At 40.0% G+C, this 72,089-nt stretch overlaps 2 protein-coding genes across 3 annotated transcripts in view; one reads left to right on the plus strand and one right to left on the minus strand.

The window, feature by feature from the left end:
* Window positions 1-3,690: 3,690 nt before the first annotated feature.
* Window positions 3,691-42,646, minus strand: gal3st3 (galactose-3-O-sulfotransferase 3). Its single transcript, XM_047385373.1, has 4 exons — window positions 42,278-42,646; window positions 24,069-24,117; window positions 6,917-7,007; window positions 3,691-6,412 (listed from the first exon to the last, which is right to left on the minus strand). Exons 1-4 carry the CDS (start codon window positions 42,644-42,646, stop codon window positions 5,167-5,169), a joined length of 1,755 nt encoding a protein of 584 aa, XP_047241329.1. The 3' UTR covers window positions 3,691-5,166.
* Window positions 42,647-50,052: 7,406 nt separating this feature from the next.
* The window catches only part of LOC124881345 (copper chaperone for superoxide dismutase-like), a 31,833-nt gene continuing 9,796 nt past the window's right edge, over window positions 50,053-72,089 (plus strand). Inside the window, exons 1-2 of one of the 2 annotated variants that reach the window (XM_047386909.1) lie at window positions 50,053-50,222; window positions 71,503-71,575. In XM_047386909.1, the coding sequence (XP_047242865.1) occupies window positions 71,521-71,575 (55 nt within the window). In that variant the 5' untranslated portion in view covers window positions 50,053-50,222; window positions 71,503-71,520. Of the gene's footprint in view, window positions 50,223-70,996; window positions 71,308-71,502; window positions 71,576-72,089 lie in introns of those variants that run through there. The other variant, XM_047386908.1, reaches the window with a different exon arrangement.

Genomic DNA, 72,089 nt, shown 5'->3' on the forward strand with positions numbered 1-72,089 from the left:
GAATAGCTGAGATAGAAAAAAAAAGCTGAAAATTCATCTACTTCCAAGTTAGACACAAACATGAGAAGAAATATGTTCACATATCTGCTTTGATCAGATTTGGTTCATTTAACTTCATCACTATATAAATGACACTTGACAGATGGCAGAAAATCTCATACAGTAGTTTTATCAGTAAATCCTTTATACACATAATGAAAGTACTTCACTTTTTGTACAAAACCTGAAGGACCAAATATTTCAAATTACTTTTATGACACACTATGAAATAAAAATCAAAAAACAAAAATAAAACTCCAAAATAGTTTTTTTTGTCATTGTGTTTTTAATTGTAAAATGATCCTTTCCCAGAGCCAGTAGGCCTACACATTTAGATACATAACTATCTTCACACTAATCATTGTGTAAGTTGACTAAACACGTCTTAGAAGCTTTAAATTAAATGGTATTGTGCTCTAATGTAAATATAAGATCAATGATGAGTTATATATAATTACCAACACTGTTATGACAGGATTACTGGATAGACTTAAAGGGCTTTAAAAGGCGTATATCATCATTTTAACCAGATTTCCTTATCAGATCTGTTCAGGCCTGTAGCCAACTATTGATATTTTATTTTGATGTTTTGAATTGAGAAATGTTAAAAGCAAAAGCATGGAAAAAAAGAGAGCGCAAGGCAGCTGGGCACACAGCCAAAAGTGATCTTTACGTCAAACCTGGACATCAAAGCATAACACATTTGCCAACCAAGAAGAAAGCAGTGATGATAAAGTCTCTAGCTCAAGTGGGAGCTCATAAGACATTTATATGACAGTTTATCTAGTGAGGATGATGAAGTTAGCAGATTGGAGACCTAACAAACCAGCACCCCAACTGGCAATTTAAAAGCACCCTGTCATGAAACCAGTCTGCCTGTAATTTTCCCTAGTGGCATTTCACTTTGTGAGACAAAAACTATCATTCAAAAGGTTGAAATTTTGGCAGGATTCAGACAGCAATTATAGCTGTTCTAGTTCTTAACGACTTTGTTAAAGTGATACACCCATGCATACATAAGCACTCACTTAAAACATTACCTCAAAGAATGAAGGCAGCTAACAGCCTCACTTCTCTACACATAATCAGCCTGTGTGCTTTTCGTGTGAGGGTTTAACTGCACTGAAGTAATGAAGCTGTAGTTGTAAATACTCTTGACAACACTGACATTCACACAACAACATAATATTGGGCCCTAAAGTTACTTCAAGCTTAACCACACTTGTGGTTGGAAGGGAAGTCAAAATACTTATATACAATTTACCCTTCGCTTGGGTCAGACTCTTAAAAAGAATAATGGCTGATGATTATGTTGGGTGAAAATACAGAGAAAACAGTAGTAAATCTTCATGTGGGAGACTTTGTGCAAATAACAACCCAATTGTGATTAATTTGTGTTTTCTGGCTCTATGATGACATTTGCCTTTTAAAGCACAGAAGTATTTATTTATATAGTATAATGTTGGTATAATGTTTATTCATGTTGTTTTGAAGTGTCTTCATAAGACATTTTAATGTTACACACACATATAATGTGTCATGTGTGTTCAGGTAGTTTTACAGCATCTCAGTGTATTGTTGTAGTACAATAGATTTAGGTGAACAGATGCAGTTTGCAAAACATATTTTAAGACTACTAATTAATTAATTAAAACACAGCAGAAAGACCCCATTGGCCGTCAGCTGTTTTAAAAGATAAGAGTCACAACAGAAGCATTTTCAACTAATCTCATTCAAGGACTTATATGAACATGAACTGATCCTATAAAGCCCCTTTTCCACTAGTCCCTACTTAGAGCAGTTCGCTACGGGTTGACCTGCTTCCTAGGCTTTTCCATTGGTAATGGTTACATGGAACCGTTACTATTTTTAGTACCTGCTTGCTTGTGGTTCCAACCTTTCTGAGTTGTACTGATAGAGCAACAGCAGGAAACTGATTGGCTAGGGGGCAGCGTCACTAGTCACAGCATATTTCAATATCTTCAACTGTTAAATTGTTTTACGCTGGGCTTATTGTGTATATGACCACCATATCAAGCTAGCATTAGGTAGCATTAGCTTGCTCTCACACGGCATGGCTTCCCTCGCTCTCCTGTATTTATTCATATTGCTTCGGGTCTCGATGCCCAGAGCCTTCTCTGGTTCTCTTCTTTGAGTCTGAGTCTGACAACAGCCATAAACAGAGCAGCAGTCTAGGCTGTTGTTGTGTTTTTGTGTCTCTAAATCACAGCACTTCGGACCGTATGGCCTTGCTATTAACAATCCTGCCCCCTTTGAGATGGTACTCAACTGTAATGGAAAATGAATCAAACCGTGTTTAACTGACCCAATCCGACCCGACTAGATTAGGTACTAATGGAAAAGGGACATAATGCATCTTTGGTGGGATTTGGTAAAATATTGCAGACCAAGCCTTATCCTGTTATAGTGTCATGCACCTTCAAGAAATATAACATTTATATTCAAATTTTAAATAAACAAACATAACAAAAACTATTTGCTGTGCATCTTAAGACTTTAAAGCTGAGGTCTCTGGGTATATTCAATCTCGGTCTGACTTCAAATATTCACATCCTCTTTAAAAAAGTCATTCATAATGCTTCATTCATGTCCATGTAACTGTTGGTGTGCTTTTATTATTTTATGCCATGGTACAATTGACTGAAACAAAAAAAATATTGGCTATCAAGCACATTGTAGATTCAGAAGTGATTTTTGTTGCTGTAGATTGTGTCAAATGTGTGGAGAATGAATAATTTATATTGCTGCTACAAGTCATATTCCATCTGCACTGCCTGAGGAGGTTTGTAGTAGACATGATTATAATGCAATGGAAATGCAACCTTTCCAAGCTACAAGTAAAGGTGAAAATACAGTACAGCACTGGGAATAGTAAATTCCTGATAATAAATAAGATATACAGTAGCTTTAATAAACCGACACAAAATGTGTTTTTTGCCATGTTTACATAGGATCTAACCAATGTTGTAGTTTGCCAAAATACTTTTCGAATGACGACTCTATTTTAGTGTGTTTTGCAGCTGCACTGCATTTCTTTATATTTCAATGTCTGAGCCTTCCTCATACCCTCCCTCAATAACATGTAAGCCCCACATTTTTCTCACCTGCACGTGTCTTGTGACAGAAAGTAAAATAAATGTTTTGGAGAGGCCCAGCCAGTCCTTACATCAACGTGATGGAGAATATTTAGAGGAAGCTAAATATTAGGTTGATTGCAAGGATGTCTTCCAACCTCAAAGACTTGACACCAAAGAGAAATCACTAAAATACCAGTGGAAACATGCAAAAAGCTGGTTGGCAATTATGAGAATTGGATTACTCAAATTATTATTATTATTGAGAAAGGTATAATTAATTTCTGACTTGCCATTTTGTAACTAATTTATTAATATTTTTAAAGATTGACTTTTCTTTAACATTGTTTTATCTTCTAAAATATGCCTGTAATTTCTTATCAGAAACAAACTGCTTTAATTAAAATACCTTTAAATCTAAATCTGCAGTGGGTATGAATAATTTTAGGGCTAACTTTAGTTTCCACTCTAGACTTGGTGACGTCTTCATAGGTAGTGTTTTAGAAAGAAAGTGCCCACAGATACATTAGAAAAAAAACACCCAAATGGCTCAAAGCAGGTTTTGTGGTAGTACATATTACTCTTATAGTCTTCACAATCAGGTTTGCTATAGTGACACACACACACAGACTCCCTCTACCGACTTGAAATACCAGGCATGCTGTAGCTGCTCTTTCAACATGAGGCATAGAGTCATTTCCTGACTCACATGTGAAACTCTTACATAAGCTCAAACTCATTATAACTTAGCTTTCAAGATAAATATTCATTCCCTTTACCACAATGTAAGTTAAATTACAGCTTAAATAAAAGCAGACAACCCTTAAAGAGGATAAGATTTGACAGTTCATCATCCCAGCAGGTCCAAAGTTCAGTTCTGAACGAGCCACTTCTCACTGGTCCAGCATGTCCCAATTGAAAACGTTTAGGTATGTAACCTTAGAGGAGTTGCCATAGGAGGTGCCGTGAGGAGAGACGATTAAATATTCAAACACTGCGAACCACAGTCTTCATGTATTTGTCCTGTGCTGTGGTTATATAGATTTCAGCAAGGGCAAAGAAGTTCTGGCTTGATTTTTGAATCCATCTCTTTAATATCAAAACAACACGAATCTTATTGCAAAAACAGTGCTTCTGTGTAGATGGGGGGGGGGGGGGGGGGGGTTCAACAGCAAGGGTGGATTGTGGTAAAAAGGAGAAAAGTATTCCAGGGGGAGGCAAGAGAGGTCAAAGGCTAAGGAGGCACAGGTTTTGCACTGTATATGGGCTCAGTCTCTGTAAAAGTCTTTGTAATAATTCGGTGGCCAAAATTCAGCATCCAGACCCAGTTTTTTGACTTAATGTCCATCTACCATTTTTCTGCTCTCTCTCTGCTGCTTTGAAAGAAAACTTTTTATAGAAGGGAAAAAGTAAAGGAGGAGAACTCAGGGTGGTTCTTTGGAGGCCTGACAGCTGATCCACTAGTGTCACTGTGTGTCTGAAGGTCTTTAAGCAGCATATATGCTAATTAGAAAGCAAGGAAACCAGAGCTCAAGAAAGGGAAAATAAAGGCAAGTAATATGATCCTGAACCAGTCTGCCGCACACAAAGAACACTCTGTGAGCTGATATCAGTACCTTGACATTGGTTCTAGGCCTTACATCAATTGATTTCCTTCAAACAACCACTTTCACTGAAAACCAGCTGCAGTCAGCTGTGGTCAGTATAAAATCTAGCTCCAGTTTATTCCCACCTGCTGTTTGGTTTTCCATCATTTTCCTGTACCACACACCAAAGGGGGAGGAGAATATGGTTACACTCCAGTTATGGTTAACCTTTTTTCTTTAATGGCTCATTAGAAAAAGGGTGTTCAGAAAGAAGAGAGGACACTATTTACTTTGCTTTCCCAAATACAAATTTGGTTCCCAGAGTGTTTTACTAACCAAGCATCGCTGTCTTTTTGAATCAGGATGAGTAGAAGTGTGCAGTCTGCTGGGCACTAATGAGATATTCACATTTTACTTCAGGATTAAGGCCCTAGCTGTGTAGTTCCCTAACTTTGCTTTGGGGTGGATTTGGACTCTGTTCCTGAGCCAGGGCTCTGACCAACAGAGGGCCCTGGTTGACTGCGATGGACCTGAGAATGCCGAGGCAGGGTTGTGCGGATGTGCTGTTGGAGGGTGTGTGACTTCTGCACAGGCCGATTCTGATAACTTCGACGGTATTGCAGGGACTGGGAATGAAGAAGAATGCGTGTGTATGAGATCTCTGGCATTATATACTTGAGGCAGTGCTCCTGAGCCTCACGGCTTATATTTACGGGGAGGTCATAGCCGACAATGTCGACTTTGTCGCTAGGCTGCCAGGGACGTAGATCCTTGTTTTTGATCTCTGCAGCTGGGCGTGGAAGTGGCATTTTCCCACCAAAACAACTTCTCATTAACCTCTCTTGGGCCTGCCGTAGAAGTTGGACCTCCTTCGCCACACAGTCTAGACCCAAATCTGATAGTTTGTCCCAAAATGAAGTATTAAAGTAGTCATAAAGGTAAGCATCGATGGAATTCCAGGCACGGATCTTTTCAGGAAGACCTGGAGACAATCTCTTCTTGGAACTTTCCGTCCGCATATTTAGCTTGACATACAGGATGTCCTCCAAATCCCAAGAAAGAAGATGGCGAAGAAGAATAAGCGATTCATCAAAGTACTCAGAAATCATCACTAGGGAGAACACTTTTTCAACATCTGCAACAAAGTTCTGTGCATATGCCAAGTCTTTTATTGAATTATCTTTGTCTCCACCCAAGTCGAAGGTCAAGGTGTTACGTGCATACATGGACTCTATCTCTTGTGGCCGATAGTAACGTAAGGGCTCCGCCAAGAATGCTTCCAAAGAGCCATTCGGGACCCTCCTGAAGCTCATACAGTGGCGGCTGTAGTACGTAAACAAGGATTCAAACATGGAGGCTGGTTCTCTTAGGATTGTAATATATATAGTATCATTTGGCATAACGCGCTGCAATGCGGTCTTATTAAAACGCATGTGGTTGGTGATCAAATTTGGTCGCAGCGTGTGCAGATGGACGAAGTGAGAGGAGAAAGAACGTGGGTAGCAGAACTGATGACCACATGCTTGTACTGGCAATGCCACCGTCAAGTTGTTGCGCTCTGCAAAACGAAACAGGATGTTCTGCATGGTGGTGCTGGCTGTTTTGTGGGTCTTCAGGAAGACAAAGTTGGTGTGTTTAGGCTTTGCGCCTGGGGACTGGTGAGAGCAGCCAAAGTGGAAAGCCTCCATATTCCTAAAGAAGAAGACGAGAATGCAATTAATTTCAAGTTTTGCTAGCTGCAAAACTGAATTCCCCCCAAAAACTAATGACATTGGAGATATAATTTCAACACAACTGGAGACACAAAAGGACAAGCCAAAGTGTGGAAGAAAAGGTTGGATTACAAAAGTGTAAAAGTGATACACAGATATTATATCAGAAATAAGTTGTTTCCTAATGTCAGAAAAAAAATATCAATTTTTTTTTTTTTAAATAAAATCTATGCAAGCCTCAAAGATTAGTTGTTACAGGGCAAAAGCCCTCTTAACAAGTGTCTGAACATCAAAGACTGATCCAAGCTTTTTGAATTTTAGTTCAGGATCCTTATGTGAAGCAGGAGGGCAGAAATATCATTGCTTTGGGTTGTTTTTCCACAATTAAACTGGGTTTTCATGGCCCATCCCTAATTTTCAATTAGAGCAATGATTAAAAAGTTCAAAATAACTAAAACAGTGAGAAGCCAGCCTCATTCCTCACCAGGTGAAGTGGCCCCCATGGTGCAGCAGAAGACTGACAGTACAGATGACAATGAGGACCAGAAATATCTTCTTCTGCCACTTCATTTGGACTGTGGAAGAAAGAGAGGGACAGTTAGACGATTGACAACAATAGAGAGCAAAAGAAGTGCAGGAGAGAGGTGAAAATTAGAGTAAGCACAGGTGATAATGAGGCAAATAACATGTTGAGAATGAGCTTAAAAGATTGAGGCTTAGAAATAAAACAGGACTGAGAAGAAAAGAGGAAATGGGAACAGAGAAACCAAACAGGACAGAGATATAGACAGTCAGATGAGCATTTCTTTAGCAGGATCATTTAGCAGTAATGTGATTTGGCTTTGGTCGCTCAGCATTAATATGCTGAATTCAAATTCAATGCAAAGATACTTTATTGATCCCCGAGGGGAAATTAGAATTCCAGTACAACCCATCCAAACATACATCATGACACAAGACAAGGCGTAATGCTAGGACACCAATGAAACCTGGGAAGATCTCCAAACTACTCCATACTGTCTCTCATATACATAACAATGATCACTGTCTCTTCTTGATTACACTGTGCTGCTACCATCCCATCATCAGCCGATAAGAACAGTAGCTCACCTTACTCCTTGTGTGTGCCACCTGGATGTGTACATTTTACATCATTACAGGGGAAAAACTACAGAATATGTAATGCTACTGTCACCCTCTAAATTACACATGACCAGAAATCTGCTTTGTTAAGATGGTTTTGGTATCATAGATGTCAGTAATTCCTAGTTTTTCATTTAGGTTTTTAATAGGGTTGTAAATGTAAATGTACTATATGACATGGGTCGTTGTAGTAGTGGGTCAGATAAAAAAAAAAAAAGATTAAATAAAACCCTTTAGCTAGTGACTGGGGCTTTGGAAGCTAACAAGACCAACAGCAGTTTTCTGACCCACCTGCATAAAATTGTAGAACCAATGTAGAGTTTTTCTTTTTTTAAAGCTGAACTTTGATGGAGACTTTAGTCAACAAAACATCACCCCACTCTTTCATTCAGCCTTCTGCTATTTAAAATTTATTTTCAATGGTTGCATTTTTGAGTGCTAGCTAAAGCACTACATGAAGCAGCATTAACAATTGGTATATTCAACTAAATTTATTAGCAGCATCTGCCCCCAGATTCTATTTACACTCCCCATATATGAGCAGAATTTGCCCTAAAATTTAGAACCTGTACCAAGTTACCACCAGAAGTCCAAATGCACAGGTTACTAGGTTTTAAAATGAAACAACAAACTTTTATACTCAAAATTACAACTTAAGGGAGGACTGGGACATATCATTACAAGCTTTTGAAATTTAATTCATTTTAACCCCTTTTCCATTAGTACCAACTCTACTCGACTCATGTCAGCTCCACTCTACACAGATTGGTTAATTTTCCATTACTATTGAGTACCATCTCAATGTGGGCCGGACCGTCATAGCCCCACAGCCCGAAAAGGTAATGTAAAGCCATAGACTACTGCTTAGTCTTCTTTTACATAAACGTTACTAATGGAAAAGCCTAAAAAGCAAGCACAGCTGTGCTGAAACGCACCGAGCAGTGTCTAATGGAAAAGGGCCAATAGAAAAAGCAAACAATATGGCTTTATCTAAAAACCTAATTCTCCCCCTTGTTTAATCATGAAATACTGAGATTATTCACATTTTAACTTTAATTTTTACTAGCAACACTCAAGCCTGATTACTGCCAGACCTATTGTTACGTTCCCCAAAGGCAGTCTAGGGATATGGGGGTGCGTAACAATTGTCCAAGAACCACGAGTCAGCAGAAGGGCAGGTAACATAAACATTCGTTTCTTTGCGAAAAACGTAGCATGATAACAAAAAAAAGAACCTGGAAAAAAACAGGGCAGGGGTTTGTTCAGAATTAATAAACCAGGTCTTAGGAAAAACAACCTCCAGCATACAGCAACTGAAAAAGGTCACAAACAAACGGCCCAAAAGCTCCCTCAAGCTCAAGCCACGCCCCTCAGCCACAAAACCAAACCAAGTCTAGTTCTCCTATACTTAACACGAAACCCTTCCATAGGAACACAGCCTCCAATTCGCCACATTTAAAAACCACCAGGCAAACCATGCTCCTGCAGCACACATGCTGCCAAATGGCCCACTGGCCATGAGACCAGCTCCACTCCCAGCTTTAACCCAGCTTGTCAAGGGCAATGTGTAATCCGCTTCACCCTCCTGGCTGCAGGGACCCAACAGCAAGACAAAAAACAGAAACTCAGGGGGAGAAGGACCCACTCATTGACATGTAGACAATGCTGCATGTAACACCTTTAAAATCAAGAAATAACTTAAACACAGCCTGTATAACAACATGAAGTATGGTAAAAGACCCCAGCAAGCCACAGTAAATGTTTTTATCCATAAATGGAGAAATATAAAAAAGTACTGAACCCAGGAGAGGCTGGCCTACAAAACATTTTCCAAGAACGCATCAACACATCCAGGAGGTCACCAAAAAACCTTAGGACAACATGTAAAGCACTGTACGCCTCACTTGTGTTCATGAATCGACAGTAAGAAAGAGAGGTGGGCAAACATGGCTTCCATTGGACGATTCCAAGGCTAAAACCCCCTTAAAACAATTTGTATTACATCTTGATGGTCCTCAAAAGTTTGAAAAGTATTGCATAAAAAAAACAAATCTTAAAATACATATTTAATCTTAAATCTCACATTTCATTATGTTTTTTGGACTCACAACACCACAGTTTCAGAAAAAGTACCTTGAACCAACAGTCAAACAAGGTGCTGGTACTTTTATGTTCTGTGATTATTTTGCTGCTCCAAGACCTGGACCACTTGACTTAAATGATGGACCATGAATGCTGCTATGACAAAATTAGCAAGGAGAGTGTCCAGCCTTTAGGTCGTGACCTTAATGCCAAGCCCCCCTGGGGCTTTGCAGCAAGACAACGATCCAGGGTACACCATTAGGTCCACGGCTGAAAGGCTTTCTCTTAAAGAGAAATGGGACAAAATTCTTCCCTTGATACAGTCTTTGCCACCAAGGATCAGAGAACCATCTGGTTTTTCACAGCTTTTAAGATATTCTCTCAAATGTTTCTGCGACTGATATAAAATGTGTTACCAAGACTTTATCATATTTAAGGAAGGCATTTGAAGAGACACTCATTAGCTGGTTTAAAAAGATTAAACTTGAATTTGTAACGTAGTGTTATCAGATAGAATTAAAGGTCATCATATATGATAAGACCCTAATTCAGGTACACTATGCTTATTTTTCTTTTTATGTTTCTGACTCAACAGAAGTACTTTAAGGTAGAGGTATTTGTCTCATTGTTTGGCTTAAAAATAATTAAAAGTCAGGAAAAGAACCAAACTTTATTGAATGTTAAATAATATATAGTAACAAAATTTCTCAGTAGATTTTCACTATTTTGTGATGGTATTGTTGTGGTGGGAGATCACAAAAACCAATCATGACATAAAATGGAGGATGCTTTTCTTCCTCCAATTGTTTTTAAAACTGAAACGCACCATCACAATATTAAATGACTACAGATGTGTCGGCCTGAGATCTGTGGTCATGAAATCCTTTGAGCAACGGGTGTAGAAGCATTTAAGGACGTCATAGACCCCCTTATGAGTCCCTGCAGTTTGCTTACTGGGCAAACAGGTCGACAGATGATGCAGTCAGTTTGGGACTACACCTCATTCTCCACCACCTCGACCATCCAGGGACGTATGGATCCTGTTTGTGAACTTCAGTACAGACTTCAACACCATCAGTCCAGACATTCTCCACCAGAAGTTCACCCAGCTCACAGTGCCAGCCTCCACCTGTCAGTGGTTCACCAGCCTTCTGACTGACTGGCAGCAGCAGATAAAGCTGGGGATCATCTTCTCCCACACGAGAGCCATCAGCACCAGTGCCCACCAGGGGTGTGTTCTCTCCCCACTCACTTCTTGTTCACAAATGACTACACCTCAGCAGACCCGTCTGTGAAACTACTGAAGTTTGCAGATGACACCACTGTTATTGGTGTGATCCAGGGTAGTGATGAGTCTGCAGACAGTCAGGAGATGAATCAGCCTAACCCTCTCAAGATGGTGGAGATTACGTTGGACTTCTAGAGAACACCGACCACACTGGCTCCCCTCATCATTCTCAACAACATTGTGTCTGCTGTGGACCACTTCTGGTTCCAAGGAACCACCCTTTCTCTGGACCTAAGCTAGTCCTAAGCTACCCCTCACACAGACACTGTTCAGAAGAAGGCCCAGCAGAGACTGTACTTCCTGCAGCAACTCAAGAAGTACAACCTTCCACATGAGCTGCTGGTCATCCTCTACACTACCATTATTTAGTCTGTCCTGTGGTCGTCCATCACTGTGTGGTTTAGCTCATCCACAAAACAGGACAGGTCCAAACTACAACCAACAATTAGGTCTGCAAAAGGATCATCAGGGCTGACCTTCCCTCCATCCAGGACTTGTACAGGTCTAGGATCAGAAAAAGGGCAGCTTCTTTGCAGACCCCACACATCCGGGACACTTTAAGGTGGGCATTACAGAGCACTATTTGCAAAAACCAGCCGCCACGGAGACAGTTTCTTTCACCATGCTGTCTCTGATGAACACCTAATAGTCAGAGTTCCCAGATTGATACCATGCATACATACATGCATTAGAGAAAGAAAAAAAATTAGTTTTTCTTTTTTTTTTTATGTTTATATTTCAAATGTTTTCATTGAGAGCAAAGCAGAACAAAACCTGCCGAAGAAAGCTGATTCTGATTCTAAGTTTGACCCGTCCAGCTGAACATAAGAATAAACGCAATGATGATATAAAAAGAAGTACACTGTCATAATCTTGGCAGAAGCTCTAAGTCCTGTCATGTCTTTGTAATGGTAACATTTCTGTGTCTTTCATTCTGTGTTTAGTGGTGGATGCGTGTGTTTGTTTCTTCATGCTTCTTTATCTTTTCACTCTCTTGACTCACAAGAGATTTTCTGACCACTATCTATGCAGAAAAATCTGATTTTTTCTTCTCAGTTCTTATTTTTCTGCAAACACCCTCTCCCATGTTTCATGTAACCATCTGAGCAAAGCCGTCACAGCAAGAAACAGATAGTATCAGAAACACGCAGAGAGCTCTACTGTGACTGGTGGTTGGATTTTTGGCTAGGTCAAGAAAGATAACAGAGCAGACAAAATGTAACACAACCAGTACTCACTGGGTAGCATTTTATTCCTGAACCACCACACCAGGCGATTTCTCAGCACAACGACCAAATGATTTGTGAACTTAGAGGTTCGTTTTCTAAGTCCAGGTCAAGTCTCAAATTTCCAATCTCTGAAATTTAAATTATAATGTACACTGATGTTGGTTATTGATTTAAATCATGTTTGGCCTATCATCTGAACGTTTAGCAATTACCACTGTCAATAACAACACTTATTTAAAGAACCACTATATTCTTTTGCAGTATTTCAGTATGCAGTATGTCCAAGTTTGTGCGTACAAACAAGGAATTTAACTTTGGTTTAACTTTTTGCTCAATGCGCAAACATTTTTTAAATGAATATATATTTGGGGGGAAATTAAATATAGTTTTTATAGAAATATGTATATATCATTACAAAAGCTGATCACAAGGTCAATCTAGTGCAAATGGCATAGCGTATGGAGGGAAGGTCAGCGTTGATGATCCAATCTGCAGACCTGATTGTTGGTTGCAATCTGGCACTGTCATGCATTATTGCTGAGCCAAACCACACAGTGATGAATGAGTGCAAAACAAACTGAATAATGGTCATTCTAGAAGATGACCATCAGGATGTTGCAGGAACTAAAGTCTATGCTAATCTTTCTCCTGAACAGTGTGTTTGTGTGAGGACCATCTCAGGTACCGAGAAAAGATCATTTAAAAGAACAGTAAGTGGTCCACAACATTGTTAAAGGATGATCAGGGTAGGGAGCGTGGGGGGTATTCTCCATAGTCTTGAGCATGTTAAGCTACAGGAAGATCTTAAATATTAATTAGATAAAACCTCTTTAACCTCATCAGAGATATAAATCTGGATTTATATTCATTCATTCAAAGAAAAATATCAGAAATGGGTTAACATTGTTAAACGTCTGAATAATCAAGTAGGAGCTTTTATTTTGAAGAATGAAGTGTCTTTGCAGTGAGTAGATGTCAGCTACTCCCAGTGTTCAGTTTGTCAACTCCTTTACTATACGGCCCAGTATGTAAGGCTTTGAGGCTTTTCTTCTAACTAATTTAAGGTAGTCGGTTTTCAGGATTATGAGAAAACAATGTACTAAATGTGCATTTAACACCTTTGTTAGCACTGCTGACTGACAGTAATAAGGTCCTGGGTTAAAATCACAGTCAAGGCCTTTCTGTGTGGATATTTTTGTGAGTGCATGGGTTTTCCCTGGGTACTCTGGTTTCCAACTACAGTGCAAAAACATGCGCTTGTGATCCTGTGATGAACTGGACATCAGTCAGGGGTGTAATCCAACTTATTACTGCTGGGATAGGTTCTGCCCTCCTTGCAAGTCTGAACAAGATTAAGTGGCTATAAAGATGTGGTTGAATGGAAATGATCCACATTTTCCTTGTCACTTAGCTATTCTGTAGGAGAAATAAAAAGCCTGTTTTGGAAAAAGTACCACTGAGAAAAAGCACAGAAGTTAATTGTAAACCACCTGGTAATGACTCTGCACTTCAGTTGATCATGTTCAGCAGCAAATTTATGCCAGCCGGAAGACAGGCAGTAGCTGTTTCTTTTCCTCAGGGAACCTGGTTCATAACCCTGTGTGTACGTGCATTGGCAGTGGTAGATTATCTGTTGCACAGTTAATAAGAAAAGGGATTCAAGTGGCTTTCAGTGAGCAGACCTTTTCCCCCTCATTTGCTGACATCTTCTCCTCCCTTCACCTCACCACTGTCCTCTTCCTGCTCAAGGCTCTTTCATTAAAAATGGTTTGACTTGGTTTCGCTAACAAACACGATAAAGCATAGAAAGAGGACACCTGATCCCTCTGCTGGCGGGCAATTGATTTAAAGGAGAATAACAAAGAGGGGAATGTTGTTTCTTTATTGATTTGATGATTAGTCCAGGATACCATTAAAGACGGAGTTGATTCCTGAAAAAATGCAAAACTGTCCCCTCTTGTTTACTGAGTTTTGCTGAAAAGGACAGAGCAACAAGAGGTAGAAAATAATATTATCTCTATAATACAACGTGCATAAACATTTCTGTCAAAACAAGAATATGAATACGGATTAATACCAGAAATAATGTTACTTAAGTATTGACACGGTTTATTTAATTGATGTTACGTATTACTGTAACAAGCAATTCAAATTGATAAGAACAAACTAAAGTCAATATAGGGCATAAAGGAAGCACGATACAATTTAATATACAAACTAGGGACCCATGATAAAGAGATAAAATAAATAACAGTAAATATTGTGATGACGATATTGCTTGGGACAAACCACTTAGGTTATTCCAACATTCCCTGTAACCTTTAGCATTTTCAATCCCATAAACAAACATCATGTTCTTTGATGCTTCTTCTTTTGAGTTTAGTAAAATATCAGATAAAAGCTGGAGACACAAATTAATGCAGGTAAAGCATATTGCCATTAATATTCAAACTGAAGCATCTCTAATTTAAAGTCAGTATTAACCACTTCTTGTTTCCTCCTCTGTTTTAAATCAAGTTCTCTGATTTGCAGATTAAGGAGCGACACTGGAAGAGAGGGCGTCCCCTTTGTGATTCCTTGAGATTCAAATAAAGCCTAAATGGCTAAATGTTACTAAGCCAGGGGTCATTTATGTTAATGTGTGTCACGTGAGGTTTTGCTTTCAGCTCTTGACCAGCTCTGTTGCTACTTCTTGATAAGACATATTGGATTAGAGTTAATGAGTGAGCACATGTGCCTCTTTATGCGCAGGTAATTCAAACCTTTTTTTTCTTTTGTTTCTTTAATTACACTGCTCAAAAAAATAAAGGGAACACTCAAATAACACATCCTAGATCTGAATAAATACAATATTCTCATGAATACTTTGTTCTGTACAAAGTTGAATGTGCTGACAACAAAGTCACACAAAAATCATCAATGGAAATCAAATTTATTAACCAATGGAGGCCTGGATTTGGAGTCACAAACAAAATTAAAGTGGAAAAACACACTACAGGCTGATCCAACTTTGATGTAATGTCCTTAAAACAAGTCAAAATGAGGCTCAGTATTGTGTGTGGCCTCCACGTGTCTGTATGACCTCCCTACAACACCTGGGCATGCTCCTGATGAGACGGTGGATGGTCTCCTGAGGGATCTCCTCCCAGACCTGGACTAAAGCATCCACCAACTCCAGGACAGTCTGTGGTGCAACGTGACATTGGTGGATGGAGCAAGACATGATGTCCCAGATGTGCTCAATGATGGTCTGGGGAACGGGCGGGCCTGTCCATAGCTTCAATGTCTTCATCTTGCAGGAACTGCTGACACACTCCAGCCACATGAGGTCTAGCATTGTCCTACATTAGGAGAAACCCAGGGCCAACCGCACCAGCATATGGTCTCACAAGGGGTCTGAGCATCTCATCTCGGTACCTAATGGCAGTCAGGCTACCTCTGGCGAGCACATGGAGGACCGTGCGGCCCTCCAAAGAAATGCCACCCCACACCATTACTGACCCACTGCGAAACCGGTCATGCTGAAGGATGTTGCAGGCAGCAGATCGCTCTCCACAGTGTCTCCAGACTCTGTTACGTCTATCACATGTGCTCAGTGTGAACCTGCTTTCATCTGTGAAAACCACAGGACGCCAGTGGTGAATTTGCCAATCCTGGTGTTCTCTGGCAAATGCCAAGCGTCCTGCACGGTGTTGGGCTGTGAGCACAACCCCCATTTGTGGACGTCGGGCCCTCATACCATCCTCATGGAGTCGGTTTCTAACCGTTTGTGCAGACACATGCACATTTGTAGCCTGCTGGAGGTCATTTTGCAGCTCTCTGGCAGTGCTCCTCCTGTTCATCCTTGCACAAAGGTGGAGGTAGCGGTCCTGCTGCTGGGTTGTTGCCCTCCTACAGCCTCCTTCACGTCTCCTAGTAGAGCCTCCAGGCTCTGGATACTACGCTGACAGCGACAGGAAACCTTCTTGCCACAGTTCGCATTGATGTGCCATCCTGGATGAGCTGCAATACCTGAGCCACTTGTGTGGGTTGTTGAGTCCGTCTCATGCTACCACGAGTGTGAAAGTACCACCAACATTCAAAAGTGACCAAAACATCAGCCAGAAAGCATAGGTACTAAGAAGTGGTCTGTGGTCACCACCTGCAGAACCACTCCTTTATTGAGTGTGTCTTGCTAATTGCCAAAGATTTCCCCCTGTTGTCTATTCCATTTACACAACAACATGTGAAATTAATTGTCAATCAGTGTTGCTTCCTAAGTGGACAGTTTGATTTCACAGAAGTTTGATTTACTTGGAGTTATATTGTGTTAAGTGTTCCCTTTATTTTTTTGAGCAGTGTATTAAACCCCATTCACGCTCTGCTTTTCAATAACCACAAACTAAGGTGAGACTTGTTTTGTTTGTTTGTCTGCTTCTTCTTCAGAACTGAGAAGTCAGGATCTCATGCTCAGCTGTTTTACAGGCAAATGGAGAATTATCTCTTAAAGACAGACATTACCAGAGTCTGAAATAAACAAACACAAATACATCCATGCAGAATAAACTGCTTAATATAGAAATAAGCAGAACTCTAATTACACCCAACAGGAACTCACGTATTCAGTACTCACAACTACTCTTACACATAAACAGCTGACTGCCTCCTAATAAGTGAGAAAAAACGTCTCACTGAAAAGGGGAAACAACAGTAACTTCACTCCATAGTCTAGTCATTTGTCTTGCCATGTGATAAACTCCGAGGAGCTGTCACAACAAAGCCTTGTATAGTGAGTACCAGAGAAATCAGTTAACATAACATGATTTTAGTTCTGTTATTTACAAGTTGAGAGTGCACGTAAACCTTGGTGCGATGGTGACACTCCCATTCAAGAGGTGTCATACTTAAATTGACAGAAATAAAGAAACAAACAACCAAACCGAACTGCAATAGCCTGCCAACCCTCTCAATGAACCCTGCCTCTTCCTCGTTGAGCATCAGTTCTTGACAACTATGCACACGGGGGCAAATTTACAAAGATGCTGTTTTTGGTGCATGTTTTGTGCTTCGTTTGTAAACTGGATTGAGAAAACAGATCAGACCTTCATACACACTCCAGCAGAGTTTTGCACCTATTTTTGTAACAGTAATCCTTGACTCAGCCAAATACACAGTTGTTACAGAAGTAGCACAAAAATAAAGAATATTTCCTAAGCATGCTTAAACATTCACATTAGCATGCTTAGATGGCACAGCGCATTAGTCATTTCTTATTACATTCCCACTCTAAGTTATCTGCCACATAAATTGCTAGTCCACTAGATGGCAAATAAAAAAATAGAATTAACCACACCCGAACATATATAGTGAACAACTGAGCAATTACAACACAGCTCAAATCTAGCCTTTCTGTTTCCAGTCAGCTGGGACTTATTAAACCCTTTCATTTACTGATCTTCTGCAAGTTGAGAAAAACAGTATTTCTGTATAAGCAGAAGTTTTAGCAGTTTGTTGGTCAGAACCATTCAAGTATGTGTTAACACCATGGCAAGGAGGCATAACGTCACCAATGACCTAGTCAACATGTAAGGGATTTAGGCTCATTTATAATACTCCACCGCACCCTGAACACAACCCTCCCACAGCAAAATACGAAAGTGGCAGCATCATGTTGTGGGGATGATTTCTTTTAGCAGGACATGGGAGCTAGTCAGAGATGATAAGAAGATGGATATAGCTAAATACAGGGCAATCCTGGAAGAACAATGGTGTGCTAAAATGGCCTGCTATATACTCCTCTGTTCATTTGGCCCGCCGCTGGTTTATACTGTGTGTTATGCCAAACCTGTCCATGACTGATTGCTCGTTTCATGCCATGTATGTTTTGTTCATGTGAAGCCGAGCCTGTCTAAAATCATGCCTGTATTTGCTACTACCTGTGTTTTTTAAATTTGTTTTTTTTTATTAAACCTGTGTACTCACCAGGCTCTCCTGCCTGCCTGCCTGCCTGCCTGCGTTTTGCATCACATTCGAAGAGCCACCTTTCTGACACCTCCTCTATTCAAAAGGAAAAAAACTTGGCAGCACATCTAATATTTGATTAATTGTTGCCAGGTTTCTGAGATGTCCAATGTGTAACAATTGATTTTGAAGCATTGACACCTAAGTCCATACAAAATGTAATCCTGGAGAGTAAATATAAAAAAGCCTACATTTATTCCAGTGTACTTTGAGCTTGGCACAATCAATGTCAGTTTGCACACTATCCTATGCTGCTTTAAAGGTAAAATGCAGTTCAGTGGCTCAAATAAGCAGTAGAATAATGAGAGCAACAGCTAAAGTAAGTAAAAACAATAACAGGAGTTAGTCTGGTTTTATATCACACGTATATATATATCTGTCCTGCGTCAGTTTGCAGACAGAGCTCGTAGCATTGCGGTAATTTGTCTACCACAGCATTTTTATACTCTGCTGTGTGATGTTGGGACCCAGCCATGGATTTCAACATTAAACTCTGGTACACTCTTCTGGAACTTTCAAAATAAAGTGCATTTAACCTACTTCCGGCACAGTCAAGCAAACTGTAACAGCGGAGTTCCCATGATGCCACTGTCTGTATAAGAGCACCCCCTCTCCTACAAGTCTCCCTCTTTGCGGGACCGGGATCGGAGAGGCAGCGCGCTAATGTCTCTTTGCTGTCAAAAAGACATAACTCTTCAACTGGATCCAAGAGTGTCATAAGATCACGCGATCATATGCACCAGTTAAGTACGAGTGAATAACTGTTTGTGGATCCAGTATTCATTCATAAAAAAGGGAAATTTAGGTATAAGCATTGCCTGACTTTCTCTCTGAGGGCTGCAGAAGCAAACGGTGTTCCAGAGAAGCCCCTGCAGAGACGCTGTCTCCCAGTCTGGAAGGAAGACAGCAGAGATCGCATCAACGTGTTAACGTGCAGTGTGGTTGGCGGACACAACGAGCCGTCTTTCATCCACAGCTACGAAGGTTAACTGGAAGCTAACAGTTGTTGACTGTGGACGTTTCTTCAAACTTCGCCGCCTTGGACAACGTTCCTCACCACAGTTCATGAGGTTAAGTGTTTGGGCAGAATAATATAGAAGAGATTTAGACTGAAATGATCTAAACGTTTTTCATTTTATGAAGTTTGGTTTTGTGTTCTTTGTTTGTGTGTTTTTAAAGTTAAGACAAACTTTACTTGAAGGGTGATTTTAAACAGAACATTGATCATAATGCGCCGTCCGCGCTTATGCATTTTAACCCTTTTATTAACCCTGGTATTTTAAAAGTGTGTGTTTGATTCTGGTGCTGAGCTATCAGCTTATTTTGTTTGCTTTAACAGCTAAGAACACGTGCTTGTTGCTAAAGAGTATTTAACAGAAAGGTTGTTAGTTTTCAATCTAGTAAATAATAGTCCCTAAACATCATTTTACTAAATTTGATAACTAAGTAAACACCATTAAGCCCATTTCTCCAGAAAGATTTGGCTCTTTTCCAAAATACTCCCTTAATAATATTTCCTTAAATAATATTTTAATAAATAAAGACAGCTAATTAAACACCGTTGAGAATTGCTCGTCCAGAAGGTTGGTTTTATACAGCAAATTATTCTTTAAAATAATATTTCATTAATAATATTTTATCTGATCTTGATTGTGAAGGGTTGTCTAAAGGTTTGCTGATTATTTTCTAAGTTAGTTCCAAGACTAACTTAACTTCACCTCCAGATTCTTCAAGATAATCCTTGGTTCTCAAACATAAACATTGTATGGTAATGTTGCATCACTCTTTTGGTCATAATTTCCAATCATCTTTAATCAACTTGTTTATATTGTACATAGCCCATTAGTCTTGATTATTCTTTAATTCTGCTTGGTAGTTTAGTTGGATTGTTTTAGCATAGTAAAGAGTTTGTTGATTGAAATATGTTTGACTTTAAGTTGACTTATTTTTGTTAATAAATTCTTGTATTTTAAGAAATTGTGTGAATTCATTCCATATATGTGCAGAGTTTATGCTGTTCAATAATGTCAGAGCTCGTCTCACCCTTTTCTATTTTGTCCTAATACCATCGCCTTACTGGGCTGGTATTCACAGGACAACCCTTAACAGACCGAAATATTATTTGATAAAATATGAATATAAAATATTAAATAATATTCTCAGATTCATAATCCCAACAGTGATTATCAGTTGATGTCTTCACTCGCAGTAACAAGGACTCTCTGTTTGTGTAACTAAATCACTGCAGCCAAACGAATTCTCACAGGTCCACATTTAACACTAAAGGTGGTCTATTCACATTGTGTCACGTTACAACTGCAAACCTCACTGGACTGTTTGGTGCTTTTTCCACTAAACCAGTTTCAGTGCTTGACTGGTGCTACTGCTTACTTACTGTGGATTTAAAGAATTTGGCAAACCCAGATTATGATGCCATGGCTTTGTAAGCTCCTGAGAGGGTAATTCACTACATCTGAGTTAATAGTTAAATGTATTTAAGGCAAAACGCTCAAATAAACTGCTTGCTTGTGTGACATCATGGATTTAATTGTGATTTTATGACAGACCAACACAAAGTTATGTGATACCAAGTTTTCAGGGTTACTTACAACTGAAATCTGATGGTGTGGCTTGTGTTTGTCTTCTGTCTCATTTGCTCTAATATCCCTATATAAAAGCCAGTGAAACTAATTGCTTTCAGGGTCCGTTTGTGTCAACCCAACCAAAACATGGCCATCCACCTAAACTGGAAGGCTGTGCAAAGAGTGTATTAATCAGAGAAGCAGACAAGAAGTCCATGGTAACTCTGGAGGAGCTGCAGATATCCGGAGTTCAGGCGGTACAATCTGTTGCCTGACAACTATTAGTTGAGCACTCAACTAACCTGTTCTTTATGGAAGAGTGGCATGAAGAAAGCCATTGTTTGGGCAGTGGGTGCAAAATACTTGAGGCAGGAGTGGAGATTCAAAGCATACCTGTGTGTTAGAAAGGCCCAGTCAAAGTAAAGGCCTTCAATTCAACTGAGAATCTGTAGCAAACCTTGAAACCTGCCGTTTCAAATAAGGTCCTTTTCCAAACTGACTGAGCTAGAGTTATTTCACAAAGGATAATGGGCAGAGATTTCAGTCTAACGGGCAAAGCTGGAACAGAAATACCACAAAAGACTCATTAGTTTTAACTGCAAAGTATTGACTCAGGTCAATACTATGACCTGAGGAAGAAGAGATTTGGATTTCCCAAACCAGGTTATGTGTTTAATAAAAAGGGGTAAAAAAAAAAAACAACAACAAAACAGCCTATAGAAATAGACTGCAGTCTGTCTTTCCAGAGAAGCTCTCCACCTCCTTCCAAAGAGGGAGCAAGGAGCAGAGTTCAGGACTGAGAAAGGCTGACTGCAAAATGCACGCCACACATTTCAGATTTTTCTTTAAAGAAATTTTTAAAGCTTTCTGCTTCAGAATTATGACGTTACCTACCTTGTGTTGAACTATCACATCAAATCTCTAAAAACACATAGAAGTTTGTGCTGGCAACTGCTGTACAAATACTTCTGCAGGGCATTGTAACACTAACAGGAAGCAGTCTATATATTGTGAAGCACCCCGCACTTCTAAACCGGCAGCTTTCTAGCAGAGTGGTGGTTACATGCCGTGTTGAGCTTCTTGGAGAAAAGCACGGCAATAACTCAACAGCTGCAAGCTGAGTTAGGATGTTCCTGCAACAGCTGCTGCAAGCTGCAGGAGAACAAGGCTTTCATTTTTGTTTATTTGTCAATTCAAGAGGTAACATTAAAACCTGGCCATAAAATGTTAAGATGTTTTTTTAAAAGGATGAAACCCGTCATGCCCGGTGACTGAACAATTCACACTCTTAAAAATCCTTAATGCCTTTTTAGACAACAACTCCTGTTCCAGGAAGGCTGTGTGAGGGTTTACCTTTGAAATCCTTTGAATCAATCTGAGATATGAGGTCTGAAATAATTTTCAGGGCAGCTGTAACTCGCCATCAGCCACTACTCTGCCTCATGACTGCAGTTCCCATTTCATAACACGGTGCAAAGGTTGCATGAGAGGAGAGAGGCAATAAGGAGCTACAGTATGTAAAATTTTTTATAACTTTACAGTCCAACCTGTCATGATGATTTAGTTTACTGCAACAAAAGCCTAAGAACTGTTTCCCAGTGTTGCCTTCATTCAACGCTGTGGGGAAACACCCAGTGGAGTAACTCAGGATATTCACCTCTCTTTGTTAATGACCTCTCACATAATTATCAGAGCAGATGCCTCAGCTTTCAGATATGAGATCTTCTGAACTTGAAAGCTAGAACTCAATGTGGTTCTACATGAGTCTGGATCAGGCACTTCTTATCATTTAGAGGCTTAGAGAGGATCACGACTTCTGTCTGTAAAGACTGTTCCTCTTTTGGCTCAAACCTTTAGGCCTCTTTCCCATCATCATTACATTAATCTGCAACTCAATGGCCCCCACACCCCCCCTTCCTCCTTCTTTCCAGTTTGCAGAACGTCTCTTCATCACTCTTCCTCCCAGTCCTTCAATAACAAACTACAACTTACTTTTAGGCCTCGTAGGGGCGTTTTCCAGCAAGTCAGTTCCAGTGCTTGACTGGTGCTATTATTTACTTACTGTTTATTTAAAGAATTTGGCAAACACAGATAACGATGCCATGGTTTTGTAAGCTCCTGACAGGTTAATTCACTACATCTGAGATAAGAGTTTACTGTATTTCATGGCAAAACCCTTAAACAAACTGCTGCCTTGTGGTAACATAATGCACAAATCAAAAGAAATCACACAGGATATCAGGAAGGGAGTTGTCAACTTCCACAAGTCTGGTTCATCCTCGCGTACAAATTCCAGATGCTTGAAGGTGCCACATCCATCTGCTCAAGCAATTACATGCAAATATAAACAGGATGAGAATGTCAAGACATCATGTGGTTCTGAAGGGAAACGGGTTCTGTGTCCCCGAGATGAACATGCTTTGGTGTGAAATGAGTGTAAAGTTGTTAACAAAATGTCAGTAACCTGAACTAAAAGGCCACTCAGAGAGGAAGAATCCAGTACTACAAAAGCAAAATAAGGAGCCAGATTACAGTTTACAAATGCACTCAGGGACAAACCTTAATTTTGGGTTTGATGAAGGTAAAATAAAAATGTGTGACCATAATGACTGTAGTTACATTAGGAGAAAAAAGGTGAAAGCTTGCAAGGCTGAGAAAACCATCCTAAATGTGAAGCACGTGAGTTGGAGCATCATGTTTTTTGGGTGTTTTGCAGCAGGAGGGACGGGTACACTTTACAAAAGTGTTTTACAAAAATTATGTGGAAATATTGAAGCAACATCTGAAGACATCAGCCAGGAAGTTAAATCTTGGGGGCAAATGGGTCATCCAGATGGACACTACCACCAAATTAGTTATGAAGTTGTTTAAGGAAAACAGAATCAGTGTTTTGGAGTCGTCATCACAAAGCCCTGATCTCAGTCCCTTGTGTAAGCAGGGCAGCCTAGCTCAGCTACACCATTTCTGTCAGGAGTCATGGGCCAAACGTTCTCACAAACTATTGTGAGACATTTTTGGGCAAATACCAGGTCAATGTATGAAAATTATACAAAACTAGAAAAAAAAAACTTCTTTCTCAATATTGAAGCATTTATCAGATATAAATAATTTAGGTAATCCTAACTCAGCTAAACCAGGAAAGGTTTATTCTAATTTAATGTTAGACTGCTAGAAAAAAACCTCAAGTATTTTTTTTACATGGTGTATGTAGAAATCTGGTTTCAACTGCAAGTATTTGAATGTAAGCCCTATTTAGGCGTATGTGCATTTTTGCACGAGTGTGTCTGGCAATGTGTCCGGATCATTACTCACCGGCAGGGTAGACTCCCCATAGACTCAGAGATACAGGCTTTATCTCACCCTGTCGACCCCCGAGAGAGTGTAACGAGAGAGGGTCAGAGCAGGGGGGGGAACATATGGAACATAATACAAAAGACAAGGGTGGGAGAAAATAAGAGGGAGGGAAAACAGAGAGAGAGAAAAGAGGCAGCAGGGGGAGAAAGGGAACAAGAACACAACATGAAAGAGGCCCAAGAATAAGCAGGCAGGCAAGACAGACATCAGTCCTTTTAAGGAAAGTCTTGATTGATAAAAATCTTTCTCATCTGCAAGAGCCTTAAGCCAAATCCCCAGAGAGAGAGAGAAAACATGACCAGCACAATGTTGTCTTTGGCAAAATCAGAGGATTTCACTCATCACTAAGGGTGGTATCAATCAACAAAGGTTATGGAGTTATGGTTTAAAATCTGCTACAATAATACTGTTTACAGTGCTACAGTGTTAGATTCTTTTATTGAGATGCCAAAGAAAGTTCCTGAAAAATCAGAGCTTTCTCCAGCTGTGAGAGGGAGGATAACTGTCATAATTTTACGGGTGATTAGCTGGAAGTTGACTTGAGCTGCAGGTTAGCCAGTCGGGTGTATTTGACGAGCAACAATGATAGTTTTGAACAGTTTTACAGTGCACTGCTGAACAAGAACCAAGAAGTTAAGGAAATAATTATTGTTGTACATATATTCAGATATTAAAAGAGTTTTAATTTTAGTATTTAATTATATATTTCATCCACTGTGTATGACTGAATAATTAGTTACACATTTATTTACTAAGTGTTTATTTTCTATTTTATTCAATTTGTGTCTTTTTTGTTTGTTTCTGAATAACCTTTTTAAATTGCTACCCTTTGTTCCCTCCATAGTTTGGATATATTTTCTTTTACAAAAAGCATAAAGACATAATCGTGTGGAAACTAAGGGAGGACGACCCATCAGTCTCATTAAGGTAACACTGTTTTAAGACTACAGTTGGCAAACTACGAGCAGCATATCTGCTAAGCAAGCTAGCTACATTAATTATAATTCGAGAAATGAAAAGCATTTAGACAATAAACTCTATTTAACTTATGGTTGCTGTTGTTTACCTGGTGGGTGGTTATGCTCACAGGTCAGCTCAGTTGGTTTTAATGTGTTTTTGTGTAATGAAAGTTTAGAAGCAGCTTGAAATGTTCACACCGCTGTCTCTGCAATAACAGAGAAAATAAAGAGTGCTTTTAGAGCTCAGCCGTTTATTTATATGAGACGGGTCTGCTGAATTAAATTGATATCGAAGCAAAACAAAGTCCAGTGCTGGTCACAATATGCACGACTACGTGGTTCAAATCGGCTAAATTCCTAATTTTGCTTTTGATGATTCATTATTGCTTCATGCATCTCTTTATGCTTTATGCAAGTGCAAATACCCCTCATGGCTGGAACGTTTCAGTCAAACAATGAAGATGTATGGAAATATATGCATCTAAATGTATATTAGATTTTTTGTAACTCTGAGTGCTTTGCAAAGCCCTGTATCTGTCTCTGACACCCTCCTAAGCTTTCCAAGAAATATATTCAACTGGAAAGCTTCGATTTTGCCTGCAGTAGAGCTGGGAAACAAAACGAGCTGCCCGAATGCTGCAATTAGGCTCTGGTGCTGTCACAATAGGAGAGAAAGGAGGTGCATAAAAAGGCTTCTTGTAGCTGTAAAAGGACATATAAAAGGTTGCTTAAAAAGGCAGTCGGCTTTCATCGACAGGCTGCAAACGCTGCTGAGGTGGACAGAGGTAGGGTGGCCTGTGGTAATTAGTATGTAAATGACCCACAGTGTTTGGATCAGAGGCAGGGATGCAGTGGAAAGCTCTGTCTCCACAGCACAAAGTGATGCAAGCTGCTGCTTAGACGAAGAAGGGAATATGTGTCAATATGTCATTGTTAAATTATAACCAATTCAGATTAGTGTATGCAGTTGACTCAGCTCGTTCTGTCTGTGTATACCTAAAGCCGTTTTTCAACACGAGCGGCATGAATGTTGAAAAAACTATGTTTCTTTGCCCCTAAGTAACTGATCAGACTAGATGCAGATGTAAAACATAATGATACATCAGTTGAAATAAGTAATGGCCAACCAATAATTCTACATTCGGGTCTCGCAGATGTCTTTGTAAGCTATAATATTTTGTATATTTTTTTTAAATACAACCAAATGATCAATTGTATTTTAAATGGCAAACACTGTGGCTTAAATAAATAAAACACTGGTAAAAAATTGTCAAATAAACAGCTGGACCTGAAGGTAAACACCAAAACCTAAACAAATTAATGAAAATCCCACTTCTGCTTTTTGAAGAAAGCATAGGTGACCTAAGATTTCCTGCTATATGGCTACGGTGACTTTGGATGAGACAAACACAGTGGAGGCTACAGTTCTTACTGTTTTTGGTGTAACACGTTTTCCTTCCACTAAACTTTAATATTCTTGGCTTTCTTAGCAGTGACTGTCTGCTGGACATCAGCCATCCCAATGATGATTTAGGTCATAATATAACATTATGTATTAAAAATCCACCTTTTTTAATCTTATGTAATCTTATTTATCTGTAATTAAAATAACTTATTGACAGTACAAGTACACTTGCCTAACAGAATCACACTGCGTTGTTTGTTTTTTTTCCAAAACATTTTGGCTTATCATGTTCGACCATTCTCCAGTGCCAAATCATTGCACACTGGTTCCTTCTAGGCCTTGCCAAGCCACAGTAAAGTACAGAAGACTAATCATTTCCGATCACTTTCTTTCTGCAGCCATGAGGGAAAGAGTGTAAAGAGACACACGCCCGCACATATCAGATCAGAGCGTCCTCATAGTGACAGAGAGATTTTATTCCCACAAACAGCAGAGCAAACAGCAGAGCAAGCAAAGTCTTCCACCAGAGGGTGAATTCACACTCCCTTTTTCATGTAGTCTAACAGAGGAATGATGCAGAGGAGAAAAGGAAAATCTCCCCAGTTTTTGCATAAGGGATGAGTTCAAGTGCTTTAATATTTCTGAATGGTGTAGGTTTTTCTTTGTTTAAATTACAGGATTTTGACAGGTTTTTTGCTCCTCTGAATGGCCTCTAGCAATTTTCTAACTTGGTTTTAGGGTTGAGCTTCCCTTGAAGCTGGTTAAGCTTTAAAATTCAGGTAGGAAAAGTCAGGGTTAATGCAAGTGGTGAATCTGAATCATGTTCATAGGCTGCAAGTTTGTTCTTCACTCACCGCTGTTTCTTCAAAGTCTCAGAGATATGCATAAGAAGCCCTTTGCTATTGTGCACAGACTGCAAACAGAGCAACTGTCATTCTGCAGAAGTGACCAGATCAATAAAAGACAACTGCAAGGGTCATGGTGTAAAATCTCCACATCCAACCCCACTTTCTTAATTTTTTTTGTAGAAATTTAATAGACAAACATCTACAACTAAAACAATTTCACTACCTTTACCTCTCACATTGAAATCAGAACATTTTCTTGGGATTGCCTTTTTAAAGTAAAGGATCCTGTAAAACAGAGCTTAAACGTCTCAGAGACGGCCAGGTGCTTTGAAGAAAGTTAACATCTGTAACCAAAACCAGGAGACAGCCACTACTTTGCTGATGTCTGGAGTAGACCTAAACCATCACCTTTAGATGATTGGAAATAAGTTTAAGAAGCAACCTAGGAACCACAAAGGTTAAAGCTTGCCATGAATTGGAAACTGTTGGAGCAACAGTCTCTGTCCACAGTGAAGAAAGCTGAGCATCAACATGGGCCTAGAGGGTGCAGACGAAGACAAGGCTGCTGTTGTAAAATCATTTCTTTCAAGTCAAATAACAAACGTTTTTTGATGAGGTTTTCAACCTGAGAACACTTTGCAGTCATGCTGGGGGCCTGTTTTGCTGCCAGTAGAACTGATGCATCGGTATCTGGTTTGTTTAAATCTGGTCACAATTTTAGGTACCAACAAGACAATCACACTAAATGCATGTTATAACTTGTTCTCGAATGGGTAATGGAACCTATGAGCTTCTAAAAAGGCCTTCCAAAAGCTGCACATTTTGTCTGTATCACGTCAGAGCTTCCCTAAAGGAAACATGCCCTATTGCTGAACAGAGGAACTGTGTGTTTCTGTTTCTGAGCATGAGGTCTGCCCTTTGCATTGTGTTTGTGGGATGCAGACAGCTAATCCCTAATGGCCACAGACCCTCTGACCATAAAGCGGATTAATTAAGACGCCAGACAAGAATCTCCACGGGGTGGACGCTGCCTGCACCTCCCCACTTACTTGTACACACCGTGCAGCCAAGCAGACACTAAATTAATTAATAAGTAAATAAAGCTGAGGGATGCTGTGGGTAATATTCAGTTACACAAACAGATGCTGGTGAATTACAAATAAAAAGTGGGTAAAGTCTCAGTGGTGGGTTAGATGTATGCATAAATGTTTAACAATTCTTTTCCTAAACGTAATTAAATTACAAATATATGCCAAAATCTGACAGGGTGAATAGTTTGCAGCATGGTCTCTTCACTCCAGTGCTAGGCAGTTAGGGCATCATCATTATTATTGGTTACGTTATTATTTGCTCATTTAGCTTTTTTTTTCAGTTATTTATTCATACTAGACTTAATTTATCATTAGTATTGCCATTATTATTATTATTGGTAGTTGTCATATTGGCTTTAACAGATTTGACCCACATGCAGAAAGCAATTCAGGAGACAAAGTTTTTTGGTAAAGTGTTTATTTACAGTGCAGTGGTGTGGGCAGGGAAACTGGAACCAGGAAACCAACTGTAAAATAAACAGGATGGTAAGCAGGAAATACTCGAAGCCGTCGGCGAGTCCCAGACTCGGAGACCTTTGCCGAATGTCTTCCCCCTCTCTCTGCCCCTATTTCCTGTGTGCATACTGTCGGTAAAATTGAAAAATAAAGGCCCCTAGTGCCGCACAAAATAAATAAATAAAAACTCCCATTTGCAGTTTGCCACAAGCCATGTAGGGAACACACCAAACATGTGAAAGAATGTTCTCTGGTCACGCAAAACATGTGGCAGAAAATTGAGGGTTGACATCACTATCGCCACAGAAACACATGGTGATGATGGCATCATGATTTGGGGAAAATGTTGTTCAGCAGGGCCAGTGAAGCTGGTCAGAGTAGATGGTCCAGACCTAAATCCAATTGAGAGACTTGATCTTCAAAAACATTCTCCATCCAATCTAACTGAGCTTAAGCTATTCTGCAATGAAGAATGGGAAAACATCTCAGACTGTAGCTGAGCAAAGCTGGTAGAAAAATCCCCTGAGACTAGCAGCTTTAATTTTAGTGGAAGCTGGTTCTACAATGTACTGGCTCAAGGAGGCTGTGTGCCTGTCCCACTTTTCAGATCTTTTATTTCGAAAAACATTTTGAAGACCATGTGTTGTTGTTAGTCATGAATATAGACTCATTTACGTTGGTCTATGAACTAAACACTGGACTCACAATGGCTTTCATGTGTTTATCCCTGATTCGTTTACATTTTAAATGTGATCTGTGTGAAAAAGTTAATGACAGAGAAGAATGGGTAAAAAAGTGTCAAATAAAACAGGCTACAACCATTTTGTGAGAAACAGTAACCTAGCTAACTATTCATCTATGTTATTTGAACGGTTTTGTTTCCTACTGGCACAACATAGGTTTTACAGTGTTTCTGATTAGACTGGTGACTTGTCCAGGGTGTACCCTGCCTCTTGCCCATAGACTGCTGGAGGTAGGCACCAGCTTCCCCGCAACCCACTATGGAATAAGCAGTAGAAAATTAATGAATGAGTGACAAGATATTTCTCCAAAACTGTACAGTAAAATATTTATTATTTTACATAAAACATTAATGTGAAAGTTGTAAAAATGTAATTAATATAAATGTTCTAATGTTCTGTAGGTTCCTTTTCTGTTTTCCTCTTATTTTCTCAACCGTTGCCAGGATCAGCGTCCTTTCTGCTCCATTACTGTAATGCACCTTGAATGCGAGACGCTAATCTTTAAGAGAGAGCTGGTGTCGGCTGGCGTTACCGCGTATTTCTGACTGTCGGCTCACTTAACTGCAGTTTTCTTCTGTACAACAAGCCCTGCAGTTCAAGCGGCCGCTTTAGTCAGCGCTAACCAATAGGGAAACATCTTACATCGTTCGTCTTTAGGCCCCGCCCAGGATGTTCATGTTTCCAGAACTCAAAATTCTTTGAGTTCAACCAACAGAGAGCGTCAAAACCAAAAGAGCGAGAGTCGTAACCAAAGATTTTTGACATGCGCAAATAAAAGTTTGTTTTGCAAATAGCTTTTTTCTCTTCGTGAGAAAAAATTTGTCATTTTAATCAGAAAAAGTTTTTTCAAACAATTATTTTTTCTCCCCAAAATAAAATATTCCATAAAAATAAAAAAAAATTGTTACAACTCTGAAAGTTTTGATCACAACTTAATATTTTTTGATTAAGATTAGTTTTTTTTGATGGAATATTGCAAAAGTTTTGACCACAATTTATTTTTTTGATTAAGATTATTTTTTTGTTTGATTGAATAGTATTGAGACAAATTTACCTCCATATTGGATCGATATGTTTACAGAATAGTCGTGAAGTTTTAGGGGCTACAAGAGCAGGACATAGAGCGGATCATTTAAAGGTCAAATCAATGGGTGTGTTTTGTAGATGGCATGTAAAGAGTGAAGCAACTCAGAAATAAATGTGGCATTCAGTTTTGAGTTAATCATTACCTGTGGTTATTTAAAAAACTTTGCCAACATTGTCTTATGAAAATAAGGGCCTTGGTTAGAACAATTACCGACAAGTGTGGTTTTCTGCTCACAATCGAACTTCAGTCTTTTTTTTCCTCTAGAGCTTTTATAATCACACGATTTTCCTGTGTCAAAGTGTGAAATTTCAAGCTTTACTGAGGGCTTTCTAGCTGGACTGTTAATGAAGCTCATGTGAAGTAAATAACAGGCGCTGAAAATAAATTTACCAACCACTGGAATGAAACCCGGGTCAAAGACAGGAGAGAGCAAGCTCCCTTTATTCTTAATCCTGTTGAGTTTTCTCACTGATACAGTTTTACAGCAGATTTAGCATGTAATCTGTCAGCATTTTAATCTGACAGTCCAGTTATTACATAGTCCAATAATAGAAACGTTCTTAGTTTTTTTTTAAACTTAAAGAACCTCGGAGCTCTACAGCATCTTTTTTTAACCCAGATTTTTTCCTGCAGTCCGCCTTTAATTAATTGTTTAATAGGTAAATTAAAGACCAACCTCATTTAACTTTAAACTATGGAACTTTGAGCTACTTTTGAGGGTTTATAGGGAACATTAATAGTTCTATTAGTTTCAGAATATTGATTATTAGAATTGATTATCGGTCAATAATGAAGAACTCAGAAGACAACTGTAATATTTTTGCTAAAAAAAAGCAAATGATGGGGCCAGTCCGATCCAATGACCGTATCAGAGCTGACGTCATCCTTGTACTGACAACACCGATCCATCCACAGATCCAGAATCCATGCTCTTGTGTTGCTGCAGATCGTATTTTATTTTATTTTGATTTGGTAGTTTTAGCCTACATTGTACATTTAAATAGTAAAATACACATTATTTTCATGAACTGAAGTTTTATATATATGAATAAATGTATTAGTCAGATTTTCCTTAGTAACTTAAACATTACTCAGATATGTTGATAGTAAAGCACACAATCAGTTTACATCTAGTATGGTGAGAAACCTTTACTGTAAAAAACCTACAACTCGTTTGCAACCTACAGTGCAGTAAGCATAAATTCAAAGTGTACCCAGCCTGCCTATAAAGATAAAATTTACAGTTAAGTCTCCAAACTTTTTTTGCAAATTTATGTGCAGGAGGCAAGAGCTAAGACATTATTTTCTATCAATTCAATTCAATTCAGCTTTATTTATATAGCGCCAATTCACAACACATGTCGTTTCAAGGCACTTTACAAAGTCAGGTTCATACATTCCAATTAATCCTAATCATTGAACAGTGCAGTCAGACTCAGTTATTTATTCAAATTGGATAAAAAGTTTTTCTATCTAAGGAAACCCAGCAGTTTGCATCCAGTCAGTGACTTGCAGCATTCCCTCCTCCTGGATGAGCATGTAGAGACAGTGGACAGTCACTGGTGTTGACTTTGCAGCAATCCCTCATACTGAGCATGCATGTAGCGACAGTGGAGAGGAAAAACTCCCTTTTAACAGGAAGAAACCTCCAGCAGAACCAGGTTCAGTCTGAGCGGCCATCTGCCACGACCGACTGGGGGTTTGAGAGAACAGAGCAGAGACACAAAAAGAACAAAGAAGCACTGATCCAGGAGTACTTTCTATGGGAAGGAAAAGTAAATGTTAATGGATGTAGCTCCTTTAGTTGTTTCACCTAGAAAGAAAGAACAGATTAACTCTGAGCCAGTTTTCAAGGTTAGAGTCTGAAAGAGAGCACATATAATTAGTTACAGTAAAAGCTCAGTCAATCGCCATGTCTAGGAGAGAGAAAGGGTTAAACACTAAAAGACAGGGCCGTGTGGATCATCTGTAGAAGGAGAGCATTAAGTTGTTGCCAGCAGAAGCTTGGACGATTCCCCTCTCCAGAAAGGTGTCACAGGTAGACACAGAGTCAGGCCAGGTGTAGCTTCTAGGAAGAGAAAACAGTTTTCTAGCAGTTTAACTTTCGAAGTGAGATGCCCTGCTCCCATGTGTAAAAGTATTATCTGCAGGATTACACCTAGATCCAGCTAAGCACCAGCCTGATGTCCAGATAACAGTAAATCAGTCTTCCTTCAGGAAATATAACAGGGACTGACCTGATGTAATGTTATAGGCAGACGAGATCATGGTGTAGTGTGGACTTAGGTAAATCCTCTTGTGCTATTTTATGACAACCAGACGGTCTTCACCTTGATAACTGCATACTCATCCTGAGTTGGTGTCCGGTAAATGATACAATGTTTGATCCCATCTCTTTTTATCTGATTGCCACAGAAACGTCATTCGATGTTTTCAAAAACCCTTCGCGTGATCGCTCCTGTCTGATCATCTGCTCTGCATCTCCTCCAGAGCGGCCGACAGGAAGTTATCTGACGTACGATTGAAAACACCACATAGAGGAGCAAAAAGGAGCGTCAGCAGCAAACAGGAAGACTAACTGGAATACAGAAAGTTGTTTCATTCTCTTAAGCGTTCAGCCTCTGACATGGAAAATAAAGAACTTGCAAATGTTTTGCAGTCTATTAAAAGACATTGACAGAAAATAAGAGTATTTCAATCTAGAAAACACACAGAAAGCCGGGACTCGCTCTGCTAAACGCTAATAAAAGTAAAAACTGTTTAAAAACATATCACCATGACATATTCTTGACCTCATTTCACTGAAACAGTAAATTCCTATTTTATTGAGACTCTATGGTGTGTGTTTATTACTGTAACAACTTATGATTTGGTGTTTGATATAAATATAAATACAAATACAAATTGTTTAGTATTAGAAGTGAATATGTTCAAATTTCTCTCTGTCCTAATCAGATTTTTTAAGCTCATTTAGTAAAAAAAACTTTCTGGCTTCAGTACCATCCAAGGAGCAGATACTGACTGGATTACAGAAAACTGTCACAACAGAGAGTTCTGGTGAGCCAGAGTTTGCTTAACGGCCACAGCCGCACAGATAAACTGAGCGGCTGTGGCCGTTAATAATGAATAATGCATTTTCAGCAAGGCCGTCCAGATACAGGATTTTTGCTCACATAATCTTCCTTTCCCCAGCCGTTTTTTAATCCACCGTCTGCTGGAATCTGGCTATCGGACATCTACAAGTAGATGAAAACGTTCGCACCAAGGGCGACCTCCTGGAGCTGGGCCCAAACCCTGACAAAACCCTCGTCCATCTGTCTTCGTCTGGTAGCGGCTGCTGCGGTCAAAAGCGCACTTAATAGGCCAACACTAAAATGGAAGCTCTTTTTATTTTTCACATGGGATAAAGAGCACTTCTGAATTTATCTGCCAGTAACATTGTGGAGCTTCTCTTGGTTGAGGAACAAACCTTTCACCAAATCTCTGATACAAAAGGTAACTCTTCCTTCTGCTGATGAAATTAATATGACCCAATCACATTAATCTTTTGGTTCTGAAAGTAGTTCACATGCCTGTAATATCACTTCTAAAGTAGAAATGTAGCTATTTTCATTGGTGTTTATGAGATGGTCTCCCAATTAAAAACAGTCAAATCCAAATTCTGAAAACTGGTAAAAATGTGGGTTTTTTTTTCTGTTTCTGTGTAAAATAGGAAAAAAAGTACATGAAACCAGATATTTACCTTTTTCTTAACAGCCTTACATTAAATCGGATTAACTTTGATTGTTTTAGGCCATGTTAGGGTAACAAAATAATACTTATTTGCTAAAAACCAGAATATTGAGAAAGAGATTACTTTTTTAATTAAAAACAAATCCCAGATGATGATGTCATGAGCTTCTGACAGGTAATTCAAAACAACTGAGTTAAATGGAGACTCACCTGTGGATATATTTTGAGGAAAACACCCGAAGCACACAGCATCCTTGTGTGACATCATGCATAATATCAGGAAGAGAACTGTGAACTCTAGAAGTCTGGTTCATCCTTGTGTACGACTTCCAGGTGTGTGATTATGTGGAAGCAAAATGAGCATGGGAATATCCAGCGATCATCCCGTTTAGGACGGAGATGGGTTCTGTGTCCCAGAGGGGAACATATCCTGGTGTGAAATGTGCCCATCAACCCCAGAACAGATGTTGGCAATACTAAAAAAGGCACTACTACCAAATTCTAAGTAAATGTACATAAAAAGCTGAATTTGAAGAAAGTAATAAAATATTCCCTCTGATTTAATCTCGGACATCCAGAAAAAAGGTGGCTTGTCTCTTTAACACGAAACTTAAGGTTTCGACGGCGTCTTGTTCAGGCTCACAATCACAGACACACGCACACATCTTACACTTCCTCATACCTTGAGGAAGAGTGTGTTTAAACATCTTCTTACACTTCCTCATACTTTGAGGAAGAGTGTGTTTAATTGTCCATAATTCGCAGTGTTTTTCTTTTCTTGAACCACCACCACTAACAAAGATGGAGCAGACCGGCTGCTCCGGGCCGCCCGGTCATTAACAATGGTGTCCTCACAATGGGATGTGCGCACACAAGCAGCTTCCTGTAAATCCGTGGAAGGAAAAAAAAGACAGCACTCACCATCTGCGCTCCAGTAAGATTGTCTCTTTATTTGATGTGCGTGTGCACTCGGGAGGCTGAGCTTTGTTTTGAAAGCACATCTGACCTCCAAAATAAAAAAAAAGATGATGTCCTTCTTTTTCCCCCCATATCCCTATTTGGATTTTTTTAGTTTTTGTTTGTGTGCTCATCGCCTCTCATCATTGCAAGTCCAAGTTTCTTTGGCAGGTTAAATAATAAATCAAATTGGATTAAGGAAGTCATGTTGGATAACGGAAAAAAATCTGAAGGTTATCTGAGGTTTTTTTTTTTTTTTTACTGTGATTCATAGGATTAGTGGCTTCGTATGAATTCCTTTTTGTGGGTAAAATCAACACTTTTTAGATTTCTTCCTCTAAAAGAGGTCGCTCAATCAAACATCTAAATGTGGTTTATTCAGAGGTCACAGGATTTTGCTGCCCTTCTAATAAATGTAAAGCTCATATTTGCCTGATCTGGCTTTAAAACCCTAAAGACAACAAGTATAAAGCAGCATCTTCAACCAGCTTCATTGTGACTTATATAAATGGATGGGATTTTAATATATGCTATCCTGTCTGAATGTTTTGATCTCTGCAAGGCGGTAAGCACTGCAGTCCTTTGCGGCTCTGGGCCAAAAACTCCTTTCTTCAGGGTCACCGTGCGGCACGCAGCACACAGAGCTGTATGTCTTAGTCTAATACTGTATAAATAAACAGTGTTCTCAGACAGCTGGCCTTTAAAGGGCTCCCAGAGTCTGATAACGTTGTACACCAGCAGCGTGAAGCGAGCCGCAGTAAGCAGCAGCATGCTTTTTATCAAAGTCCATTTTCTTTTATGAGGTTTTTGTGTGCTTGAATTTCTTTATGGGTCCAGACATTTATTTGCAGCCCTGTTTGTGAATGCTTACGGCATTGGTATAAAGGTATACCAAGCATTTTGGTAACCATTATAAGTCGACAAAAAAATTTGCCATCTTATCATCTCCTCTCTTTAATGTGTATTTAAAGAGATGCCAGGGAAAGTACCAGAGTTTGTGTAGCATAGAGAAACACAGAGCTGGCCCTGCTGCACCTGTTGCTGCACCCTGTTGGTCAACTGGCTGAAAAAAGGCTAGAACATTTTTCTTCTGTTCACAAGGGTGGCAAGGTCACCTTTTTAGAAGAATTACAGATCATAAAAACTGTGGAAACTACAAGTGCCTCCCATGACTCCCATAATAATAATAAACAATGAACCGATGAAGCAGACAACCGTACCAATTAACCAGCTAATATCAGCTTGTAATACTTGTGTTTGTTCTGTAATCAGCACACCGACAAAGGGGTATAGTTTATTTCATATTTCATTCCAAATCGGCGTCCATTAAACACAGAAAATATTGGCAATAAATCTAGAAGCTGGAAATATGTTTTGCTTTTCTGTTTTAAATAAAAGCATTTAGATCATGCTACACACTATATTTTGGTGATATTACCATGATCCAGTGGAACCGTATCATTTTACTCAAAGTTATCTTACTGTGAAGATCTCATATTGACTGCTCTAACTCCTTGTTTCCTAATTCATTTCAAGAGAACCTGGTCATTACTCGCTCCTCTGTCTATATTTTCTAGGACACGCCTAGAAAAAAAATAATTTTTATTCTAGAGCTTTGTTTTTAAATGACATGCAGAGGCTTGAATACGGTTCCCTCAGCTCTTTTTTTCTGCTAACCTATGTTGGACCACTTGTTTGCTGAATATTGGACCATTTGCACGTTGCTGGACACCACCAGGCCTTCCGGCGTCATCGGCCATTTTGTATCCCTGTATAGCCTGCTACTACAAATCCCAGCGGGCACTGCGGCTGATATGACGGGGCGTCCCAAGTCTGACGTCACAGGACACTATATAGGAAGGTGGCCCCTTTAAGGAGGTGTTTTCCAGCTGAAACTGAGACGCGGTTATCACGCAACTGGAGCATCAATTCTGGAGAAGAAATCACGCGTGGACTTTCAGTCATTCTCCCCGTTGGCCAACGAAAAAGAAAAATTCATGAAATAAGTTTCTGGAATAGGAAGGCCAGAAATGTCACTTTACCGATCGAAGACGTGAGTTTAACACGTAACAGAAGAAAAAACCCTCACAGAGGTGTCAAGGAGACGGATTGCCACCCTTGTTTTTGTTCCAGTCGACTGCTGACGGTCAGATCATTTTTTTCCCTTTTGCCAAGGAAGCCAGAGGACGAAGATTAACCGCTACAATTGTCCGGTCTTCTTGGAGTTAACTGCGGACGTGCAGTAACGTGTTTTCTGTTTGTTTAGTCCTTTCACCCATCCTCAGCCTTTGTATTTGTTTCACCTGTTCCCTGTTTCTTCGATTACCTGCCTTTTGTTCCCCTCTCTGTGCTCTGTGTATATTAGTTGTTCTGTTTGCTTAGTTCCTCACTGATTCCTTTTCTATGTCTATGCTTTGTCTATGCTTCGTTTATGCTACGTTTACCATGACTATGTTTTGTTTATGCTGCGTTTTGCCATAGTACCTGGAGTGTGGAATAAACTATGATGCGGCTACCGAGCTCTTGTCTGCACTTTGGTCCGACCCAAGATCCTTCCACGACACTGTCTGTGTTTTACTGCAACCAGGAATATAAAAGGAAAGATTTTAGCATTTTTTGTAGACCTTGGTAATACAGTGACACCTCAGGCTGGCCCATAAATATGGCACAGAGATTTCTTTGTCTTTGTACTCCAGGTTACCATACAGTATGACTAACTGAAAAAGACTAACTGCACATTTCTTTTATAGACTAGACTGCAACTCCGATAGATTGTTCATTTTGCCTTCCACACTTAAAAGCACAAAGGTACGCCAGATAACAGAAGAAATCGCTGCAGTGTTTTACATAAAACAGAAAAATGAAAACTCTCAAAAAACCATTTGATAAGTTAAACTTTTAAGCATAGACTTTTATTTTTGGCAGCTGTCAGCACAAGCTGCTTTGCAATGTTGTCTTCAATGAAAAGCAAAAATCAGATTTATTAGTTCCGAAGCTATCCAAACACCGATCAAGTGACTCCAGGATAAAAATCATCCGATTTCAGTCACCTGCTGAGTGCATCTAAATGATCAAGCCCTGTATTCTCAAAGTCGAGTCGTTTTCCTACTTAATCGATTTAATATCAACGTGGACACTCACCTGTCAGCATTGTACTGTGACTACCTTCTTGAATAAAGAAGGTAAAACGACCAAAACAAAACTGAGAAAAAAAGGTGGAGAAAACCCACCAGCCTGGAAAGCTAGAGGGTGAACTACATTGTTGGCAATTCTCTTTACTTTTTATTCATTGTTATTCATTACTTTATCATTTATTTATCCTTCCTAATATTACCTTCCTAGAACTACACCTTCACTCTGTCCAGCTGCTGAAACTATTTACGTTTCCACTAGAGGTATAATAAAGTTTATTATTCAATATTAATAATTGTTATAAAAATGCATGCGCTTATTTGCCGGACTGTTTAGGGGATGGATTCCTGAACAATCAAGCTGGTAGCGTTTTATCAATTCACTGTTCATTGTCCAGCTGCTGAAACTATTAAACTTGCACCTAGAGGGGATGATAAAGTTCATCTTATCTCTAGATTAATGATTGTTATGGTAGTAGTGTTTTATTGATTTTATTTTGTTGTTCATTGTACTGAGAATATCTCTCCTTTCTTCAGACTTCGCACCACCTTCTCTGCTTAAGACATTCTTAGACTCACCAAGAGTCCTCCTTACTACTCTTAACATATGTTCACTTTTTATTCATTGTTATTCATAATTGTTTCTAATATTTAATTATCCTTCCTAATATTACCTTCATAGAGATGCACCTTCACTCTGTCCAGCTGCTGAACCTTTAAACGTGCACCTAGAGGGGATGATAAAGTTCATCTTATCTCTAGATTAATGATCGTTATGGCGGTAGAGTTTTATTAATTAATCTTACCCAGGTAAAATTGACATCACTAGCAGCTACTTTAGTCTTAGGGTTCTTTGTGAATACGGGCCCTGAACTGTTGCGTCTATTTTTCAAGCTTTCTCAGCTTTTTACCGCTGCGTCTTGTCGACAGTCATCAGTGGAAAAGATCAGGTGGTGCAAATTTTAACATTTTATTCATATTCCTAAAAACCTTTTTCCTAATAACCAGGGGCGATCATTTATGCCACAAAATCAAAACACCTTTAATCCACCAACTATGCAGCAATGAGAAGAAGCTGCTTCTTTAGTGAACTGTATAATAACACACCAAGGTAAACATGACCTGCATGGAGAAAAGCTGTCCAGCATTCTCACTCCAAAATATGTTAAAATATTAATATATTACATGTTGAAAAATGAATACACAATGATGATCGTGGATTCTGAAAATAAGTGTAATGAATTTAAATATAATATTATGTTGTAAATGAACAGGTATCAGAATATGATAAAAAAAAAAAAAAAACCTCTCTCCGGTTGAGACCAGAGCTTATTTATCGTCAAGCTTGTGATGCGGCTCGAATACACGGCGAACATTTCACCGGTTTAGAGAAGTGAAATGAAAAACAGCAGAAAAAAAAGGCAAATATCACACCATGAAGTGAAGAAGCTGAAGATGAAAAAGACAGATCTCAGAAAACAGGTATTGATCCAAATTCACATTGGAAGCCGGCACAAAGCAGAACCGAACTTGTTGTCAGGACCTTTTATGGAACTGGAAGGATCGCTGGAAATCAGCTGGAAGTTTTCAAAAAAAGCTGCAGGTTGGGTTGAGTCCGCCACATAAATAAAGCTTTGCTACATTAAAATCCACCAGTATAGAGACAGAAGCAGCCAATTTTGCTGAAAACCTTTAAAAAAGTGTTTCATCTGTTACTTTGTGTTTTTGTTCTACTCTCTTCTTCAACGGGCACAAAGGTCTAATATGCTTTTAATATCCAACTGACAACAAATAAAAAAATATATATCCTTATCAAAGAGAAGTAAACAGACTTTCTATTTGACTCCTTGAACTTGGGTCATCTTTCCTCTTCATGAGACTGTCCTACAACAACAGTGTCTTCAGTCAGAGGCTTCTTCAGATCTGCTGTAAGACGGAGCGCTACAGGAGATCCTTCCTGTCTACAGCCATCAGCATCTACAACGGCTCTTTGAGGAAACCTTCATAATGAGCTACAACAACATTTAATTTCCCTTTGGGATTAATAAAGTATTTTTGAATTGAATTGAATTTTCAAGAAGAAATATATCAATCGTTTCTTACAACTGTTGCATAAAGTCAGACAAAACAAAATATGATTATTGATTGTTTTTCCTGGATGCGGCGGTAAGCAACTGCCTTTAATTTTTAAAAAATTTAGATAACAAAAAAATGCACCAGACACACACCTACAATTTATGTCAAAGTGATGAAGTAGTGATACTCTTACTTCAGTACAATTTTTGGCTACTCTACCCACCTCCATTCATTCTGAACTTAAAGACACAACTCAATCATTTATTTTCACACAAAAAAATGCAGATTGACTAAAACACAGCTGAATAATGGAGTGAGGATTACCAAGGAAAGATTTAACACGTTTAAAAGTTTTCCAGAAGAGTACTGGAGAAAGAAACTGCTAAATCTGCTTTGTGTTTGTTAGGATTGATGACATCACAAGAGGCAGAAGAAACAAGTTTCAACATTATATGTTAAGAGTTGGAATTAGACTGGGAACCAATGGTGATTTTCAAAACATCAACCGTACAAATGTGTTTATAAACCCGTTTGAATTATTCATTTTTCATCTGTAAAGGTCTTAAACACCAAAATGTATCTTCACAAACCTCTTCCTTGTGTTTTCTGGCTGACAAATGTTTTTTTTGGGGGGGGGTTCCAACCAAAGCGGCGTTCTCACATATGGCTGATTTGTTTTGCTTGAAAACATGCAAAATAAAGAGGAAGAAACAAGGGAAACAAATGGACGTGGTCAAAAAAACAAATTGTGATCAGCTACCTTTCACCTCATGTGACGTCACCAGAACAATGTGCATATGCAGCTTGTTTGTGGGACTGAGGAACTTATCACCACTAAATAACAATTTACAACACAAAAGCACAATGTTTTTTAAAAATGACAATAGCGTGCTATTCTATAGAGGATAAACTTTATGGATATTCAGTTTGCTTGATTTTACAGAATAGTCTGGCTACCCGCTTTAACTCGAAGTATAACATCCAAGAGAGTAGATGGAAAATCTCCAGCCGAGCTACATCCCTAAATAAACCGATCAACTAATGGAAAGTTTTCACATTATGCGTGGTGAACAATATTGAACAGTGAGCGCATTCAGGGGGGAGCGCAACAATAAATAGTTTCTTGTTATTTGTCCTCCGGGTGCAGAAGCTGGTTTCCTCTCTTAATTTCGCCGTTTTTGCGGTTGCAATGTAATTGATCTCCAAGCATAGATGTTTAAACAATGACACGCAGACTGAACAAGCGATATCAATCATCCCGACAAGCTCTGGGCACTGAAGGAGACGATCAACATCCACCGTGATCCCATACTGTCTACAACAAAGTTACAGGGCGAATTAAACATTCAAAATCCCCTCCAGAGGTCTCACTATGCCAAATCTGGGACACGCCAAATTGGGATTATTTTTTAGGGTAGCCGCCAATCTCAGGCAAATGACTCGCATGTCCTCCGGAGGGGAGGAGAGTGTCAGCTCAGATCCAGGAATCCGCTGCCATTCAAACTGCGGTCGGAGAGTTAGTGACCCTTATAATAATTTAAAAAACGAAACAACACCTCTAAACGATCCTCATCAAGTGAGCTACCGGACCGGTTATCTGCATCACATTGAGCCGTGTTACTACAGCGGCCATGGAGGGCAGAGATGCTGCCTCTACACAATGGGAGCGAACAGTTACTCACCTTCATCCTGCGGCTCACGTTCACGTATGACGACCGTGTGGCGGTGATTTCTCCCTCTGCTCCCGGGACTTTCCTCCCCTTCGTCGGTTCTCCTCTGTCTCCGGCTGGCTTTATATGGCAATGAAGCCTCCGGTGCGCCTCCTTGCTCTCTCCCCGCTCTGCCTCATGTGTCTCTGGGCTCGGGGGATCTGTCTGGTTATTGTTCGGGTCTCTCGGCGGTGACTCCTCGCCGCGGTTGCCTCTCTCTGACTGGGCTGAATGTGGATCTCCTCTCCGTCCTAACCAATGCGCGCGCGCTGGCGCTTGTGACGCTTGGCCGCGCGTTCTGTTGGCACGCGCATAATAACGCAGAGCGATAAATAAGCGCATCAATACGGGCGCGAAACCGAGTGAATATTAATCTATAGATACCGATTGGAGGAGTAAAGTGTTAAAATCCCAGCAGAGGCTAGAAAGAGAGTGATCATAGGTCATGATTAAACTGTATGTTTATTTAAAATATGGTCCGAGGGTAGTTGCTCTTGGACAACTTTCTATGTTGAATTTCATTATTGCATATTTTTGGATGCGTGGCTGCAAATAGCATAACATTTGGTGGGTTGTGTGAATTGGGGTGAATTCCCATTTGTTTAATTTGGCTGATTTCTTTTAAACTATGGTCTCCCATTTAAAACGTCTCTTTGAAAACATTTCTATTGCAATTAGATTTTTGTTTTTAGTTTTGTTTTCAGTATCTAGCATTGACATCCCTTGAAAATGTAATTTTATTAACATCCCTTATTGAAGCATAGTTACCAATAGATAAATATATATATTTTATGTAAAAATAAACCTAATGAGATGTTTGCCATATCTGGAAATGTTAAGTTTAATAAGTTGCTTATTGGAGGACTTTCTAAATGTGCCCCATTTGACCTCACACTAACATAAAAGCCCCTTTAGGGTCCATTTTCTTCATTTGGTTAATGATGGGTAAATCTCTTCAAACTGTGATAGGAGACAATGGCACAGGCTTCTCTCCACTGGAAAGTGTTTGGTACAAACATATTTGAGCACAGTTAGACATTTAGTAAATTATATGGGCATGATTCCTAGCAACACTGGTTGCTGTTGTTAATCTCTGAAGGTTAAGCAGATAGGAAATATCACATTGTTGCACAGATAATGTATTTGGTTCAGAGGAGCTGGATGACATTGTTTCTCCTTTCGTACAGGCAGTTTCAGGCAATTTTTTTCTGCAAAGAAAAATGCTCTGATTTTAAATCTCTTCCGATGAAAAAAAACATGGTTTATTCCTGCATGTGTTATATTTGTGCTCGGGTTGAAAAATGCTAATAGTTCCTGACAAACCTTCTCAGGCACCGACCACTGCATATACAACAAAGTTCAAATATTTATACTGATGCCTCACTACTTGAGATGATGGGTGGGACGTTGTGGGAACTAAAAACCAGGAAAAATCTGAGACCTCTGAGAGTGGAAGAGCTGCAAAACAAGAGACAATATATTTCATTAAACTCAACAGTGAAACAGACAATATACTCTAGAATAAAGCTCAAAACGCATCAACATTTCAATCAGCATTCTTGAAAATGCAAGACAGTGTTCAATGTTGAGCATATTTGCTTGTACTGTGTGTGTGTGTGTGTGTGTGTGTGTGTGTGTGTGTGTGTGTGTGTGTGTGTGTGTACTTCTCTTGCAGGGCTTTTGCAATGATCCCAAGAAGGCGATACAATCATACATTCAGTCACCTTTGTTTTTGCTACATACACCAACTTATTTATCTGAAGCCAGAATGTCTGTTGGAAACTAAGGCTTTAATGTTCAGCTAGAGGAATTTTGAGTTCAAGGTCAATGTAAATGCTATAAAAAGAAAAAACTACAAAGGTTTCCTCTGAAGTGTAGAGAAGGGAAAGGAAAACGTTAGAGCTGCACTCTACTGAATCAAAATCTTTGCAACATGTGTATCTATGTGTGCAACCTCTCAATTTTAAATGAGTGCTTGGACACAATGTTTTTTGTTTTTTTTAATGGAGCTGCCTCCAAAGTACCACACATTAACAATGTGCATGAACTTACACTGATTTTAGTCCCTGTGATATTCAACAATGATATTACAATTCTGTCTTTTTTCTTATCATGTGCATCCCTAGAAGCTGTAAATACTCAAATAATTTACAAAACTAATCTTTACCCATTACTTTTGCAAATTCCCTATCAGTCTATAAATGCTGCTGTAATTGTTCATTGGTCTGTGTTGCTTTACTCAGTAACATCCCATGTTTTTCTGTGTAAAGTTGTTTTTTTTGTCTGCTGCTCACGCTTCACAGAGAAGCTAATTTAAATGTGCAAACTAATATTTAAATCTGAAGCAATTTAGGATGTGTTTTGTAATTCACAGGCCCTGAAGGCAGCCCTGGGAATGAGGCCCTCCCTCATGCATTATTCGCACCCTTTGTGTAATTAATGAGTGTTTGGTATAGCTGAAGATAGCTAACTAATTGTCATGGATGCTAGCATCAACACTGTTTTTTTGCCATTTTTAGCTCACAACTGAGAAAAAAGAGCTTTACATATGCAGAATTAAATGCAAGCATAGAATCAGTTGACAGGAAAACGTTCAGTATTATCCTCAAATCTGGGCCTCAGGAAAGCGTAGCAAAAAAAACTAGCAACCTCAACATACCATCCCTATGGGGACACATGGTAGTGATAGTAAATTAAGAAGGAGATACGTTTACTCAGCACTGACAGGAAAACTTGTCAGAGATGAGGGTAAGAATGGATGGAGATAAATACAGCAGAGTCCTAGTTTTTAAAAAAATCTCTAAAAATACATGGTATTTTGTGGTTGTGAAAATGTTATACTGTAGGTGTATGAATACTTATACAAACTAATCTTATTTTAGCTTTTCCTGCAGAGTTTTAAAACATATCTGTATTGCTTTTTAAAATTGCACACAAGAACAATCCTACGGCTGTATAGAAGATGCAGCACTAATTTACTCTCACTCTTTAATGGCCTCATTGCTGGTGGTCCTGCAGGGTTTGAATCCTGGATGATGATTTCTTCTCATCATGCTTCTTTTTCCCTAACTCACTCGCTCTTTTACCTTGATGAACATTTTTAAAACTACCAGGTATAGTTTGGTTCTTCCAGTTCCCTGTTTATGTGCTATCATGCCAGAAGGACTGAGTAATGATCTGTTCTGCAATGATTTATTGACTTGTTGTGTTTGGAGCTCCACTTCGCTGCTGCAGCATTATTGGCTCCTCTGTATGGGTTATTATTCTTGGGAGGAACATTAGTCTTTTATGAAGACGCGCTGTCTCTTCTTGCTATTGATCCTCTCTGTGATGAACTGTAGAGTTTGTCCACAGCTTGTTAAACACCTTGCTGCTATTACCTATTTTTTTGAATGTTTCTGGGTCAGCAATAATGCACAACATCTTTTTGCTAAATGGGCAATATTGATTTAAGGGGCTGGTTTTTGATTTATTGGAGGCTTTATTTTCGTCTCCACTGATCTGATATGAAGACACTGATTTGTCATGGACAAGAGTAGTTAATTATCTGCAATATTTTTCCTATACTGGGTTCCCTGAGATTTGGTTCTCCACACTATTTGAGTAGTCGCACCAAATGTTCACCATTCCAGGCGTATGACTGCAGACTTAAAAGAAAATTTATATTTCAAAGGGGTTCTGTCTGCTTTGCAATGGGGGAAGGGGGTGCTATGCTGACACTGGACGCTGTCACTGTACACGCTTCCCTTCCTCTTCCATTTGAGCCGTCATGGTGCAATCAGCAGACATGAAGGGTACTATGACAGGGTGGAGACATTACTTTGACCTCTGCAGGGACCCTATGCTGCTAATAGGCCCCAAACCTTGTGCCCTGTGAAGCTAAATAATTCAGAGTCGGGAGGTCGGCTGCTGCTGTCAATAAAACAGGAGCGGGGTCAGCAGAGCTCTCTATAGTCGTGTTCCTCTAAAGTAATGTTTTTGGTTTTGGGCACTTTTCAAAAGCATTTCTACTCCTGGTTCAGATGTGTGGAAATCACCAAGATACATTTATCTTTTATTGTAGGAGCACAATCTCGCACTGAAAACTTTAGAAAATCAAACCCCTTTTGCCAATAGGGCAGCACTTAGCCTTCTATAACATTTGACAAGGTTGGCTCTTTAAACATTCGCTTTTGCACAATATATCTACATCATCCAGGGTCCTGGTACCTCTCTTATGCACACCTTTTATTCAGCCCAACCCACAGTTTCTTTTATAGGCTTTAGGCCTGGGGACTGAGATGGCCATGGAAAAGGTGATTTTGTGTCTGTTGATACTTCTGACCACATGTTTGGGATCATAATCCTGATAAAAGACCCAGTGATGACGCATGTTCAGATTTTCTGGTACAGTCAAAGACAGATTTTTCTTTAATTATCTTAATATTTCAAAGATGTCATGATGCCATGCAGTCTTACTAGCTTTAGAGGAACTTTTGAAAATAAGAAAAAAAACAAGCTTGCTGCATCACAGGTCCTCCACCATGCTTAACAATGGACATAAGGTTCTTATCTACATATCCATCATTTATTTCATGCTACACCCACCTGGAGTGTTTGCTGACAAAAAGCTCAATCTTAGTGTGATCTCACCAAAGCACAATGCCCCAATGATCTTTAACAAGCTCCACCAACAGTAGAACAAAAAATGGGTTTTCATTAAAAGTCTCCCGGGCAACCAGCAGGTAACATCTGCAGTTAAGCCAAAATATTCAAACCTGTGGCACATATAGGTTTAAAGTAATTTTATATTTTACCAACATTTTCTTCTAATTGGAAGTAATTCAAAGTTTTGGAGCAGATGAGCCAGAGTCCTAACTATTATCTGTAGAGGGAGCTAAAAATTAGGGTGATGGCAAAGAGGCCTTCCAATCTCCAAGATTTGAAGTTCATGATCAAAGATAAATCATCAAAATGTGGACAGATGCAAAAAGCTGCTCAGCAATTATAAGAAAGGTTTGATTAATGTAATGCAACAGAACCTTTCTATTGATTTTTGAGAATGGCATAAATCATTTCTGACAAGCCATTGAAAAAAGAAATTTGTTAAAACCCAATAAATGTTTTTAAATAGAATTGATTGATGCTCCTTTTACTTTGTTTTATTATTGTTGGAGAGATGCCTGTCCCTTTTCCTACATTTCCTATCAGAAACAAACTTCTTGTTTGAACAAAACTAAGTTAAAGTTTAATTTTCCATTGTTATGAATAATTTGACCAATAACTATGTTGGTTGTCATGGAGATTTGGAGATCCATACGTTGCAATTTCTGGAGAAATTGTGGAATAAACTGCTTTATTCATAAAACCTGTCAGTCCTCATAATACAACTTTACAGCTGTAAGTACCAACTGAGATTCCTATAAACAAAGAGGTTTTAAGAAAGAAGTAATTTTGTGTTTTATTAAACTTCTGCTCTCTGTTTCTATTGCACCCTTTGCGTCAGTTAAGCATTTTCAGCTAATGAGGAGTATTTTGGTGCAAAATCATTTTATTCATAATTTTGGAAGCAGTACAACGCATATGTAATGAAATTAAAAGATTTAATGACTACATTAATTGCAGTTGATAGAGAAAAAAAAGCTTGGGATCATTTTTGTTATCAGGAACTGAGTAATCCAAACCTTTCTTTGTCCAGTTTTCAGCTAAATTTTTTATGTTTAAACAATAACATTTTCAAACCTTTTTGATTTGTGTCTGAGAACTGTCTTTATTTTTCTCTGCAGAAAAAAAGACCATACATATTATTTCCAACTATAAACTGGTGCAAATCTTAACCCAGCAGCTTTACAACCTAAAGTGAACCAAACAGAGAGAAGAGAGAAGAGAACTTACCACAAAAATAACAGACAAAATGCTTGGAGAAAACATCTGACCTTCAAATCCTGAGTGTCTTGTTCCCTTCCATCAGAGCAGGCCAGGTCATGGTTCCAGATGATCTTCATGTTAACAGTGCTTTTTTTGTCACAATTCTGAGGTGTTAGGTTATGATTTTCATTTGTGTTCATGTTTTTTCCAGCATTATCCTTGTTATGTTCAGCTCCATTTATGTTTATTTGTATTTTCTCCCCTTCTCTGCTCTGCTCTTTTCTTCTTTCTCAGCTGCTCCACATATCCTCGGATTGTTCCATCTTCTCTTTGCCTCAGCTGTAATTCATTACCTCTGATTAGCTCTTCTGATTTACCTGTAATTCTCTAAACAGCTCAGATTTTACGACCGTGTATGCTGTGTCACACAATAAACTGCTTGGTGGGAATACGTCACCACATCATACCGTTTTATATGTGACACGCTGCTCTGAGCAGCCGGTCGCGAGTACGAACAGTGTTAATACCACTCTCTGTGCCGCTCTGACTTATTCCCCATTCTTTGTCCCTATTCTGGTTTAACGGCCTTTATTACCACCTTCTTCAAGACATGTTTTCAAATATTGCAATCTTTGTATATGAGAGTATTTGCACTTCCAATGGCTTCTTCCACTCAGAGTGGCCTTTCAGCCCATGTTGGTGCAGGACTGATTTCACAGTGGACAATGACAGCTTCAGCCTGTATCTTCATAAGGTCCTTTGCTTTTATCTTCTCTAAATATTTTTCTTGGACATCTTCTTCTTTGATTATCTGATTTTTTCCTCCCTTTTGTTGTCCAGTCCTTGTAACTGACAATGGTAGCCATGTGTACTTTATAAATGAGTACAAAACTGGACAAGAGGAGGACAAAGAAAGCTGTAGAATGTAAGAAAATATCTCCTGATCAAGAGTATCTGAAAGTCACATATTTCAGATTTTCTTTTGTATGGAAAATATAGGAAAGCAAAAACCTCCATCTCCAGTTATACAACTAAATTATTGAATAAGCTGCTGATTTAAATTGGATGTTCTTGGACAGAACAGGCAGGCAGACACCAATCCTTCTCTCCTGAGTACTTGATTAACTCTGTCTTGTTTTGGGTGTGTTTTAGTATATGCATGATCAATTAGATTTGATTGTTTGAGCTGTTAGTATGTGGTTTTGGATTTCAGCGCATGGATCTCCTCTATGAAAGAAAACTATCTTTCTTGCTCTAAAAATAACGTTTGGTCAGCTTTGCTTCTCTGCTCAGTGACTGAAACCAGAGCTGCTGTGTCCTCCTCAAGCATTTAAGACAGATTTACAGCAGACCCCAGATCAGTTCTGCAGCAATAGGAGCAGAGGAGGTTGGAATATAGTGGCTCGTTTATTAGCACAGATAAAACCTCCACTGTTCTGAACAGATCTGTCATCACAGCCTGTCAGCACTTCTCTACACACACAAGTTCTCACACTCCTCAGTATCAACTTCTATTTTGTTCCTTCCTCATTTATATTCTTTTCGTACTACTTCTATCTACCCCAACTCAAATTTTGGGCTCATTTCACCTCCACATTTTCCTTTTTTGTCCTATTTTCTCCCTTCTTTTGTTCCTTTCTCTTTACTGTCTGAATGCAGTAATTAGGTTACACTTTCCAGCATTCTTGTGTATATATATATGTGTGCGTTTGCAGGTAAAACCCTTTGCTATTGGGTTCAGGTGCTTCTCTGAACGGAAATTTCAGTGTAGACGATCTGGAGAAAGAAAGGTTTTAAGTGGTTTCTCAATATACAGTATGGCTTACTGAGTATATCAGCCACTGTAGAGTGAGAGTAAAAAGCTGTGCTTATGTGTTTTGTGCCTTTCCCACAGAAAGCCCAGGCCTGTAGTCATAATACTCAGGATGGGAGGTCAAGGGTCAAAGCCAATGAGCCATCAGATACAGAGAAGGCTGTGTTCGGACTGATCGGCTGGTCTACGTTCCTCCATGTAAAACATCGCCCTATTGGTGTTGTTTGATGTAGTGACATTCCTACATCGACGTAAACGGTATGTGACAAAGCCCTAACCTCTGCAGTTATAAAACTTTATTAAGTTGAAGGATTTTGACAGAGAAAGAGCTACATTTATCTTAAGCTTTCCACTGATTTTGAACATACAGGGGTAATCTCCAGTTTGTTGAATTTACAATGGCTTATTTGGCAAACAAAAAAGATGCAAATGGGATTGAAAGCAGCATTTTAATCTGCAGATTGACATCATCACAGTGTGCATTATGAGATTGAGCTGTAGGACAATTCATGAAGCAATCATCATTACTGCCCAGCTATTTCCCTCTCCCTACAAAAAATTCAAAATAAGTCAAGCACACTTAATAAATTGTTTTCATGAGCACAAAACTCTCCCTTCACTGTTTTCATGATAATTAAATTAAAGAAGCCTGAAACCTAATGTAAGTCGCATGTGTAGTGCTCTAAAAAGTATTTGTCCCCTTACTGTTTTCCTCTGTTTTGTGGAGGAATTTTCTCCTAATCTTCTTTGAAGAGTTGTTTTAATGCAGCCACATTAGGGGGTTTCAAGCATAAATGGCCTGTATAAGACCTGTGAGACCAGTGAAAGTGGACCAAAATATTAGGTTATTTACAGTAAATTCATGGTTTAACAAGGAGGGAATTATTTTTTACATAGGGCCAGGCAGGTTTGAATAGCTTTTTTTCCTTATTAAATGAAATCATCATTCAGAAACTTCCTTTGTACCTAGGTTATGTTTGTTTGATGATCCAGAACATGTATGTATGACAGAAAAAAGGAAAACAGAAGAAATCTGAAATGGGGCAAATACTTTTTCACAGCACAGTAGTTGTGTATTATAGGTGGCTGGGCTGGGCGATTTGGGGAATGTTCTGTGTTAATGAAATTTCAACCAGATGTTTAGAAAGGATAGAACATGTCAAGCATCGATAAACTCTATGTAACAGTGTTGAGTTTGGATTTTGTTTGACTCTTTATATTGATGTGATGTTCTCCTATATCTCCTGGTCTTTTGTCCTTTGGGTTTAGTTGTAGTTCGTACTTGTCGTGTTACACACTCTTCCTGTCCAGTATTTTTACTGATTTTCCATTAAACTTCCTGTCTCTACAGTGTTTTTGTTTACTTTTCATAAAGCTTAGATTCTTAATTAGCTGCTTCCTGCCTACCTAGGCCAGCACTTGGATTGTTTCTACTACAGTTAATTACTTGAATCCAGTGGAGTTATGTGATACATTTACTGTTTTTCTCTGTCCAGATGTGGAGAACGACCAATAGTGCAGACTTATTTACAGAAATAGACTAAAAATATAGTGTATACCTGCAGTGCTCTGTAACATAACATTGAGTATGATAGCAGAATATTCATTAAGTCAGAGATGTCAAGACGCTGCTTCATTTCAGTGTTCCTTTAATTAACTGAATGAAGTTATTGGGGCCATTCCTTTTGAAGATTAAAACGAGTTCTGCACGGATCCAAAAACATCTTTGATATCTCCAGTCTTTTGATGAAAGACGTGCAAACTAGTTATTTTGAGGATGTGGTAATATAGGTTTTGTTTATATCATGACCAGCTATTTACTTGTATTTTTATTAATGATGCAAGAGACACAGGATTGATCTGCATCTTTGTTCCCTGGAGATATCCGGAGTTCTCCAGGGATATCTACCGACTCTTTTTTTCACTAGAGATGTTTTGGTCTGTCTTTCTACATCAAACATTCTCTGTGATTTAAAATTAAAATAATCATGAGGCTTATCCATACATTCTACTTTTATTAGGAAATATATCATTCTATAGATAAAATCAGTCTCAAGGTGATCTTAAATAGCAGACGTGAAAATGAATGAGGTGTTCTTTAAAGACAAAACCAAAGAGATGAAAACAATGAAGAGGTAAGACATTTTAAAATAATTTTCAGGTCGATTATTTGAATTTCACTCGCTAAAGTGAAAATATCATTACATTGTTTATTTTACTATCTTGGTATTTTTTAAATAAAACTTTGTTAATCGTAGAACCAGTTTGCTCGGGGAAATATCTTGTTTTCAAATAAATTAGAAGCATAAGTATCAGCTAGATGCTGTTAATTAAATGCAATCTTTATCTGATCTTATCAGTTTATCTGCTCACCTCTATGAAAGTGTTTTTTTCAACCATGACATTAAAGTAACTGTTGTTGTAGGTTTGTTTGAAATTGTCATGTTTTCTTTTTTTTCTTTTTATGTGTATACAGGTGTGTGTTAAAACAATGCCAAGATGGAAAGTCATCAGCACGACCTTAAAGATATAACTGTTGCTGAATTTTACTGGGAAATTTCATGTTCCTTTGTTGTTGTTTTTGTTGATTGATGGGTATTTTTCTCCACATTTGGCCAGTCTGTTGCATAAAAGTGTGTTGCATCATCTCCTTTTTAGTCAGGTAAACGACTGTAACTACGCAGCAACAGGCGTCGCAGCTCTGATGTCCCGGAGTTTATAAAACCCCACTGAGGCGAGCACAGAGCTGCCATTTCCAGCCGTAGTATCTTGCCAGTACTGCGTTCGGGGTGATCTCTGGAAAAATCGAAGCTCATGGGCAGGATTACTTTTCTTCCACACTGACCATTCCTGGAAGAGCTTGACAAAGCTGGATATCTGTCTGATAGAAGAAGATCAGAAGATTCATATCCCAATCAAAGTCGCTATCCAGGCGACAGTGAAAACCCACAGAGGTTTCCCAAGGAGACGATATCCTCCTTGTTGTTTCAGTTGACTGCAGCAGTTCATCATATTTTTCCGGTTTTGGATGAAGGTGTCATTTTTGGTATAGATCTGACCCACATATAGAGAACACTCAGAAGAGAAAGTTTTACGGATTTTATTGTCAGTAAAGTAATCTGGGATGAGGACTGGAAACACCAACTGTACAGGAAGGAAGAAGAATGAACTGGTTAACAAACGAATGACATGAAGTAACTGATTACTTAGATCTGACAAATGGCGTACTAAATTATTGTAGCTTGAACCACCAGAGGTAGAGAGATTCAGAGTCTTAACTTGCGAAGGAAGATCGTTCAGTTGTCTTCTTTGTTGTGATCTTGGTGCCAGCCAAATGGAGCTCAGGTGCCGATGTTTGAGATGGAGGAAGGGACAGGGTATGCTGATGCCTGGGTCCTGGAGTTGGAGGAAACGGGAAGCCGCCAGCTTGGTCCGTGTCCGAAAGGTACAGACGGTAGTGAGAGAAATCCACAGGAGGATAGATCCTTAACTCAGTAGTTGATAATCCAGATGCTCAGAGAAACTCTGGAACGAAGTCAGTACTCAGCAAGATAAACAAAGCCTCAGGTAAAAACCTGCGTGGGAACAAAATATAAAGTTACATGAAGTTCAAAACGAAGCAAAAGATCAGTAGAGGCTGAGCTTGTTACCACTAAGGCAAACACTCTGGCATCGAGGTGCTGGCAGCCTCCCGCTTAAGTTCTCCCCCGTGCAATCAGCAGATAGGTCGCACCTGTCATCCAGCGTACCTGAGAGCTCCAGCACCAACTGTGAAACACTGAATGGTTATGTAGACCAGTACACTAAAACACACACACACACACATACAGACTCAGACTCTGACAGAAGGAGTGTTTGCAAACACAAGACACTTGCCATAACTTCAACCCTTCATTAAAGGAGGCCCACTTGCCTGCACCCCTTTTCCCAGAGGATTCGCCACCAAGTAATATTTTGTTCTCTACTGTGGGCAGTGTGAGGCATAGTGAAGGTGATCTAGGATCACCATTAGTTAATGGAAGAGAATAACTTGTGGCATGGGATTTTGAAATGGTTTATGCTGAGCTGTTTTTATTGCTGTTTGAATACTGTTGGACTGCGAAGCGCGGCTGTGTTCAGTAACATTTGTATGTGTGTGTGTTTACCATGTTTTGTAATCAACTGAGTGCTCACTCAGTTGGAGTTAAAGTGGACTTTAAGAGTAAACCGAGGATGCGGACTGAGCCATGTTCACCTCTATTGTCCCATCATTTATGGCCCTTTGTGTTTTTCTGGTTACCGCCTCGGAGTTTTATGGTTTGTGTTTTTCAACTAGTTACCACCTCAGAGATTTATGGTTTTGGGTTTTTCCACTGGTGACAGATGTCATGCCAAGAAGTGCATGCTTGCCAAGATCGACATCCCCTATCACATGAACGCGTATCGCTCAGTAAGTCCACAAATGTGACCGAATGGGCTGTTTTTAAAAGTATTCCTAATTTTAACATGCTTATCCGTGTATGTGCTTAAAGAGTGTTGTTGTTTGGCAGATTATTTCAAGAAATTGTGGTTTTGACACCTTTCATCTGTACTCGTTTGAGTCTAATGTTTTAAAGTCACAATGTATCAAGAATACACCCTGTGGTTTATAAGCATAATAGTTAAGGCACTGTGTCACATAGAAACTTATTAAAATGGAATTTAGACGAAAATTCTGAATGAAAGACTCACCTTCTGTCATGATGTAGGGTTGTTTGGTGTTTGGTTTCAGGTTTCTTATGTTTTTCACAGTTGAGGTTTTGACTCATGCTTTTGTTTTGTCATCTTGTTCATATTTTGTCAAGTTTGGTTTTCGGATCTGGTTATGCTTTTGCTTCATGTTTTTCTAGTTTGAGTTCAAGAGTCTCTGTTTTGCTCCAGTCACGTTTTGTTCTGTCAATTAAGTTTATTCGGTTCACCTGCACCATGTTAATCAGTTTTGTTGCTCCACCTGTACCATGCCCCATTTATACACACCTGTTCTGTTTAGTCTTCGCGGAAACATTTTTCACTTTCATGCTCATGTCAAGTTTTAATGCTCAAGTCATATTTTCGGATCATGCCATGCCTGTCTCGCCTGCCCGTCCGTTGTTTTGTTCCTGCCTCCTGCTGTGAGTGAGTTTTTGTTTTTTGTCATTAAAATATTTTACACTTACCGTCATGCTGCCTTCTGGTCTGCATTCTGGAGTCCTGTATCTGGCAAACCATAACAGAATGTTTCCGCCAACCACGGACCCCGTGGACGCGCAGAAGGCAGACACCTCGGATTGCTGGGTTCAGCGTCAGAAGGAGGAGGAGGAGCTATGAGCAATCTGCCGACCAACCTGGAGGTTGTGCCCTCTCCACTTCTGCTGGAGGAGATGGAGCTCGCACCTGCTGGTCCTGGGTCTGGCCGCGATGCGGTGGACCTCTTTACGTTCCTGTCTCGGGAGGCGGAGAAGTCGTTGCGCCGTTCTGCGGGGCTGTCGGTGCCGCAGTCGGCTTATGATGGATCCAAGTTGGCGATTCCAGTTCCGGGGACAGGTCCCCTTCGTCGCCTTTCTCCGCTTGCTCCCCTGGCTGCGCACTCTGGTCCGGCAGTGAAGCCCTCGCCCTCCTCGCCGCAAGAAACGCCGGCGTGGAGCACCTTCCTGTGGTTCGGCTGGGGAAGAAGTGGTTTCCCAGCCAGCCTAGTGAGCGCTGCGGCAAGTAAGCCCGCATCTTCGTCTGCCACAGCACTGTCTCCCAGGCTCGCTGCAGCTCCGCCCATGCCGTCTGCGCTCGCTCCAGCCCGGTGTTCTGAGGCAACACCTGACGAGCTGGAGCAGCGAGGTTCTACGCACGACAGATGAAGAGCTTCATGTATTCCTCTCCTGAGTTGATGGACAGAATCAGGCAGATGGAGAGGGATTATGAGGCTGCAGTAAGGCAGTTTTACTGCCGTCCACCTCCTTCCACGCCAGGTCTCCAGGAAGCTGCTGCAGAGCAGCCCATGCCAGGTCTCCAGGCCAGACACACCACAGCCTGACTCCAGGCCAGACACATGTCGCAGAGGAAGTCGTAAAAGGGACGCCCCGGCTCAAGTCATCGGGGGCCCCAGCGATGTCTCAGCTCACGTCACTGAGGGTGTCTGCGACGAATCAGCTCCTGTTCCTAGCCTGCAGGGGTTCAGTGAGGAACTGGTCCTTGTTCTGGCTTCAGAACCCTGCGACGAGGGGTTTGAGGAGGAAGCGCCGCTGGACCCTGTTCCTGAGGGATTTAAGGAACGTTTTGTTCTCGTTCTGGTCTTTGAACCCAGAGATGAGGGTTCGCCAGGCTCTGCTTCAGCCTCTGCTCACGCCACCGAGGGTCCGGCCGACGCTTCTGCTCACGCCACCGAGGGTCCGGCCGACGCTTCTGCTCACGCCACCGAGGGTCCGGCCGACGCTTCTGCTCACGCCACCGAGGGTCCGGCCGACGCTTCTGCTCACGCCACCGAGGGTCTCGGCGACGCCTCTGCTCACGCCTCTGGAGTTCCACAGAGCGTCTGGGAGGTCCCCTACTCAGTCGGCCTCCACGTCTTTGGTGCAGGCCTGTTCGCCCGCCGGAACTCTGTGCCTGCTCGGGACGACCTCCTGGTCGCCCACCTGAACTTTGTGCCTGCTCGGGACGACCTCCAAGGCCCCCACCGCCCGCCCTGGTCGGGTTGTTTTTGTTTCTTAAAATCTTTTACATTTACTGTCATGCTGCCTTCTGGTCTGCATTCTGGGGTCCTGTATCTGGCAAACCATAACACCTTCACCGCCTCCACCTTCCAATGATTCTTCTGTGCGTCTCCGGGCCTTCCAATCAGCATCCTGTCCGTCTGATTCTCCATCCAATCACCTTCCGACGCCTTGCTTTTAAAGGACCTACCGCAGTGTTCATCCTCGCTTGTCCGCTGCGCTCATCCCTCCTCCACGCCACCTCTGCCATCTTCCTTCACATCTACTCCTGGCTTTCTCGCTCCCTGGCCGCCAATCCACCATCAGTGTCGGATCAGGGGGAAGACATCTCTAAATCTAAACCTTTTAAATGTTCATCTTGGCTCATGTCATTCTCAGCATTCATGTCTTCCTCCTAGGTCCGAGCGCCAAAGAAATAACCACGTAATTTCACATCAAAACTTTTCTAATTGCCATCCCTTTTCCTTGAGTCTTTTCAGATTGAATTAGCAGTTATACACAAGTAGCCGATGGGTGACTATAGAACACAGCCAAAGTGCATTTACATTCGCTGTTAAAGGTTGAAATGCACAATTTGGTGATCTGTATATATTCTCCGGGTTAAATGCACTTTTATGAGAAACATAATTGCGTTTACGCAGGTGGACTTTGACAGAAGCAGTGGTGTTATTCAATATTATTCCTTTTAAAGACATCGAGTTGGATCAATAAAACAAATAATATAAAGAAGTGCACTGAATGCTTCCTAAACTCCCTGTTAGAAAAATAAACGTAGGCGGATTTCTTTGAAAGTAATCTTTGATGCAGAGGGTTGTAAGCTTTTTCATTTTTAAGCATCTATGAACTCATTAATGCGTATATTAAATATCAAAGTCCAAGTATAATTCTACCATGAGTGTTTGTACATGTGTTCCCTTCTTTAAAAACTCAAAATGGATTTACCATTTAAAAAGTCTCACTGTAGCATCAGTAAACCTGTAATTGTCATATTTTTATGACACTCACACTAGAAGCTTAGAGTACATATGTGAAAATATAGAAAATGGTAAATCATCTATGGGTGCCTACTGACTCTATTTTTCACTAGTGATGTTTTAGTCTGTCTTTCTACATCAAACATTCTCTGTGATTTAAAATTAGTACATCCATACATCCTACTTTTATTAGGAAATATATCATCCTATAGATAAAATCAGTCTCAAGGTGATCTTAAATAGCAGACATGTGAAAATGAGGTGTTCTTTGAAGACAAAACCAAAGAGATGAAAACAACCCTTAACAGACCAAAATATTATTTGATAAAATATTAAAGTATTAATATTAAATACTCATATTCAATCACATCTTTGACAGTAATAATTGAACGATGCAGAGGGTTGCAAGCAAGCCTTTTCCTTTTTAAGCATCTATGAACTCATTGTGTATATTAAATATCTACAAAGTCCAAGTATTATGCCACCCTTAATGTTTGTAAATGTGTTTCCTTCTTTAAAAACTCAAAATGGATCTACCATTAAAAAGTCTCACTGTAGCGTCAGTAAACCTATATAATTGGTAAAAGGGATTATTGTTTTGCAGTTCAAAGTTTGGGCTTTCTGACATTTGGGTGCATCTGTGATAATGTAGAAAATGATATATAATCCAAAGATACCTAATCGCCTAGATTAAGGGGGCATGCATTTTTTTGGCAAGGCTGATTTTGAGGCTGCCAAGATGTGCTTCTCCCCTATTTTTACCCCAAAGATTGTCATATTTTTATGACACTCAAACTAGAAGCTTAGAGTAAATATGTGAAAATATAGAAAATTTAAATCATCTATGGGTGCCTAGACCTTTAAGTTAGGCATGTGTTTTTTGGTAAGGCTGTTTCTCAGGTTGCTGAGCTTTGCAAATATTGTTTCTTTTTTATGACACTCAAACCAATAGCTTAGAATACATCTATGATCAAGTAGAAAATGATTTTTTTTTTTTATAATAAGTACTCAATATTCTTAAAACCTTGGAGATGCATTATCTGGTAATGTGGATTTCTAGCTTGCCATATTGTGCATCACCACTCCATTCACCCCAAAAACTATCATTCATGTGTTAAACTAACACCAGTTGCTCAGAGTACATCTACGATCACATAAGAAAGCATATTTCATTCATAAGTATTTTGTTTTCCAAGAATCCAGGAGATGCATTATTTGGTAAAGCTGGTTTCTATTTTGCTGCATTATGCACCACATCTCGTTTCACTCCAAAAATTCTGAGACAGGTATGAACCTTGTTGCGAAGACTGACCTCCACCATCTTATGTACGTAGACCATTTGATCTTATATGTTTGTTTTTGGAAATTGTTTATTTCAACTGTTGAACTAGCATAGCACACACCTATAATAATTTGTAGTTATGTCTTATAAGAGTTGGTTATATTACTGTTTTCAGCATTAACAATGTACTCAGCAAAACAGTCTGAAAATGCTATAACCATAATTGTAAACAATCTATGAACAGTTTTTAAACCTATTTAACTTACAAAAGCAATAGTTACAACATTTTTAATATCCAGCTGTTCAAATAACATCATGGGGTAAGAATGCACACATACTTACGGTAAATTAAAAACCATTTCAGAATAATCTATGTACTGCACTACAGTAAAAACATTTAAACTTAACTTCAACCTATAGAAAAACAGAAATTATCTACACAATTCACAGTGATACTCCTTGTCAGTTGGAGGTTTATTCACACAGTCTTGGTGGTACCACCTGTTGCAGCTGTCACAGGCAATTTGAAAGAAATAACAGTAAAATTGGATATATATAGTAAATTTGTGAAAAATTGTGTACACTGTTCTTTAATTACATGTTTCTGCTAAATTTTTCTTTTATATGTCATTGACACATTGTATCTTTAAACTTGCTGTAAATGTTTTAGGACTATACAGGTCCTTCTCAAAATATTAGCATATTGTGATAAAGTTCATTATTTTCCATAATGTAATGATGAAAATTTAACATTCATATATTTTAGATTTATTGCACACTAACTGAAATATTTCAGGTCTTTCATTGTCTTAATACGGATGATTGTGGCATACAGCTCATGAAAACCCAAAATTCCTATCTCACAAAATTAGCATATTTCATCCGACCAATAAAAGAAGTGTTTTTAATACAAAAAACGTCAACCTTCAAATAATCATGTACAGTTATGCACTCAATACTTGGTCGGGAATCCTTTGGCAGAAATGACTGCTTCAATGCGGCGTGGCATGGAGGCAATCAGCCTGTGGCACTGCTGAGGTCTTATGGAGGCCCAGGATGCTTCGATAGCAGCCTTTAGCTCATCCAGAGTGTTGGGTCTTGAGTCTCTCAACGTTCTCTTCACAATATCCCACAGATTCTCTATGGGGTTCAGGTCAGGAGAGTTGGCAGGCCAATTGAGCACAGTGATACCATGGTCAGTAAACCATTTACCAGTGATTTTGGCACTGTGAGCAGGTGCCAGGTCGTGCTGAAAAATGAAATCTTCATCTCCATAAAGCTTTTCAGCAGATGGAAGCATGAAGTGCTCCAAAATCTCCTGATAGCTAGCTGCATTGACCCTGCCCTTGATAAAACACAGTGGACCAACACCAGCAGCTGACACGGCACCCCAGACCATCATTGACTGTGGGTACTTGACACTGGACTTCTGGCATTTTGGCATTTCCTTCTCCCCAGTCTTCCTCCAGACTCTGGCACCTTGATTTCTGAATGACCTGCAGAATTTGCTTTCATCCGAAAAAAGTACTTTGGACCACTGAGCAACAGTCCAGTGCTGCTTCTCTGTAGCCCAGGTCAGGCGCTTCTGCCGCTGTTTCTGGTTCAAAAGTGGCTTGACCTGGGGAATGCGGCACCTCTAGCCCATTTCCTGCACACGCCTGTGCACGGTGGCTCTGGATGTTTCTACTCCAGACTCAGTCCACTGCTTCCGCAGGTCCCCCAAGGTCTGTAATCGGCCCTTCTCCACAATCTTCCTCAGGGTCCGGTCATCCTCTTCTCGTTGTGCAGCGTTTTCTGCCACACTTTTTCCTTCCCACAGACTTCCCACTGAGGTGCCTTGATACAGCACTCTGGGAACAGCCTATTCGTTCAGAAATTTCTTTCTGTGTCTTACCCTCTTGCTTGAGGGTGTCAATAGTGGCCTTCTGGACAGCAGTCAGGTCGGCAGTCTTACCCATGATTGGGGTTTTGAGTGATGAACCAGGCTGGGAGTTTTAAAGGCCTCAGGAATCTTTTGCAGGTGTTTAGAGTTAACTCGTTGATTCAGATGATTAGGTTCATAGCTCGTTTAGAGACCCTTTTAATGATATGCTAATTTTGTGAGATAGGAATTTTGGGTTTTCATGAGCTGTATGCCAAAATCATCCGTATTAAGACAATAAAAGACCTGAAATATTTCAGTTAGTGTGCAATGAATCTAAAATATATGAATGTAAAATTTTCATCATTACATTATAGAAAATAATGAACTTTATCACAATATGCTAATATTTTGAGAAGGACCTGTATAAGACGATTGCTTAATACAACAAGGTCCTTCAAAATGTATGATATAAGAATAATATAACCTATTTGTTTCTATATAAGGTTGTCTGCTGGTCAACACAGACCTAATGAGGACAAATTTCATTTCTGCTGATAGGTTTGCAACACAGTATCCACATGCTTGCTCAGGTTAAGGTACACATGAAGATTCTCTATATCTGTCCTTCAACATTCAACTTAAGAATAATTGACTATTTAGTTAAACTGTGTGCTGTAAGTACTCACTTGAAGTTGCCAGTATGAAACTGCAATGATTTGAACCAGGAGAATATATACAGATCACCAAATTGTACATTTTCATCTTCATCTGATTCTAGAATTGTGCCACTCAAGGTGGCAGCAGGTTGGAGTAGCTCTGTTACTTTTGATTCTGATTTATTCTTTTTTGGGAACTATTCCTCTTGTGGTGGATACAGTTGATTTTTTTTGGATGACTGTCCACTCCAGTGTCGGATGCTGTGCAGCTTGGAGGATTTTTCTTAATACTTTCTATTTTTGGACATTTGTTATGATGCATTGCCATGGCAACGGGGTTATTTCTTACAACCGGGAGCAGCTGATTAATATCTCAAAAGCTCAAATAATACTTCAGCTACAACCCCAAATCCCTGATGAGTTGAAAAGGAGATGCCGTGGATGCAGAGCAGGAGCTAAGAGAAGAGAGAGAAGGAGGAAGTTCAAACCATCTCTTCTGTCGATTTTGATTGGCAATGTGAGATCGTTGGGAAACAAGTTGGATGAACTCCAAGCCCTACAAAGGACCCAGCCAGAGTACCGGGCATGCAGTATCATGTGTTTTAATGAGACATGGCTGCAGGATCATATCCCCGACTCCAGCGTCTCTCTGCCGGGCTTTTTAACCATACGAGCAGACAGAGATTTAAAGAGGAGCGGCAAATGTAAAGGAGGTGGACTGGCAGTACTTGTGAACAACAGATGGTGTAATCCAGGACATGTTACTGTGAAGTGTCATCTCTGCAGTCCAGATATTGAACTGTTGGCAGTAAGTTTTCGTCCATATTATTTACCAAGAGAGTTCACCAGTGTTATTTTGGCAACAGTTTACATTCCATTTTCCGCTGTTGCTGACACTGCATGTGATGCCATCAGCTCAGTTGTTGCTAAGCTACAGACACAAAACCCCAATGCTTTTGTGGCAATTTCTGGTGATTTTAACCATGCTTCACTCTCTGCTACACTTCCAACGTTTCAACAATTTGTCAGCTGCTCTACCAGAGAAAACAAAACATTGGATTTGTTTTATGCAAATGTCAAGGACTCATACATCTCTACAGCAAGACCTCCTCTATGCAAATCAGATCACAATCTTGTTTTTCTGTGCTCGAAATATAAGCCCCTTGTTCAGAGGCAACCTGTAATAAAGAGGACTGTGAGAAAATGGTCACAGGAAGCTGAAGAAGCTCTGCAAGGTTGCTTTGAGGCTACAGACTGGGACGCACTGTGCCAGCCACATGGAGATGACATCAATGCCATGACTGAGTGTGTAACCGACTATATAAACTTCTGTGTGGATAACATCATCCCCACCAGAACCGTGAGATGCTTCCCCAATAACAAACCTTGGATCACCAGTGACCTGAAGGACCTGCTTAACAAGAAAAAAAGAGCCTTCAGAGAGGGAGACAGAGAATTATTGAGGATTATACAGAAGCAACTTAAAGTCAAGATAAGAGACAGCAAGGAGGTGTACAAGAAGAAGCTAGAGAGCAAGCTCCAGCAAAGCAATATCAGAGATGTGTGGATAGGGATGAAGAAGATCACAGGCTTCAAGCAGAAGGATGATCAGACTGATGGAGGTCTGGACAGAGCCAATGAACTGAACACATTCTTCAATAGGTTCAGTTCAGAAACAAGCTTCGCATCCTCCTCTCCTGCTCACAGCCAAACAGACATTCCACCTTCCTTTGACCCACAGGACCCACAGCTGTCCAGTAACACCTCACATTTTTTATCTTCCACCTCAGCCCTAGACCCTTCTGCTTCTACATGTTTGCCTTCAACCATATCAGAAGATGCTGATGCTTCCTTTGCTTCCCCCTTCCACGTGTGTCTCAAGAAGTCAGGTGAAGAGACAACTGGAGAGACTGAATAGGAATAAGGCTACAGGTCCAGATCATGTCAGCCCTAGAGTCCTGAAGGCTTGTGCAGAGCAGCTCTGGGGGATTCTGCAGCACCTCTTCAACCTTAGCCTGGCCCAGAAGAAGGTTCCGGTGTTGTGTAAGACCTCCTGTCTTGTTCCGGTACCAAAGAAAACTCACCCATCAGTCCTCAATGACTATAGACCTGTTGCCCTGACATCTCACATCATGAAGGTCCTAGAGAGACTTCTGTTGGCTCACCTGAGTCAGCAAACAGTAAACCATCAGGACCCCCTTCAGTTTGCTTATCGCTGTGGAGTTGGAGTTGAAGATGCCATCATACACCTGCTTCAACAAACCCACTGTCGTCTGGACAAAGCCAGTAGCGCTGTGAGGATCATGTTCTTTGATTTCTCCAGTGCATTTAATACCATCCAACCTGATTTGCTTTGTCAGAAACTCCAGAAGACTCAGGTGGAGGCCTCAACAATCTCCTGGATCAAAGACTACCTGACAAACAGACCACAGTTTGTGAGACTGAAAGGTTGTGAGTCTAACCAGGTAGTCAGCAGCACAGGAGCACCACAGGGGACTGTACTCTCACCATTCCTTTTCACTCTGTACACCTCAGACTTCCAGTACAAGACAGACTCCTGTCATCTGCAGAAATACTCGGATGATTCTGCAGTCGTGGTGTGGATCAGAGATGGACAAGAAGATGAGTACAGGAAGGTGGTGGGCCGCTTTGTGACATGGTGTGGAAACAATCATCTCATTTTGAACGTGACTAAAACAAAGGAGATGATTGTAGATTTTAAGAGAAACAGGAATAAGTCAAAAACTATTTCTATCATGGGAGAAGAAGTGGAGGTGGTGGAGGAGTATAAATACCTCGGTGTTCACCTGGACAACAGACTGGAGTGGAGATGCAACTGTGAAGCCATCTACAAGAAGAGACAGAGCAGACTGTACTTCTCGAGGAAGCTTAAGTCCTTTGGTGTTTGCAGCAAGATGCTGCATATCTTCTATAAGTCTGTTGTGGAGAGTGTGATCTCTTCTGCCATCATCTGCTGGGGAAGCAGCATCAGAGCCAGGGACTCAAAAAAGCTCAACAAGCTGATAAAAAAGGCTGGCTCTGTTCTGGGGACTCCTCTGGAACCTCTGGAGATCATTGTGGAAAGACGGATTCTTCATAAAATGAAGATTATGGAGAACCCTGAGCATCCTCTTCATGAGACTGTCCTACAACAACAGTGTCTTCAGTCAGAGGCTTCTTCAGATCTGCTGTAAGACGGAGCGTTACATGAGGTCCTTCCTACCCACAGCCATCAGCATCTACAACGGCTCTTTGAGGGAACCTTCATAATATGAGCTACAACATTTAATTTCCCTTTGGGATTAATAAAGTATTTTTGAATTGTATTGAAGTGAATTTAACAGCGAATGTAAATGCACTTTGGTTGTGTTCTATAGTCACCATAGGCTACTTGCACATAATCGCTAATTTAAGTTTCTATGTGACACAGTGCCTTAAATATTATGCTTATAAACCACGGAGCGTATTCTTGAGACATTGCGACTTTAAAACGTTCAAATCAAACGAGTACAGATAAAAGGCGTCAAAACCGCAATTTTTTGAAATAATTTGCCAAACAACAACACTTTTTAGGCAAATAAACAGATAAGTGTGTTAAAATTAGGAATACTTTAAAAATTACCCCCCCTATGTCACATTTTAATCTGTTTTCTTTCTCTATATGTGAACATAGTGAGTGATGCACGTTCACGCGACAGGGGTGCAGATCTCCGCAAGCATGCACTTCTCGGCACGACACCTGTCCAGAGTTTATTACTCTCTGTTCGATATTAGAGGCTATCAGCTGTTGGTGGGTCACTGGCCGGCTGCTAGGTGCTTTATCGTGTCTGTGCTTGGGTGTTCCTACTGTTCTACCAGCTGACAGCCGCTATATCGAGACGCAACAACAAACCAAAGAAGGCTTCACTGTTTATTGGTTCTGTTCTACTTTCTAAGTCAATTCAGATTGTTGTTTTATTCCCAGAAACTTCTGGTTTGATCTTCATAGACACTCATTTTATTTTTGGTTATTCATTTATCCCCTTTTGTAGAATAGTGCATGCTTAGTAGAGTGAGAGTTGTTGAACAAGAATAGTTATGGAGTTTTGATGAAAATTCAACTTGGAAGACTCACCTCCACTTCCGGCTCCGTCTAATTACTCCACCACGTTCTCCACTTCCATAATGGAAAGATGAAATGCAGCCTGCAGTTACCTTAAAGAAGTAATTGTTTTCAGGTATGTAGAACGCAACAGAGGCAGCTTTGCACTAGATGACATCAGCAGCAACAAAGGAAATGAATATGCAGAAAATAATGATGTTTCCACCTCCATGCTTCACGGGATGGTGCTCTTGAGGTTGTACTCATCCTTTTTTCCCACAAACACAGCGAGTGAAGTTTAGACCAAAAAGCACTATTGTTTCCTCATCAGACCACATGACTTTTACGCATTCCTCTTCTGGATCATTCAGATGGTCATTGGCAAACTTCAGAGGGGCCTGGACATGCTCTGGATTGAGCAGGGGGAACTTGATGCGCTGCAGGATTTTAATCCATGGCAGCGTAGTGTGTTACTAATGGTCTTCTTTGAGACTGTGGTCCCAGCTTTCTTCAGGTCAGTGACTAGGTCCTGCCGTGTAGTTCTGGGCTGATCCCTCACCTACCTCATGATCATTGATGGCCTATGAGCTTAGATCTCATATGGAGGCTCAGGCCGAGGGAGATTGACCATCATCTTGAACTTCTTCCCTTTTCTTATAATTACTCCAACAGTTGTTGCCTTCTAAGATAACTGACATAATCCTTATGATTATTGTATCTTTAATCTGGGGTAAATTGATGGCTTAATCTGTTTTGTTGTTATTCAAGAACTATGATGATAACAACATTAATTTCAACAATAACAACTTTGAGTTTCTATAAAAATAAGATTTTTGATTAATTCTCAATTAATCAATATGAAACAAATATGATGTGGGTTATGAAGTGTGTCCAGTACTCAAGCTAAAGGGCTTTAGATAGTGATTAAATGTTTGCAGGTTTTTTTTATTTTTATTAAATTACTTGCACAGCTGTATCATATTAACAGTAGCTAAGCTGGTTTTTGTATATATATTATAGTATATTATTCCTTTGAATCATTAAAGAAAACCTTTAATTGTCATCTTCAGCAACACAGCTCTTTCACAAGTCTGCACTATAACAGGTATGAGATGAACAAATCGATACATAAAATATATTTGTTGTCAAACCATAGCCAGCTTAAGGAATCAATCAGTATAGCTCTCTGATACAGTTCTACCATAAAAACAGGGTGGCCTGTATTTTACAGTGACATGTTTTGACAAAGACATGTGGCATCGGGCATGTTGGTCTGTCTGATCTATGGACTTAAGAGCTGGGTCAATGAGATTGGCTGCTTTATAGTTAATCAATAGACAGAAACTTGTCCCAACAATAACTGAATTTGAATTGCTCAGACTGAATCTGTACAGGTCCTTCTCAAAATATTAGCATATTGTGATAAAGTTCATTATTTTCCATAATGTAATGATGAAAATTTAACATTCATATATTTTAGATTCATTGCACACTAACTGAAATATTTCAGGTCTTTTATTGTCTTAATACGGATGATTTTGGCATACAGCTCATGAAAACCCAAAATTCCTATCTCACAAAATTAGCATATAATTAAAAGGGTCTCTAAACGAGCTATGAACCTCATCATCTGAATCAACGAGTTAACTCTAAACACCTGCAAAAGATTCCTGAGGCCTTTAAAACTCCCAGCCTGGTTCATCACTCAAAACCCCAATCATGGGTAAGACTGTCGACCTGACTGCTGTCCAGAAGGCCACTATTGACACCCTCAAGCAAGAGGGTAAGACACAGAAAGAAATTTCTGAACGAATAGGCTGTTCTCAGAGTGCTGTATCAAGGCACCTCAGTGGGAAGTCTGTGGGAAGGAAAAAGTGTGGCAGAAAACGCTGCACAACGAGAAGAGGTGACCGGACCCTGAGGAAGATTGTGGAGAAGGGCCGATTCCAGACCTTGGGGGACCTGCGGAAGCAGTGGACTGAGTCTGGAGTAGAAACATCCAGAGCCACCGTGCACAGGCGTGTGCGGGAAATGGGCTACAGGTGCCGCATTCCCCAGGTCAAGCCACTTTTGAACCAGAAACAGCAGCAGAAGCGCCTGACCTGGGCTACAGAGAAGCAGCACTGGACTGTTTCTCAGTGGTCCAAAGTACTTTTTTCGGATGAAAGCAAATTCTGCATGTCATTCGGAAATCAAGGTGCCAGAGTCTGGAGGAAGACTGGGGAGAAGGAAATGCCAGAAGTCCAGTGTCAAGTACCCACAGTCAGTGATGGTCTGGGGTGCCGTGTCAGCTGCTGGTGTTGGTCCACTGTGTTTTATCAAGTGCAGGGTCAATGCAGCCAGCTATCGGGAGATTTTGGAGCAGTTCATGCTTCCATCTGCTGAAAAGCTTTATGGAGATGAAGATTTCATTTTTCAGCACGACCTGACACCTGCTCACAGTGCCAAAACCACTGGTAAATGGTTTACTGACCATGGTATCACTGTGCTCAATTGGCCTGCCAACTCTCCTGACCTGAACCCCATAGAGAATCTGTGGGATATTGTGAAGAGAACGTTGAGAGACTCAAGACCCAACACTCTGGATGAGCTAAAGGCCGCTATCGAAGCATCCTGGACCTCCATAAGACCTCAGCAGTGCCACAGGCTGATTGCCTCCATGCCACGCCGCATTGAAGCAGTCATTTCTGCAAAAGGATTCCCGACCAAGTATTGAGTGCATAACTGTACATGATTATTTGAAGGTTGACGTTTATTGTATTAAAAACACTTTTCTTTTATTGGTCGGATGAAATATGCTAATTTTGTGAGATAGGAATTTTGGGTTTTCATGAGCTGTATGCCAAAATCATCCGTATTAAGACAATAAAAGACCTGAAATATTTCAGTTAGTGTGCAATGAATCTAAAATATATGAATGTAAAATTTTCATCATGACATTATGGAAAATAATGAACTTTATCACAATATGCTAATATTTTGAGATGGACCTGTATTTGTGTTATTTTAAATGTAATGCAATGGTTTGAAAATGAATCTCACTAAGTTGAAACTGAATTCATTTGCTTTGAAAATGTATTTTGTTGTATTTAAAATTCAGCTTGACTACTTTCAATTTCAGTTCCAAAATTCTTTTTTTTATTGTGTCACACATCCGGTCCTTGAGGAAAGCCACAGAATAATTAAACTCAGATTTACCAATTTAACATCAGGTTAAACGTCCTTTACAGCATTTTGATCTGGAGCAGGGCAGCGTACATGAGCTTGAGATGCTACTCGCTCTCTGCTGTGTTTAGGGTTGTCTCGTTCAAACACCCATTTCAGGGGCATTTCCTCATCAGCATAAGACAACATGCCCTCTTCAAGAATATTGATATATGCAAATTGATCCATGATCCTTTGTGTACCATAAAGAAGCCTGACACCATATCACCATATCCCCATCCCCATATCACGATGCTTGAACCACCATGCTTCACTGTCTTCAGAGTGTACCATGGCTTAATTCAGTGTTTAGAGGTCGTCTGACAAACTGTCTGGAGCCCTTGGACACAAAAAGAACGATCTTACTTTCATAACTCCACAAAATGTTTCTCCATGTTTCTTTAGACCAGTTGATGTGTTTTTTGTCAAGCTGTATCTTCTTCAGCACGTCTTTGAGTGGACTTCTTGCCGATAGATTAGCTTTACACGTCTTCTAATTGTCACACTACTCACCGTCAACTTCGGGCCTTCTATGATCACCCTGGAGCTGATCATTGCTGAGCCTTTGCCATTCTGTCTGTTCTTTAAACCATTCAAATGTTAGTCTTTCATTTTTTCCACGTCTGCTTTGCTTTCCATTTTAAAGCATTGTATAGTCTGAGCTGTCTCTCATTTTCTGCCCTTCTTTATGTTTCCCCTTCTTCAATCAATGTCTCAATCAAAGTATGCCATTTTTTGAACAATGCCTGGAACAACTCATTCTTTTCAGGTTTTCAGAGAGTCATGCATGTGCAACATGTGCCGACATCATCCTTAAATAAGGGCCACCTGATTGGCAACTATTTCTTCACAGAATGAATGACCTCAATAGTTGAACTCCACATTGCTGTTATTTTGAACATGCCTATTTCAATCAGTAATTCAATTTCAGACTCAGGAGTATGTACAGGGGTTGGACAATGAAACTGAAACACCTGCTTTTAGACCACAATAATTTATTAGTATGGTGTAGGGCCTCCTTTTGCGGCCAATACAGCATCAATTCGTCTTTCGAATGACATATACAAGTCCTGCACAGTGGTCAGAGGGATTTTAAGCCATTCTTCTTGCAGGATAGTGGCCAGGTCACTACGTGATACTGGTGGAGGAAAACGTTTCCTGACTCGCTCCTCCAAAACACCCCAAAGTGGCTGAATAATATTTAGATCTGGTGACTGTGCAGGCCATGGGAGATGTTCAACTTCACTTTCATGTTTATCAAACCAATCTTTCACCAGTCTTGCTGTGTGTATTGGTGCATTGTCATCCTGGTACACGGCACCGCCTTCAGGATACAATGTTTGAACCATTGGATGCACATGGTCCTCAAGAATGGTTCGGTAGTCCTTGGCAGTGACGCGCCCATCTAGCACAAGTATTGGGCCAAGTGAATGCCATGATATGGCTGCCCAAACCATCACTGATCCACCCCCATGCTTCACTCTGGGCATGCAACAGTCTGGGTGGTACGCTTCTTTGGGGCTTCTCCACACCGTAACTCTCCCAGATGTGGTGAAAACAGTAAAGGTGGACTCATCAGAGAACAATACATGTTTCACATTATCCACAGCCCAAGATTTGCACTCCTTGCACCAGTGAAACCGACGTTTGGCATTGGCATGAGTGACCAAAGGTTTGGCTGTAGCAGCCCGGCCGTGTATATTGACCCTGTGGAGCTCCCGACGGACAGTTCTGGTGGAAACAGGAGAGTTGAGGTGCACATTTAATTCTGCCGTGATTTGGGCAGCCGTGGTTTTATGTTTTTTGGATACAATCCGGGTTAGCACTCGAACATCCCTTTCAGACAGCTTCCTCTTGTGTCCACAGTTAATCCTGTTGGATGTGGTTCGTCCTTCTTGGTGGTATGCTGACGTTACCCTGGATACCGTGGCTCTTGATACGTCACAAAGACTTGCTGTCTTGGTCACAGATGCGCCAGCAAGACGTGCACCAACAATTTGTCCTCTTTTGAACTCTGGTATGTCACCCATAATGTTGTGTGCATTTCAATATTTTGAGCAAAACTGTGCTCTTACCCTGCTAATTGAACCTTCACACTCTGTTCTTACTGGTGCAATGTGCAATCAATGAAGACTGGCTACCAGGCTGGTCCAATTTAGCCATGAAACCTCCCACACTAAAATGACAGGTGTTTCAGTTTCATTGTCCAACCCCTGTATATAATGACTGTTGGTTCTGTTGGTTTTCTATGATTCTACTACACCTACTAGTAAATTATTTGTGGTGATATGATTTCCACAGGAAACTGTTATTGATCTGGTTAGTCTGGCTGGACTTGTTTTGACCGCAACTGTGAACATAAGAGTTTAAACTGCAGAAAATGGATCTTTGCAGTACCATCGACTCGACGCCTGATGGCAGCAGCGTGCCCTGACGCCCCTCTAACACCACAAACATGGCGGCGCCCGTTAGTAGGTTCATTTCCGTTTCCAGAAAACTCGGAACTTTTCTGTTTAATTCAGTGTTTATCGCTCAGGCGGCGACAGTGGTCCACAACATGGACTCGGGAAGACCAACCAAGGTTTGGCAGCGATGTTTATCACGCTTTAATTTCGTGTTCTGCTGTTTCGTAACATTTCCTACATGTTGAGATGAAACTGTTATACTTCGCTGTTGCCGTGTTGCGCAGTTAAACAGCCAAGTTCAACCATGTGTAGCTGCAGATCCAGCTTCCTGTCTTCTAGTGGGTGTTTATTGTTGCATTTCTCTTAAACAGCTGGAGTTTGCCGTTCAGATGACATGTGAAAGCTGTGCAGAGAAAGTTAGAGCTGCTTTGGAGGGTAAACCAGGTGAGGAAGCTCAAAATGTAAAATGCTGGGGGGGTTATTTGGGTTTATCCTTTGCTGTTTGTGACGGATATTATGATTTCAATCGCCTCCAGTGTTGTGTTTATGTCTGTCAGCTTTTCATGTAATCCTATGCTGCCTACCGGTGATCAGCAGTTGCTCACACGATAAAAGGAAATAAGCTCACTGTATTTTAAATTTGCCTATTTTATATTAGCCTTTAAAGAATGAGCAAAAGACAGACGCACTTGATTTTTAGGTTCCCTGTGACACAGCAATTTTTAACAAAAAAATCGAAAAGATTTCAACTGATGCCAGTATGTAGGTTAAAAACAAGGCTACAGCATTTTAAAGCTGAAATTCTGAGGTAATTTATGTCCCTCAGTTACACTGTGCTTAATTTGAACAATTTATATATCTTGCGAAGAGTTGTTTAACAATTGGCAAAAAAGATTTTTGCTTTATTTTGCTTTTTTTGGTCAAATTAAGCTTTATAGTTAATTTATGTCTCAATTTT

The sequence above is a fragment of the Girardinichthys multiradiatus genome, chromosome 14, assembly GCF_021462225.1.
Source record: "Girardinichthys multiradiatus isolate DD_20200921_A chromosome 14, DD_fGirMul_XY1, whole genome shotgun sequence".
NCBI classification, from domain to species: domain Eukaryota; kingdom Metazoa; phylum Chordata; class Actinopteri; order Cyprinodontiformes; family Goodeidae; genus Girardinichthys; species Girardinichthys multiradiatus.

Excerpts from the sequence above, each read along its gene's own strand:
- gal3st3 (XM_047385373.1), bottom strand. The coding sequence starts at position 42,646 with ATGCGCTTATTTATCGCTCTGCGTTATTATGCGCGTGCCAACAGAACG. Across the intron at positions 7,008-24,068 it reads ATGGGGAGTCTACCCTGCCG|TCCAAATGAAGTGGCAGAAG; the intron begins GTGAGTAATGAT and ends TTTCTTCCACAG. Across the intron at positions 6,413-6,916 it reads CATGGGGGCCACTTCACCTG|GAATATGGAGGCTTTCCACT; the intron begins GTGAGGAATGAG and ends CTTCTTCTTTAG.